Source organism: Euphorbia lathyris, chromosome 1 (assembly GCF_963576675.1).
Source record: "Euphorbia lathyris chromosome 1, ddEupLath1.1, whole genome shotgun sequence".
Taxonomy (NCBI): Eukaryota; Viridiplantae; Streptophyta; class Magnoliopsida; order Malpighiales; family Euphorbiaceae; genus Euphorbia; species Euphorbia lathyris.
In genome coordinates this window covers 28769678-28841766 of record NC_088910.1, presented here as the reverse complement: position 1 = coordinate 28841766, position 72089 = coordinate 28769678, and the positions used below count along the sequence as shown (strand labels likewise).

The following is a 72089-nucleotide window of genomic DNA, read 5'->3' as shown; positions in this document are numbered from 1 at the left end:
TTTTATTTAATTCGATATACTTTAAATTATTATTTAATATATTTAAAGATAATCTTTTAAAATTTGAATTTTCATGTAATTGTTTTTTAATTTAAAAAATTAAATATGGATGGGCTTGGGCCTAAAGCACGTGAAAGTGATAAAATAATTTGGTCTACCACGTACGATAGAATGATGATGATGACACACGTGGGCATAATTAATCAATTGTAATAGTAGTATTAATTAAGAGATGTTTCTAAAGTTATTTTTATCTTCCATGGAATGGAATGTCTACCAAAAGTGGGACACTATCCCTTCATTTCTGTTGAGTGAGAGGCCATATCATGTCCCCTACTTTCATGCGCAATATCTCAATTTATATATAGAATTTACCTAAAGTTTTAAAAGTATATATTTAACCTAGACGTATGAAAAATTTAATCTTAATATTTTTAAGTAAAATCAATTTTTTTTTTTAAAATTACGCTATAAAAAATTTGAAAATACTGGTTTGGATTGTACATTCTAAATAAATTTATCAATAAGCTAAAACAGTTTTATACATTTTTTTTGTTAGTTTTCTATAACTATATTAATAACATAGTAAATATTTTAAACAGTCATGACAAAAAAAATTATGATTAACTTATATGTAACAGACTTAGTTGTTAGCATTTTAATAATTTTTTTTATATTTTTGTTAGTAATATACTAAATATATGTTAGATATAATTGATATTTCAAAGGTCTAAAGTGACAATTAAACCAATTTTCTAATTTTTGATAATATAAAACTAAAATTGATCTTATTTGGAGATGTTAGGATTAAAGTTACACTATTTTATACATTAAAACTAAATATAAGCTTTCTTTAAAATGTTAATTAAGAGTAAATTTGGTCTTCATGCCTGGATAAAATTAATAATCAAAGCATGTCCAGTTTCAATATTTTAGAGGTTTTATATCTAGATTTTTTGAAATATACTTTTATATTAGCTTTTAAATATATATATTTTAAAAAAATTAATTTAATTAAATTTAGTTATTTCTTAATTGAATGAGAAAAACTAAATAAAAATTAAAATTTTAGGCCGAAGCAAGTGTATTATTGTTTTTTTTTTTTGAATAAAGACTATTATTGCTAAGAAAAGTACAACAATAAAATGTAAGTGGACCTTTTTTAAATATAGTTTCATGATTTTAAAATCAGTAAATATGAGTTTCTAGTTTGTAGTTTGCGCGGTTAGCAAACTCAAACATTCCGTCAAAAAAATATTATAATTTATCTCTGTTATTTATGTGAAATATTCTTGATCGGAATCCTTTATTATAAGGTTCCGCTCGGATCGGCGGGGAAAACTCAAATACCAAAGTCAATTAAGTATTTGAGAATATCAAGAATAATAACAAGAGCTCTCCTCAGGAATTAGTAAGCATACCTAGAACTTTAGGATTGAGATATTTATACAGATTTCTGTAACCTTTGAGCATTGATGATGCTATATTCGAACAATCATCCAATCCATGTTTTTTAATGGTTATTGATTGTTCTTTGAGTTCGTATGTTCCTGTCTTTAAGATTATTAATGGCAATACCCATTGAGTTCCTTTGAGACCGTTTCAGAAGAGATGTGAGGGCAGATGTCCATAGGTGGAGAATGGATGTCGAGTCCTACCCATTCAACTCCATTTTGACGCATGTCATAACATATAGCGTATCCTATGCCATGCCACGTGGCGTGGTATAATGCTGATGAGCCATTTCTTACTCTCGTGTTTTTTCCCAAGGAATATGTTGGTCTCGTGTAACGTGAGAGAATTAGTTCCAAGGGGGAGTTAGGAACTATTTAAAAAATTTCTCGTTTAAGCTGACTTTCTTTTTATCCAACTAAGACTTTTCACTTAGTCGTTTAGCACAGTGGTGCTGAGTAAGATAAGAGGCAGCTTTAGTTAACTGGTATCTAAGGCTGTTTCCATCGTTGAGTCAGGAGATAGCACTAAAGTCTATTCCTGAACTTAGTACTCAAGCCACACAACTCAGTATATAGATTTTAACGTTTTACGAGGCACAATTCAAAGCAAGCAGATAAGGAGTTAAGAGTTTAAAAAATGTTACTCAGTAGATTTATCCTGGTTCGGCCTCCTGCCTACGTCCAGTCCCTGGAATCCTTCCGAGCTTTAATCCACTACTGAGCTCTTTCAGGTAGAGCACAAACCTCTTACAATAGTGAGTGAGTATACAAAGTACCTTTCTCTATATCCTATTTCTACCACTGAGTGCTATAACCGAGCAACTCAGTATCTCCTTCTAATCTCTAGAAATGATAAAGATTTTGTTCTAACTACAGAGAATACTTTAGATGATTTACAATCTAGACTTTTACACAAAATAAGAGTGAGTGTAAGATTTCTTTGCTTTGCTTTTGGCACAAAACTTCAAGTAGCAATTTGGTCAGCGTTGCGACTTGATAAAAATCTGCACCAAATGAAGTAAATGAGAGGCCTATTTATAGTGACATATGAGGCACCGGTTATTTCGAATTTCAAAATAACCGTTGGAGGGAACGGCTTGTTGTGGCTTTCACTCGTCAGTACTCAGTGTCTTCGGTCAATGAGAACGTTGCCTTTTCTGTCTGATTTAGGTGGCAGGTATTTCCGGTCGGTATGCGTCAGATTGTCTCTCTACTTATGGTAAAGTCTTCTAGATAGCTTTCTGCGACGTCTGAATCTTTTCCAAAGTGGAACAACTTTGTCTCGAAGTTGTTCAGGTCAACTGCTGACCTTATTTGCAAGTTTTTAAACAATGTACCTATGTTTATAAATTGGACAAACCACTAGATTTGGGTAATTTGTTCTTTGCCTGAAGAAAAACAATCGATAGATTGTAGGTGGGTTTTCTAAGATTAAAAGAAAAAGAGATAGGTCTATAGAACGTTACAAGGCCAGGTTAGTTACTAAAGAGTATACCTTGCAAAGTGGTATAGACTACATTGAAACCTTTTCCCATGTTGCTAAGGTAACCACTATTAAAGTTCTACTTACTTTAGCAACCACTAAATATTGACATTTAGAACAATTAAACATCAATAATGCCTTCCTTCATGGGGATTTACATGAAGAAATATGAATGCAATTGCCTCAAGACATTGTAACTGATGTTGTTGGAAATGTTTGTAGGCTGACTAAGTCTTTGTATGGCTTAAAACAAGCCAATAGGTAATAAAATAGTAAGTTAACTCATGTTATAGTTTGATCAGGCTTTAGTCAGTCCGTTTCTGATCCATCCTTATTACCAAAAGGTACTGGGTAGTCTTTTATTGCCTTGGCTGCTTATGTAGATGACATAATTTTAGCTAGCTAAGATAAATAATAAATTCAGAAAGTTAAAAATTATCTACATGAATGTTTTAGCATCAAGATTTAGGAAAATTAAAATGTATTCTAGACTTGAGGTTTCTAGAACTTCAGTAGGAATTTTACTTTATCAAAGGAAGTACAACCTTGATTTGCTTGTTGAATATGGTTTTCTTGTAGCAAAACCATATTCCACTCTTATTTGTATGGATGAGCTTAATATAACGAATTATGTCATCGTTAAAAGATATTACAAGGTACAAGAGATTAATAGGAAAATTGTTGTATTTAACTAACACTCGTCCAGATAGAGTATTTTTCTGTGCAACAATTGTCAATTTTTGCAGAATCCTACTGAAAAACATCTTGTAGCAGCCCACATGATATTTAGGTATCTTAAATTACATCCAACTTAAGGAATTTTTTCCATCAAATCCAGCTATTGAAATTTGAGGTTTTAGTGATTGAGCCAACTCTAAAGAGCAAGGAAGTCGGTCACAAGTTATAGCATTTTTCTTGGAGACTCATTAGTTTCGTGGAAGTCTAAAAGGCAAAACACCGTCAGTGGTTCTTCAACAGAAGCTGAATACCGATCAATGTCATCTATTACATGCAAAATACAATAGTTGTTGTATTTGCTGAAAGATGTTTCAACCCCACATCCACAAACTAGCTATATTGTATTGTAATACACAATGCATGCTTTTATGAGCACATGAAACACATCGAGATATATTGCCATCTCATTCGAAATAAAGTTCAAACTAGGATTGTTAATCTCTTACTAGTCCATTTTAAAGATCAACTAGCAGACTGCTTCACTAAATCACTTCACAAGCCTGCATTCAGTTCGTTTTTTCAACAATTGGAGATTAATTGTTTATTCATATATAATAAATCAGAAATTCTACTATACTCATGACGCAATATATCCTACCAATACTTTTGTATCATTTATCCAATTTTATTCTTAAGATCAATCATTTTCCAATCAAATAATATGTATATTTTTATTTATTGATCGAATATAATATCACGAAGTATAATAGAAAGTCTTCCGATTTGTAGAAGATGAAAGATATGACATGACATGACAAAAATTAAGGGTCGAAAGCAGTTGATATATGTATAGTGGGATCTTAGTAATGCTCACTTTGGGTTCCTCACTATTTGAAAAGAAAAGAAAGCTTTATCCTTCATTATGTATGGGGCCAGAACAGAACAGAACAGAAGTCGATCGGCGGTGGCATGAAAATGGAGTTCACAGTCAACTTCCGAGTGATTATCGGATTCCATTCTTCACAATAGGTAGGTCCAGTCCCACCATATCCAACTTCTATTTTTAATTTTTTTCCAGAAAAGAAGTCATATACTACTTTAATTCTAATATTGCCATTTTTATTTTTTCTATTTAAAAGAAAGAAAAGACACATATAGTCAATGTCATGACCACATTCCTTGTTTCTAACCTTTTTCAAAGTCACCATACATTTGAGGAAAATAACACCATGCATGTTTAAATTACTATCTACATCATGTTTTCGCACTCATGGAGTTTCACTGTTGGGTTTTATATAATTAGAGTTTGCAATTATCGGGTTCATATCATATTTGTCAGATAAAAAAACAAATCTTCAACCTTGATATTGAATCTATGATATGATGACGGTAGAGCCTCTTAAATGATAGTAGTGTTAGAGATAATATAATATTCTAATTATCTCTGTAAATAGATTCCTATCTAGTTAGAGTTTCAATCTGTCTATATTCCTAGCTAGGTAGAGTTTCAATACGACTATACTTATGTATTGTATTCCTATATAAACTACTATTGACTCACTATAAATACAAGGCATCTGAGCCAAAATCATTAAGGTGATTCAAATCAATTAGTGTGTTATTACTTATCTCTCTCTATCTCCATAATCATCCCTTTATCAAATTATTCATTCAACATGGTATCAGTAGTATCAACTTCCGCATCTTCTGAATCTTCTGATCATCCTCAATCCCCAACCTATTCTCAATACAAAGCTTCCATCGCTGCCAACACCGCCGCAAATGCCGCTGCCTCCGCCGCCGCCGCCGGCGTCGCTGCCGTCACCATCGCACCAAACGCGGCTTCTGATTCCGCGGCTGCTCGGAACGCGAATGACGCCCTCGGAGGGTCGTTTGCATCGTCGGGTTGGAGGTTCACCTCACCATTCGTCACCAGAGAATCTGAATTTCTAGCCACCACCGCCGCCAATCCTGCCGCAACAGTTCCGCCACAAGAGAAGACGGTGGGCGACTTTTTTCCGACGGATGTCCGCGATGCGCTACACACATATCTGGCGGCCAGCGCCCGTGCGCCCACTGCGGCACCCTCGACGTCTGCGGCTGCGGGTCCGTCTGCGCAGGTTGCGCAAAATTCAACCGCAACAGGCACGACGACCTTGCTGTCTCCAGAAGTTCAGGCTGCGCTCCATGCGTTTCAGGCGGCCAGCGCCCGTGCGCCCACTACGACACCTCCGACGACTATGGCTGGGAGGGAGTCTGTGCAGGTTGTGCAAAATCAAACTGTAACAGCCGCGGCGACCTCGCTGGCCCCGGAAGTGGAAGCTGCGCTTCTCGCGTTCCAAGCGGCTAGCACCCGCCCGCCATTAGCGCGCCCAACGGCAACAACGGCTCCTGTTCAACCCGCGACCCGTCTTCCTTCCGCGGCTCCTATGCAAACCGCAAAGCCACCACCACCGATAATGTCTGACGCACATGCTGCGGTGCTAGTCGCCATTACGGCATATCAGGCAGCCGTTCTGCCTACACGAACTCAACAATCCTCGACTCCTCCAACTCTATTTTCTCCATCAGTTCTTGCTGCCCTAGCAGCGTATCAGATGGCTGAAGCCAGTAACACACATCAGGTTATTTCTGAATCTCAGACTTCACCATTTTGTTACAATACTCAATTATCCCATGATCCCTCACCATCTTTCTTCTCAAATTCTTTTCACAACACTGTTGATGCACCGTCAACCAATGTTAGACACAATTTTATTTCCTCATCCATCCCTCATAATACAAACAATCCTGTCCATCCAGAACCTATACCCACTCATGTTGAACAACCAAGACAACCACCCACAAACATCAATATTAACATCAAATTAACCCCGAACAACTATAAAGCATGGAGAATGTCCATGGAATCTACCCTTCAAACCTATCATCTTCTTCCTCACATTCTTAGTTCAACACCACCCCCACCCAAATTTATTCCTAGAACAGGTTTTGTGACATCAGCTGCGGATTTAATCATAAATCCATCTTTTATTCAATGGGATGATGTAGAAAATGTGGTTAGGACTTTGCTCCTAAATTCAATCACCGAAGAGGTGTTTTCTGAGATTGCATATCTCAAATATTCACATGATATTTGGCTAGCCTTAGAGGATGCCTACGGGCTTATTACAGGCAACAAGCAGTTTCAGATGGGAGTCGAACTGCATGAACTTGAGCAAGGAGGAATGTCTGTCACTGTGTATATGCAAAAAGTGAAGTCCATCTTTGATGATCTGGCTGCCTCAAGGAATCCTTATCCTCGACATCTACTACCGTCAGTTCTTTACAAAGGTTTGGCAGAAGAGTATCGCTCCACTGTCCAAAATCTTGTAACTCAGCGCGGTACAAACATCAACTATCAAGAGATTTTGCATAGCTTGAAGATAGTTGAGGGCATGATTCAATCAACCAGAAAGACAACTCTGCTTCAGCCCGAGGGTGTATCAGCACACCGGGAGGCCAATGTCTCCACCATGGAAACAAATCACTCAAAGAAGCAGAATCCAAAGAAGAGAAGGAGTGGCAAGTGCTACAATTGTGGTGATCCAAGCCACTGGGCTGACAAGTACAAAAGACCAAAGAACAATTCAAGAGCACAATACAATCCTGGACCACAAGCGCACATGGCATGGCAACAACCACCGAATCCATTCATGGGTCCTAATCAGCCGTGGTACCCAGATACAGGAGCAACCAATCACATGACGGCAAATCCGACTCAACTTCATCAAATGCAACCATACCCAGGATATGATACAGTTCAGTTTGGCAATGGTCAAGGTTTGCAAATTTCTCACTTTGGAAATTCAAATATCAATAATTTGAAAATTAATGATGCCCTACTTGTTCCCAAGCTTACCAAATCTTTATTATCTGTTCAAAAATTTACCCGTGACAACTCATGTTTCTTTGAATTTTGGCCTAACCATTTTCTTGTGAAGGACCAAACAACTGGGGAAATCCTGTTACGGGGCCCGAGTAAAGATGGGCTTTATGTGCTTACACCCACCCTGAAGGAGGCGCTAGTTGGAGAGAAGGTGTCTTCTGAAAGGTGGCATGCACGGCTTGGACATTGTCAGAATCAGACAGTCAGCTCAATTCTCAAAGGAAACAATCTATCGTCTTCAAAACCAGTTAGCAATTGTTCTTTTTATCCATTAGGCAAGCTTGCTAGAAGCTCTTTACCATCTATTAGTCGCTCTAGCACATTTACTTTTGAAAACTTACATCTGGATGTTTGGGGGCCAACTCAAGTTGTTTCTTGTCTTGGCCACTGTTACTTTTTAATAATCATTGATGAATTCACTAGATTTGGATGGGTTTCTTGTTTAAAGAATAAGAGTGATGTTTTTTCAACCTTCTGTGATTTTTATGCCATGATCTCTAATCAGTATAGTGCAAGGGTTAAGAACATTTACTCTGATCTTGGGGGGGAGTTTCAAAAACTACAACCTTTTTTCAAACGACATGGCATTATACACAAGATTGCATGCCCTCACACTCATGCACAAAACGGTATAGCTGAGAGAAAAATTAGACATGTCGTTGATACTTGCCTTACTTTGCTAGCCAATGCATCTTTACCTTTAAAATTTTGGAACTATGTCATGATACACAGCATTAGGCTAATTAACTACTTACCCATCAAAATCCTAAACAACAAGTCACCCTATTTCTTGTTCTATAAGAAACAACCTGCCTATAAGGCCTTACGCATTTTTGGCAGTGGTATCTACCCCCTTCTTCGTCCATACAATCAGCACAAATTTGATTTTTGCTCCAAGTTATGTGTCTACCTTGGTCCATCAGAAAATCATTCTGGGGATATATGTCTTGAATATGCCACCTGACGCATATACATCTGCAAGTTTGTGCAGCACAATGAAGAAGTTTTTCCTGCATCAGCAATCACTGCATCATCACCTTCATCTAGTAACTCAGGGGTAAGCACATCATGTCAACTACCATCTCTACTCGGCCCGTATCTAGGTAATTTCTCTAATCCCAACCCTATAGTATCTTCTTCTAACTTGGTTCCATACTCCCAACCCATCACACTTGTCCACTCTGGACCTCATCCTGGAACCCCAATTACTCCTCCCAACTCCGAATCCATAAACAGTGCTCCTTTAGCTCCACCTCAATATCTGTCGCCAGTGGTCACTGCTGCATCAACACCTGTTCCTCAGAATGATCCTAACACATTAGTTGATGCTGTGAACATCACCACACCGGAAATACAGAATGTAGTACCTCATGAGGAGAACATTATGCCACAAACAGATTTTCCTCCTCTTGAAACTGCACCACCTGCTCCTATTCCAACTGAAAGGCCCAGGCCTCGCAATGCACCGCTGATTGGTCCACGACAACATTATATGCAACTTCGACAGTCATCTCTTCAGCCAAGAGGAAGGTTTGAGGGACTTTTAGCTACACATCCAAATGGCACAATGGATCCCACATGCTTCAGTAAAGCCAGCAAATAATCAGAATGGCGTACAACAATGTCTGAAGAGATTCAAGCTCTTCTGGACAATGGCAGATGGCAACTTGTACCGAGACCACATGATCAGCATGTCATCACCTCCAGGTGGCTCTTTCGTACAAAGAAGAAGTCTGATGGAACCATTGATCGTCACAAAGCTCGCTTAGTAGCACAGGGATTCACTCAAAAAGCTGGGATTGACTACAAAGAAACATTCAGTCCAGTAATCAAAGCTACAACCATCGGGTCTGTATTTGCCATTACAACAGCAAACAACTGGTTCATCAATCAGCTAGATGTCTCCAATGCATTTCTTCATGGAAACTTATCAGAAACCATATATATGGAACAACCGCAGGGTTTTCGGGACAGTGACCGACCAGATCATGTCTGCCTTCTCAAAAAGAGTCTCTATGGATTGAAGCAAGCACCGCGAGAATGGTTCACTCGCCTTCGAACATTCCTCCTCTCCCTTGGCTACAAAATGTCACAGGTTGACAACTCTTTGTTCATCAGACGCACCGATACTGAAAAGACTTACATTCTGTGCTATGTTGATGATATACTCATAACAGGGAACCACCCTGCACACATCACCAACACTATTGTAGCCATCGAACATGAGTTTCCCATTCGCAATCTTGGCAAGGCAGAATACTTTCTTGGAATTAAGATCCGATATGAGAAGGATGGCATTCACATGTGTCAAGCCAAGTATGTGGCTGACATCCTCGACAGAGTGAAGATGATTGACTCCAAGCCCACACTAACGCCCATGGCCACCACACCAACACTTTCAAAGGAGCTAGGCACCAGCTTAACCTCTGGAGATGAATATCGAAGCATTGTGGGGGCACTTTAATACTTAACATTCACTCGTCCTGACATTGCATTTGCAGTTAACAAATTATGTCAGTTTCTGCACTGTCCAACTGATGAGCACTGGAAAGGAGTCAAGAGGGTTTTACGCTATATTCAGGGCACATCAGATTTTGGCATAGTCATGTCCATCAAACCAATACAACACATCCATTGTTACTCAGATAGTGATTGGGGAGGGTTTCCTGATGATCGATGATCCACGGGTGCCTTTTGTGTTTACCTTGGATCCAGTATTGTATCGTGGCAGACCCGCAAGCAACCCATAATAGCCAGATCCTCAACGGAAAGTGAATACAAAGCAGTAGCAAATGCCACTGCAGAACTACTATGGCTCAAATCTCTTCTCTCGGATCTCGGATTTCCATTACCCACCCCGGTTCAGTTATGGTGTGATAATGTTGGAGCAATTTATCTCACCTCAAATCCAGTGTTTCATGCTCGCACGAAACACATTGAGCTAGACTATCATTTTGTTCGTGAACAAGTTCACAGAGGATTTCTTAGTGTCAGATTTATTCCAACCGATGATCAGGTTGCAGACATACTCACCAAGCCCTAGCTCCGGCTCGCTTCACGATGCTACACTCTCGTCTCTTTGTTCGTGCCCGCCATCGGCTTGAGGGGGGGGGGAGGGGGTGTTAGAGATAATATTCTAATTATCTCTGTAAATAGATTCCTATCTAGTTAGAGTTTCAATCTGTCTATATTCCTAGCTAGTTAGAGTTTCAATACGACTATACTTATGTATTGTATTCTTATACAAACTACTATTGGCTCACTATAAATACAAGGCCTCTGAGCCAGAATCATTAAGGTGATTCAAATCAATTAGTGTGTTATTACTTATCTCTCTATCTCCATAATCCTCCCTTTATCAAATTATTCATTCAACAAGTAGATCAATTCTATTTAGTAATTAAATTTCAATATATAGTAGGATGATCATGTGTTTTACACCCTTCAATTGATTCTATGGCAGTATTTGTGTTGTATCAATTTTCAGGTTAGTGTTAAATGAAACAACCTTAACCCAATTCAAGAACTTTATTATTATAATTGTGTTAAACTAAGTTAGTGTTTCGTGTCATGTTTTCAGATCACATGTAATTTTACTATATATAATATATCTATAGGAATCACAAAGACCCATCCACTAATTGAGAATGTCCCTCATTTCATTCATAACTCTCTTATGAGAGAACTTAACTTCGAATATAGAAAAATATGGTAATAATTTTATATATTTAATGTTATTTTTGGATTAGTACGTTAACATTAAAACCATCCCAAATCTGTTAATATCATGTAACGTATTTACAAGTCACGTTTTATTTTATTATTTCTAGTAAGAATGATTTCTAACAATATAGAAATTATGAGTCGTGTTTACAAGTATCAAGTATTAATTGTAATTTTGTTATTTTTGTTAATAAATATATCATGTAAAAATATGAAATAATATAATAATACTTTAAATTTTCATCTCATTTTCGAGTTAACTTGACAATTCTAACCAAATCCACTTAAATATATATGTTCTTTATGTGAAATTCTATAATAATTTTGATCTATTGGTTTACAAAAATATAAAAATTATATATATTTTTTATACTTTTATTTTTTCATTGATCGAATCTATTACATCTAATCCACCGTAAACTTATTATTGTTTATCCGTTGTAATTCTTTGAAGGTACGTAACTAAACATCTCTGCTATATAAACTTGTGGAGTGCCAAATAGCTAAAAGGGAAAGCAGAGAATAAACAAGAATATTGCTGATCAAAGTCAAAAGTTTATTTTGGATGTATATATATAAATACCTAAAATCATATGCTTTTCAAACTTCATATTTACAATAGATACGGCAGCCCCCCTAACCTTTTCATCAAAAATAAGTCTTTTGATTTTATATAATAAAAATAAGAATAATAATCACCACTCAATGACTCAAAATTGAACCTCAACCACACTTTTGAATCAATTGTTGATATTTAATTCTTGCTAAAAAAAATTTGGTATGGGTGCCCCTAATATATCTTTATAGTAGGACATCTCCTCGAACCTACGTTTAGCGGGCATGTGTAGTAACCGTGCAGCTCTATATAGTCAATCCACTATGCTATCCATCAGTGGCGAATACAAGATTACTCGGTTGGGGTGACCAATTTTACACGTGCGTCCGTTTTTTTTTTTTTTTTTTTGCTAAATTGAACTTGCTTAATTTTTTTTTTTTTTTTTTGTATATATGCATGTTATAATTTGAATGGTCAAAGACCAATTTTTAAGTATTAATGTATAATTTCTTAAAACTAAGTTAGATTTCGTTTAAGAGTCCTAACATGTAAAAAAAATTGGATTTAGGGATGGCCGAACAAGTAAAAAAATTAAAATTTTTGATTTGAGAGGGCATATCAGACCAAAAAAAATTAATAACTTGGATTTAAGAGGGTCTAACAGATAAAAAAAAAGTTAGAAATTTTGATTTAGGAAGGACTAACAATCCCCAAAAATTAGAAATTTGGATTTAGAGATGCTTAACACGTCTAAAAATTAGAATTTTGGATTTAGCAAGTAACTGATAGGTCCAAAATATTGAAATTTTGAATTCTGGACAAGTCTAACATTTAATGGGACATTTTGGAGGGTCTAATTCAACAGGTTGATATTTTTTTTGGGTCAAATACATGAATATCATAATTAAGTACAAAATTACAACTAAGTCATATCACCAAACTTAATTTTTAGTACGTCATTATTCTCTATATATTATGATTTTACATCATAATTTAACAAATCTAGACTCTAATTCATAAATAATAAACTCTAAAAAATATATTATAGACTTTTAATTTATAAATTTTAATCCTTAAAATATATTAAAAGTACTGATTTTACTAGTTAGTCATAATCTAAAATTATAACTTGACATAGTTGTAAATGGTTTTTAAAAGATGAATTTCCGTGTAATTTTTCCTTTTTTTTAACAGAGGGGTCAAAACTATCCAGGGTCAAGGTGGTTCCGACGGTCGAGGGGCCCAAGCCCCTCTATCTACGCCCCTGCTATCCATAAAACGTTTCTTGTAGATTATATGATTGATGTACTATGATATCTGTTGGGCTAGGCCTAATATTGAATTTGTGAAAAGCCCAAGCCTTTGTCATATAGAGTGGTAAGTATTCCACATTGCTTTCAAAGCACTTGGTGGAGGTATTTATAAAGTAGGTTTTCACACACTTGGGTGTGTCACAAGGGGTACCCCACTTTTATAAAAGGGTGAGGATCTACCTTATGCTTGACCACCACACGCGCGCGCCGCTGCCGTCCGGGCCGGATTGGGTTGGTATGGTATAAACTCTATAATTTTTTAATTGAAAAAATTAATAATATTTTATTTTTATTTTTATTAAATTCGGATTTATTTTTTATTTAATTAAATACAGTTTTCTGAATCAGTCTCCCATAACGTCTCTTTTTTATTTGATCGAGTCTTTACCTGAACCAGTCTTCCACCTTTCCTGATTTCTCTCCCACCTTCTTCTCCACTAAATCAGAGCTCAACAACTCTTTTTTTCTTATATAAATTGGTGTGAGAATGTCTTTCCAACACATTGAATTACAATTCACTTTATCTCCATTTTCTGAAACTGAACAATTTATTGAGTGTAGACAGAAACAGATTCATACGATGCAATACGAATTCGTATATGAGGGTTGTTTGATCCCGGAGGCGGTTGAAAATTACACTGCTTGCAATTTCCCGGCAGTTCCGCGAACGTCTTAAAGAAAGCGACTTAGTCCGCGACTCTACCCATTTCTTTTGTTCGTTCATTTTTTGTTTTTCCAATTCCTGTTCTAACAATTTTAAGACGATTTAATTACTGCTGATATGGCCATCAAACAATCAAATGAGATTGCTGAAATCAACAAGCCATTCCAGTTTGAAGGGGCTCACTTCCAAAGGTGGAGACAGAAGATGCTCTTCTACCTCACCACGAAAAAAGTGGCTTCTGTTCTGACTTCGGAGAATCATGTTGTTTCTGAGATGTTACTGAGGTAGATGTTCGTGTTGATGTTCGTGCTACTGAAAATGGACAGAAACAGACTTTCTGTGCAAAAATTACATTCTCAATGGGTTAATAGATGATCTGTATGACTACTATACTGCTGAAGGAAAAATTGCTAAAGAAATTTGGAAAGCTTTGCAGAGGAAGTATGAAACAGAGGAAGCTGGGTCAAAAAAATATGTTGTCAGCCGCTACCTCAAATTTCAGATGACTGATGACAAATCAGTGGAGTTTCAATCTCACGAACTCCAAAAAATAGCACATGAAATTATCTCAGAAGGTATGCCTCTCAATGATCAATTTCAAGTTGCTGTGATTATTGACAAACTGCCTCCTTCCTGGAAAGATTTTAAAAATGTTTTGAGGCACAAAACAAAAGATTTTCAATGGAAAGTTTGATTACTCGCCTCTGAATTGAGGATGAAGCTCGAAAACAAGATTTAAAAGAAGAAGTGCTTATTGTTTCTAAAAGATCCACTGCTATTCTGAAACCCATTCAAAAGAATTTTAAGAATCAGAACCGCAAACCAAACCAAAACTGCAATACCCGAGTTAATCTGAATTGGAACCTTCAAAGGAACCAAAATAGGCCACAACAACAGCCACCTAGAAATGATGCTCTTTCCTCTGCTTTAATTATGGAAAACCATGTCATATGGTACGTAAGTGCAGGAACAGGCCAAACACTACTCCTAGTGTTAACCTAACTGAAGAACAACATAATTTTATTGCTATGATTTCTGAGATCAACCTCATAGGTGGATCAGATGGATGGTGGGTAGACACTCTTGCTTCTTGCCATGTTTTCTATGATAGAAGTATGTTTAAAACATACATTGCTAGGACCGAAGATAAGAAAGTGTTGTTGGGTGATTCCTATACCACTATTGTTGCTGGAATTGGTAATGTGGAATTGAACTTCACATCTAGAAAAACTTTAACTTTGAAGGATGTGATGCATACTCCAGAAATGAGAAAAAATTGGTTTTGGGCTATCTTCTCAATAAGGCTGGGTTCACACAGACTATAGGGGCAGATTTATTTACTTTGACTAAAAATAATGTGTTTGTAGGAAAGGGTTATACAACTGAAGGCATGTTTAAGTTGAATGTTGAGATTAATAAAGTGAATGTTTCTGTTTACACCTTGTGTACTTTTAATATTTGGCATGCTCGTTTTTGTCATATTAATAAGCGTATCATTAAGAACATGAGTAATTTAGGATTAATTCCAAAGTTGAATTTAAATGAGTTTCTTAAATGTGATCATTGTAGTCAGGGAAAAATCACAAAAACACTTGATAAATCTGTTGTTAGAAATTCAGAACCTCTAGAGTTAATTCATTCTGATATATGTGAATTAGATGGAAAATTGACTAGAAATGACAAACATTATTTTATAAGCTTTATTGACGATTGTTCTGACTTTACTTATGTTTATTTGATGAAAAATAAAAGTGAAGCGTTTGGCATGTTTAAGTTGTTCATAGTTGAAATAGAAAATCAATGCAATAGGAAAGTTAAGAGACTCCGTAGTGATAGAGGAACAGAATATGGTTCTAGCATGTTTATTGATTTTTATAAATCACATGGTATTATACATGAAACCACTGCACCTTATTCACCAGAAACGAACAGAAAGGCTGAAAGAAAAAATAGGACACTAACCGAGTTTGTAGTAGCTATTATGTTTAGTTTAGGTGCTGCCTCACATTGGTGGGGAGAAATCTTATTGACTGTTTGCTATGTGCTAAAATAGGGTCCCTAAGTCAAAAATCAAAATCTTTCTTTATGAGATCTTGAAAAATAAAACACCTAGTCTATCCTAGAACTTGGGGTTGTTTGGCTTATGCTAGAATTCCTAACCCTAAAAGAGTCAAACTTGCTAGTAGGGCTTATGAATGTGTATTTATGGGGTATGCTATGAATAACAAAGCGTATAGGTTCTATGATCTAAATGCACATGTTATTTTGGAATCAAATGATGCTAACTTTTATGAAGATAGATTTCCATTTAAATTGAGAAATAGTAGGGGTGCATCATCTAGTAACATGCCTGCTGTTAGACCTATAGTGCAAAAGGAGAGTGAGGAATCTGAACCTAGGAGAAATAAGAGACCTAGAGTCTCTAAAGACTTTGGTTCTGACTTTTATGCATTCACAGTAGAAGAAGATCCACTTACTATTCAAGAATTCTTAACCTCCTTAGATGCTGATTTATGGAAAGAAGCCATTAATGATGAAATGGACTCACTTGAGTCAAACCAAACTTGGCACTTAGTAGACTTACCACTAGGTTGTAAATTGATCCTCAAAAAGAAACTGAAACCTGATGGTTCAGTTGATAAGTATAAGGCTCGCTTTGTAACTAAAAGCTTTAGATAAAGAGAAAATGTTGATTTCTTTGATACATATTCACCCATTACTAGAATTACTTCAATCGTGTTTTGTTTGCTATTGCTTCTGTACACAATCTTGTGGTGCACCAAATGGATGTTAAAACTACGTTTTTGAATGGTGAATTAGAAGAAGAAGTTTATATGGATCAACCTGAGGGCTTTGTAGTTTTTGATCAAGCCCATAAGGTATGTAAGTTAGATAAATCTTTATATGGCCTAAAAATAGCACCTAAGCAATGACATGCAAAATTTGATAATCTGATTATTTCAAATGGCTTTAAGGTGAATAAAAGTGATAAATGCATCTATTACAAATATGAAAATGGTGTTTGCACCATTATATGCTTATATGTTGATGACTTGCTTATTTTGGGATCTAATATTCATGTTGTGAATTCTGTTAAGTCGATGCTATGTGAAAAGTTTGGCATGAAAGATCTAGAAGAAGAAAATGTCATTCTTGGCATCAAGATAACTAGGTCTGAAAATGGAATTTCCTTAGATCAATCTCACTACATTGAGAAGATTTTTCAAGAAATATAATTACTTTGAATGTATACCTGCATGTGCACCTTACGACCCTAGTATAAAACTTTTTAAGAACACTAGAGACAGTGTAAGACAATCAGAGTATGCTAGCATAATTGGCAGCCTTCATTATGCCACTGATTGTACTAGACCCGACATCGCGTATATCATGGAATTGCTATGAAGATTTACTAGTAGACCTAGTGTGGAGCATTAGAATGCTATAGAAAGGATCATGGGATACTTTAAAAGAACCATGAAACTTGGATTACATTATCAAAGGTTTCCAGCAGTCCTTGAAGGATATAGTGATGCTGACTGGAATACCTTATCAGATGATTCCAAGGCTTCTAGTGGCTACATTTTCAATATAGCTGGTAGTGCTGTTTCATGGAAGTCTAAGAAACAGACTATTCTAGCTCAATTAATTATGGAACCAGAACTTATTGCACTAGCCGTGGCTAGTGAAGAAGCAAGTTGGTTGAGAAGTTTGTTAGCTGAGATTCACTTATGGGAAAAACCGATTCCAACAGTAATGATCCACTGCGATATTACCGTGGCTATTGCTAAGATTCAGGATCCTTATTATAACGACCAGAAACGACAGATACGTCATAAGCACAACACTGTTAGAGAGCTACTCACTAAAGGAGCTATTAGAGTGGATCACATACGCTCAGAAGAGAATTTAGACGATCCTTTGATGAAAGGATTAGCTAGAGAGAAAGTCCAAAATACGGCAAAGAGTATGGGACTTATGCCCCTACAATGATGAGTTACACACAATGGTAACCCAACCTATAGACTAGAGATCCCAAGAAATAGGTTCAATGGGTAATAACAAGTTGTGATGTAATATGTGTTAGATCATTCAATTTGAAGCATGAATATCCTGAAGCGATGTGAGGTTGAGATAATAGAAATTTTTAATGAAGTCTATACTCCGTTTGGACTGGAGTACATACCTAGATGGGTACTTTTGATAGATTCACCTATATGAACATGGAAGTGAGGCCGCTTCCTATGAGTTTAGGGAAAAACTCTAGAGCATTCATTATACTGGGATAGACGTGCAGGGCCATAAACACACAGGCTACTAGAACTACACTCTGAAAAGGTTATGGCGTGGTATAATATCAGAGATAGAGTTCACGACTACGAGTCACTTTAGTAAAATCTGAATTATACTCACTATCCAAAGATTCAAATCGAAAGATACCTCTGTTTATGTCTTCCCTTAAGTAACTGCTCAGTAAAACATTTTTAAAAATTCTAGTGGGGGGATTGTTGGGCTAGGCCCAATATTGAATTTGTGAAAAAGCCCAAACATTTTTCATATAGAGTGGTAAGTATCACACATTGCTTTCAAAGCACTTGGTGGAGGTATTTATAAAGGAGGTCCTTGGATGTGCCGCAAGGGATACCCACTTTTGTGAAAGCGTGAGGACCTACTTCATGCTTGACCACCACACGCGCACGCGTCGCCGCCATCGTTTGTCCAAGCCGGGTTGGTGTGGTGTAAACTCTATAATTTTTAATTGAAAAAAATTTAATAATATTATTATTATTTTTTATTAAATTCGGATTTATTTTTTATTTAAGTAAATACAGTTTTTTGGATCAGTCTCTATAACGTCTCTTTTTTATTTGATCGAGTCTTTACCTGAACCAGTCTTCCACCTTCCCTTATTTCTCTCCCACCTGTTGGTCCCTTGTAAGGTTGCAAATATAGTTCCAAGGGGGGGTTAGGAACTATTTTACCTTTTTAAAATAATTTGGGCAAATTTCTTTTCTTTAAGAAAAGTTTATAAAACAGCGGCACTTAACACTCAGCAAGACACTGGCTTAGTCAACTAGTGACTAGGACAGCTTCGTTGCTTAGGTCAGGAAATAGCACTTAGAGTCTATTCCTGAACCTGCTCGTTGGTAGCGCACAACTCAGCTTGACCTCTTTTACTTGGTCAGTTTTAGTTTGTTTTAAGCAAGCAATATAAATAAGGAGTTAAGGTTTAAGAAAACTTCACTCAGCAGATTTATCCAGGTTCGGCTTCTTCTAAGCCTACGTCCTGTCCCCGGAACACTTCCGAGATTTCAAATCCTCTACTGAGCTCTTTAAAGGTAGAGCCTCAAACCTTTTACAATATCAGCAATTGAGTATGACAAGAGTACCTTCCTCTATACTTCTACTCAATCCTAATCTCTCCGATGAGTACTTAAAACCGAGTACTCAGCCTCTCCTTTCTACTTCTAGAAATGATAAAGATTTTGTCCTAAACAACAATTGCTAGAACACCTTAGATGATTGAAAAACAATCACTCTAGACTTTTACACAGATATGAAAATGTAGTGTAAGAATTTTGCTTTGCTTCTAGCTTGCAGGACTGGTAGAGATTTGGACAGCGTAATGGCTTGATCAAGTTCTGTATTTAGTGAAGCTTGTGATGGCACTATTTATAGAGACGTTTGGCCATTCGGTCATTTCGAATTTCGAAATAACCGTTGGAGGGAAACGGCTATGTGTCGTTGTCATCCTGACTTGTACAGAGCTCTTGGCCAATCACAATCGTGTATCTTCTGTCCTCGGTCAGCACAGCAGATGGTCTCTCCTTTTATGGTAAAGTCAACTGGACAGCATACTGTGTCGTCTGAACTTTGCTAAAAGAAGAAACACTTTGTCTGGAAGTTTTCCTCTGTCGGTCTGCTGTCTTGTACGCTTTGTCGAGACTACTCAGCAGCTTCATTATGAAGTTGTTCCTGAAGGTCTTCTAGATCCTTCCGTTTGCTGAGTTGCGTTTTTGTCCAAAACGACAATGTCTTGACATACGCGGGCCGAGTGTACTGAATTGTTTGACTTGGGCCTTGGCTTCCGTATTGGGCTTGGGCCTTCCAATCCTTATGACTTATAACATTTATACTCAACATTGAACAAACACATTAGTAGAATAAATCAACGCATTTAAACTTAGTGTGTTTAGAATATGTATTCTAATTTATACTTAAACAATTTTGTCAAATCAAAATTATGTGGAAAGGTGTTTCAACACCACCTTCCTCTCCACTTCATCTCCATTTTCTATAACTGAGCAATTTATTGAGTGTAGACAGAAATGAATTCATACGGTGCAATACGAATTCGTATACGAGAGCTGTTTTATCCTGGAGGCGACCAAAAATTACACTGCTTGCAATTTTCCGGTAGTTCCACGAACGTCTTAAAAAAAGCGACTTAGTCCGCGATCTGCCCATTTCTTTTGTTCGGTCATTTTTTATTTTTCTAGTTCCTGTTCTAGCAATATCAGTGTATTGGATAGATAGATCTGAAATTAAAAAAGAAATCCAATTACCCTTTTGTAATTAAACATTTACTTTGATCCAAAGCCTCGACAACTTACTGTTTTTACCCAATAAATTAAGAATTCCTTATTTAAAATGTTTAGAGCTTTTCCATCCACATTCAAATTGAATTGCAAAACAATTGCTTATTTCTAGTACTACCTTCAGGGGATTCATATCCATCACTGCAACTACCTTGTTGGGCTTGGTTCGATGCCTTTTTTCGAGACCATGCATGAAACCCAACAATTTGAAAAACTGAATCCTAAAGATACATTTCTCAAGCTTAAGTTTCATTCAATGTCGCCGAAAGATATCAAAAGATTTTTTTCTGATCTCCCCGAGATGATCTTCAGTTCGAGCACTCATTACCACCATATCATCTTACATAAACCTACATTGTTTTGCATATATATTCTTTGAAAATTTTATTCACTAACCATTGATAATTTTCTCTAGCATTTTTAAGTCTGAACGACATTATTCTATAAAAAATGCCACTTGATGAATGTTGTCTTTTCCTTATCATCAAGGTGCATGAGTATCTAGTGATATCCCGCAATGTAGTAAAAAACATACATGATTTGATGCCCTATTATTGATCAATGTTCAATATATGTCTTTTCCTTCCGGATTGCCTCTTGCTTGTCCATTGCATGATTTTCTACTTAGTAGGAACATTGTTCGGTTCAATGTTCAACTTGTTAGTCACGTGTTCATGTAAAACGCTCGCAAGATGTCTTATATCGACCTCCTTAAGGATTTCGAGAGTTGGACACCTAGCTTCAATCGTCGATCAACATCCAACTCTTAATTCTCATGTTACAATTGCAATTGAGTGTCAACTTTTAGGTTTGACTTTCTTGTAATTTTCTGCAACATAGCTATTAGTAATACATTAGGACCGAGAGTTGCATTTTGAGCTTTTTTAGTTTTATCTAAAGTAATGTCCTCGGGACTCGAGGTTTCAAGAATATATTCATATTTATGAGTGTAGTTCCCTACCACTCCTATCAAATTTGGTAAGGAGCTTAGAATTACCTCCGTACCTTCTACTTTATGGTTTTGTCTCTCCCTTTGCTAGATGTCTTAGAAAATTTTCCTTTCATCTTGTGCAGGGGTACTTTACGGGAAGACATTGAGAGAAAAATGTCACAGAATATGATCCACGCTCACTGCACCAAGTGTTCGTTTTGATCCAATTTCTTAGTAGTTGACCATGCTTGATGTTCGTTGGTCTGCGCTGAGATGGATCTCCTCGATACACTTCAATACTTAAATGAGTAATAAATAAGAGTGAGAAATTGGAAGTAATCGATAATAAGGGGATATAGAGATGGTTTATCTCTCTAGTTATGTGATTTTACCCTATTTACGGCGGTGGGGCAGTTTCATTTTCGGAATTCCTTACTAAAGCAGACCCCTAGAAATGTAATGGGCCTTTGAAACGTTTCGGGCCTCTTGTTGGCCTTAGTTCAAACTATAATACATTCAATATGATTAATTTAAATACTATATATTACTATATAGTTTTTTTTTTATTATTATTGAATAAGAACTTACACAGCAACCAAAATAACAGCAAAACAGAAAGAAAAAAAAACAAACCAGCAAAACCCAGATTAACCAGGAATAGACCTAGGAAAAGACACTCCTACCAAATCATCTAACATTATTAGAGAAATATGATCAGGCGGCGTTACAAATTTCGTCACTATATTGTGATTATAGGATATATATCCTCAACCAATAATTGTGGTTGTAACTAAAAGAGTGGGTTGACTTGAATAACATATATATAAATAGAGTAGCATGGGAGACATATTCATTAAGAGAATTGGTTTGACCAAAATTATGAGTAAAAATGGTCCATATAATTGAACACATTATCCATAATTAACATATGTATGAACAATTAGTCCAAAAATGAAGAAAGGTAGTGGCATCATCACCTATATGTGGAGGATTGCATCACCCCCATTAATTGTGTGAATGCTTTAGTTTCTTCTTCTCACATTCACACTGCTTCAACACCTTAATCATTATATATCATGATTTTTTTTGTTTGAGTGGTAAATGTTAATTGGTGGATTGTCTCGCACCACATCAGTTTGAGGAGGTTACCACAAATTTTAGGCCAATATAATGCTGCCACTTTACACTACCATTTTATTGCTCTCACACTTTTCACATTTACTAATATATAGTCTTAGCATATTATTTTATTGATTGGTTATATATGTGAGACTTACCAAGTATTTGTATATTCAGTAAATAATCATGGGTATATATACAATTTTACAAAGAATTAAGGGTCAAAACACAAGTCACGGTTAATTTTCCTTATTTGCATCAGTTTTGAATCGATGCCAATGATCTTGTCTTTAGAGTCTGTTTTCATAATAACCGACTCTCCTGATGTCTACGAGATCGTTTGGTTTTAAAAAAATTGGTATCAAATTTTGATCATTGGGATCAGTTATTAAAGCAAGTGATTCCAATGACCAATTGTCTAATACAAAATATCTAGCAAACGAATTTGTAACCGCAATACAAATTAGGTAAATATTCATATTGAAATATTAAGACTTTGATGATCTTTAGAGGGGTGTATAGATGCAGATATAATGAGTAATTTAAGGAGATTGCCAACTTATAAGGGTTTAGGGTTAAGGGTTAAGAAATTAGTGGTTTAGGGGTTTATGAGTTTAAGAGTTTAGGGGTTTAGGGCTTAAGATTTAGGATACACACATTACACTAAGATCACATATGTACACTCTTCTAGAATTACAAGAGAGCACTCAATTTCTAACAAAGTTTGACTATTCGTTAAAAATGTAATTTCCAGAAAATTGAAGCAAAGTTCCACACTCCTCTCTCACCATTACTCTCCCCAAAACAAGCCCCAACCCCAACTAACCCTTCTTTCAGGGAGAAGAACTCAAATTGAAAAATCACAAAATAAGTTCTTTACTCAATGATAAACTCTTTCCCCCTAGCTGACAATAGCTCTCCCGACTCCTCACATTTAATTGAGATTTCCCTTTCAAAGCTAAGTTTTGTGCATCTTATACCTAAATGACATTTTAAATTCCTATCTTATTTTGGATGTTGTATCTCAACCTTTTTAAGTACCTCGATGTCTTTTGGCTCTTGGTTTTCAATAAATTAGCGCTTATCAATAACCTTAAAAACTCCGAAGTGTTTTCATGTACACTTCAATTCCCTTGTGAACACTCTCGATATGAACTATAAATGTATTGCTCATAGTCTGGTGACCGCTCCCTCAACATCACATTCATCTGAAGCCAAGACTTAATCGATTCCATACCTTCCCTTCTCCGTTCTTCCTTTAATCGATCCCACCATACCGAATCTACCCCATTCATTCTATAAGCAACCAATATCACCTTCCTTTTGTTCCGGAATACCCTCATATTCAAAGAAACGCTCAACTTCTGACGACCAATCTAGGAAACCCTCATCATCCAACTCACCCCAAAAGCATGCAAATCCACCTTCGATTTGAATGCAGCATCCCTATCAAAATTACCCTAATATATGTTCCTAGCTTGCTCATTTTCCACCAAAATGGTTTCTCAACAAACCCAACATTCATATCATTTCCATATTCATTATGCTCATAGGTTCAAACATTATGTTCAAACGTATCATTATCACTAACATCTTCATTTACTAGTAAATAGTTAGACATTTTTACCTCCCGGGTCTTGGACCCCTCTAGTTTGGGTTTGGTGGAGGTGATGGTGATTGTTGTTGTGGGCCTTCCTTATTTCTTCTAGGATGGCCTCCCAAAGCTTGTTCGAGTGTATCTTGAATGTCCAACCTCATTCTTTCAATGGTCGTTCTCATTTGTTCTTCCGTATTCCTCCGTTCTTCGGCTGCAATCCAGATTTGCTCTCTTACTTCGAGTTTCAACTCATTAATCTTCTTATCAAATGCTTCCATAGTGTATTGTGGGATTCTCGGTTGAACCATACTGGAAGAATCTGTTATGTTAGAAAAACGATCGGCTTTGATACCAACTGATACGGATTTCAAACGATGTTGATAGTTTTGATCTTAAACTAACAAAAAAAAAATAACTCTTCTATAGCTAAACTATAAGAAAATAATCCCAAAAGCTTGAAAATATTAGCCTCCAATGGAGAAAGTTTGTCTTTGATTCAAGAAAAGATGTGGGTTTTACAAAGATAGATGCTTTTATTCCTCTACAACCCTAAGATGGAGATGACATAATACCCATTTAATGCACCACTAACATAATTTAAGAAATTAAGGGTAAAATAGTTACAAATAGTATAACGGCAAGCTAGTAAATAGGTAAATGGAAAAACAGTAAATAGGTAATGACAAAATAGTACATAGAACTTAATGCAGAATTGGTAGAACTTGCGGACAAAGTTAGTCCACACATCGTGTAGATAAAATGACAACGATGTGTGGGCTGAAGTTTCGATATTCCACACGACATATCGCAAGGTCCACACACCATGTGGATTAATTCAAAAAAGACCAGGAGCTCCATTATCCGATCACACGACGTGTTACTATTCTCACACGTCGTGTGAGCCATGTTCTAGGGATTCCTCCGCTTCCTTCATATTAATGTCCTCATCATTTTATTTGAAAACTTCTAATACTAAATACACCAATCATTTAACTAAAACTGATAAATAAAGTTTTAAAATAAAATTTATATGTCACTCTGATAAAATTAACTCTAAGTTTCTGCACATATATTTAGGAGGTGTTTGGTTGCTCTTTTTCCTCCTCTTGTTTGTCTTTTCACTTTAAAATTGAGAGATCTAGGTGTTTGGTTAAACACTTTATGTTTGCCTTTCATGTCTTAAAAGTAGTTTTTTATTTTTTTTACAAAAGTAGAGAATCTCTACTTTTTGGAAATCAAAAGTTTCAAACAGCAAAAAGTGATACAAATCGGTCACGAGCCGAAGATTTTAATCTTAAATCCACAAAGATATTTCTTCTCTAGCTAAACTGGAAGTAATAAATTCTGGGTTTTACGGACTAACCCGTAGGAAATCATAAATCCTCCATTGTTGAAGGTTGAAAACCTTGACAAAACTTCATAGAGAAGAAGATAGAAATTGTATTGATTAAAGTTAAGCATCCTTACAAATAGGAGGCTTTATATAGCTCTCTCTAAATAAATGTAAATGACTTAATTAACCTTGTTAGGGTTACAAATAATAAAGTGTGATATGGATATGGATAGAATAGAGATGAAATGCCAAAATGAGATTTAGGGAATTCAAACTAAAGGACAAATAATAAGGTTAAAATGACATAATTTTAAATAAGAGATGTAAGAAATTGGGGCATTCTTGATTGCCTTGTCCCCTAGTCTTGTGTGTCTTCTTCTTGGGCTGAAAAGCTGAGTCGTCATTGCTAAAAATCAACATTTTCTCGTTGAAAATGAATTTGCTGTCGCAGAAAAGAAACACTTCGTCATCAAAATGGAAGCCACTCGCCCAGCTCCTTTTGGGCGGGAGCAGCACCACACGACCGGATGTCACACGCCGTGTGGGGGCAGATCTGGCCAATTTTGGCTAGTTGCCCCACGCGCCCGATCTTGCCTCATGTCTCGTGCGATTCGCCGATTCCTTTTGCCGTGACTCGAACTCTTGAGGAAATGCCCCGCATAAAAAAAAAACAGTAGTAAACAGTAACAGTAAATAGTAGTTTAACTAAAGAGTCCCTTAATATGGGTGCAACGCGAATTTAATTAATTGGGTTTTTACATTTGCTCATTAATTTACTATAAGAATTCACTAGTTAATTAGTAATATGATGCTTGATACACTAGTTACCCTAAATTTCATAACCCCGAAATCATTTTTAAACAAGAAAAGGTATAGCTAGGAACTAGCTAGCTAGTTCATACTTTGAGCAACTATAAGAATTATAAAAGTTAGTGAAGTAATCGACATGTATAAATATATAGTTGAAATACAGAATATTAGCTTAAAACCCACCAATGAAGATGAGAAAAGTAGAGTATCAAAAAATTGTTATTAGGGGAATCAAGAAGAATCATCTTAGGGTTTTGTAAGTAAAATGGTACATTGTACTTGTAAGAAAAAGACATGCCTTCCCTTCTAATTAATTATTCTTAATTTTATTAAATCCAAATCTCAATATATCTAAGATGATGCCCTTTCTTAATTTATGTAGCCTACAAAAGCTTTGACTTGAAGTATCAATGAGAAAATAATCCTATTTAGATTAACGAAATGGATTATCATGTGAGCAGCCAATGTTAGGGAGACAGCTGTCCACATCTTTAGTAAACATATTAATTGGTAATTGTTTGATTTTCTCGTATTACAATCACTACAAATCCCTGTGGCTACGGACATATACTCCTACAACGTGGTTTAGAAGTGCTCACACAATTAATAATAAATTAAGGCTAGCATTTTTAATTAACTTTATAGACGTGAAGAAAGGAAAATAATAAAATATAGAGAGTGAGAGTGAAGTGTTTAGTGACAGAATGGATGAAAATTAAACAAGGGTAGTGATATCTGGTCCGACAATTAAACAAGGGTATGCTTCAATGCCCTTACATTGCTAGGCAAAACTAAAGGTTAAAAGGAGCTAACTTTTCAATTACTATATTCATTTCTATTTGTAATTTTACTAATTAATCTTTTAAAAACTCCATGTGATGGATGCCAATGAGTAAGTGGCATTTTTCTTCATGTTTCCATAATCCATTTCTTCATGTACTAGTTGCATTATGAGGTGTTTTTTCATACTAAATAGTTTTTTTTTTTTTTTTTGTAAATGTTTTGTGACTATAGAGATAAATATTTGTTTACCAATCCGAATATCTATCTTGCCCGTCCAGTCCCACATCTTATAGACCGGTTTAAAAATGAAAATTGACATTAGCTCCGGCCTATCTAGGTCTACCAAAGCCAGCATTTTTTATGGACGGAGTTGATATTTATAAAAATAGCATGTACCCATTTTATTAATATCAATAATTAAATAATTATTTTAAGCATAAAATTTAATTTTTATTATTAAATATATATATATATATATATATATATATATATAATTTTTATAAGGGAGTTTACTCATGTTGGATTTGTTGTTTGGCTTTTAAGGCTAAGCCTAATCCGATCGAGTCCATCTAAATTATCTAAATTAACGGAGGGTTGAACTGAACTTGGACGGAGCATTTTTAGGTAAAAATCCGCTGATCGATCCAAGAATAGTTCTAGAGACAAATTGTAAAACTCTTTTAGTGAATTAAATAACTTTATTAAGTAGGTCTTTGCCTTCATTGTATTGAACTTTCTTTTTTTCTTTTTAATAAAATTTTTTGGTTTCTTGGTCGGGGTTTGGTAGCTTGGCAACTTAGTTGGGATTAACCTTCTTCCTTCCCTCCTTGAAACTCAGTTTCACTCAAAAAAAAAAAAATTAAATATTTAGGTTTTTGCCTAGTATTACATATAAAGTTTTGTAGGCAGTTTTTAATATTTATTTAGGGTTGATTTTATTATGGTGCACTATGTAATGTTTCCATCATATTTGTGTAGAGCCATCTACGCCTTATGTCCCCAGAATTAGTCAACCCTAATTCTTCTCCATTTTTCATAACTTTTCCCAAATCTGCATCCAATATCTTAATTTCGATACTAGAGAATTTTTATACAACTTGATTGCCTACTACTCATATTTATCAACCCCAAACCCACCCCATTCTTTTACTTTTTTCTTTTTAACATTTTCTATAATAAATTCCGTTCATTCAAATGATGTTACGGTAATCTAATTATTAATTTAGTATCATCTGAATGGAGAAACCAGTATTCATCCCAATTTATAATAAAACTTCTCTCTATATATACACTATCAGAGCCGATCCTTAGATTCTGGAGACCTAGAGGTGAAGTAGCAAATGAAGGGTCTCAAGTAAAAAATAAAGTTGATGACCCGCGAAGCCAAACCGGGCCGAATTCATTACACGGGCCCAACCCATACTTAGACCCATGATCTAGGATCGGATGAGACCCGAATAGAGCCCGAATAGAGGAAGCAGGTGAAGTAAGTAACCGCCCCGAATTCCTAAATGGAGCATCAAAACTCCCACTCAGAACAAACGATACCACGTTTGTTGCCACGAAAGGGACATGGCCTAAAAAGGAGTAACCGACCTCGGAACGTGGCTTGGAAGGAGTAACCGCCCTCGGCGGTTACTTAAGAACACTTATAAAAAGCCATAAGGCCAAAGGGGAGAGGTACGTTCACATTTTTCCCCGTAATGCTATTATTACCAACCTTCATACAAAGAACTGACTAGATCGTCGGAGAGTTTTGCCGGAGATCCCGTCTCCGGTTCTGTTTTGCAGGTAACTCCGGCGGAGATCATCAAATCGGATTCAGCAAGTTATCATTGGTGCGGTGAAGGTGGACCTTTTTTACCAACATTTGGTTAAAGGTGCACAAAGAACATGTCAGAACCATCACGAACGACCGGCGTTACAACCAGATCAACTAGTATGAACTCAAGGGGTCCACGGACTGCGAATTCGTAGCCTGCGAGTACACAACCTGTGGTGCCTAGCTCGACGAACCCTTCGGGACAATTGAGTCCATTATTGGAAGTCCAAGTGCAAACTGAGATGGAGATGTCCAATAGCGATTTCGTCCAAATGGCAGGACAAGTCTTGGCTTCAAATATGAGCCAAGCGGCGGGGGATCGGATGATTGGTTTACTAACCGCAATCGCTGATCACAATAACGCCGTGGCGGCTGCTCCTCAACAACCTGTTGTCATCTCCACACAACCATCGACTACTGCCACCATATCTGCGCTTCCGCAGCCATCTCGAGAGCCAAATCAGATAGGTCAGAGTAGTCGCATGAACCCACACAGCCACCCAGGCAACTACTCGTATCACGATCCTAGTATGACGATCCATCCGACCTGGCAAACATCCCAACCGACGTCGGGAATACCAGGAATCCTTCCACTACAACACACGGAGCCTTTAGTTTGTGGGCATTCAGAGTTAATGACGTCTGGGGCGAATACGTCTGGGCAGGGGCACACTTGGAACTTTGATCCTATAACCGGACGGCGGCTAGAACCACGACGAGAACAAATCTCAACATCAATTGGCGGGTGGATGTCACCCAGAGTTCACCAGCAGCGGATGGAGGAGATTCGGCGAATACCCCATCCTGAGTTGGAAGATCAACTACGGAACATGATGGAGCGAATGGGGTACACGCCTAGGGCGAGAGCAGAGGTGCAGAGTGATTCGCCTTTTGCTCCGTCGTTGCGGGAATTTATACCAGATCACAGGATAAAGGCGCCGGCGATACCTAAATACTATGGGGATCCAAATTCTGATCCTGAGGCTCGTGTCAGGAACTACAGAGAATTAATGGATGTTGCCGGAGCGAGTGAAAGCATAATTTGCAGATTATTCTCGACCACTTTGGGCGGAGCGACATCTGATTGGTTTCGGTCTTTACCTGTTGAATCTATTCACAACTGGAATCAATACAGTCGTGATTTCTGTGCAAAGTTCGTGGGCTGTAAAGCAGCAGATGTGACGGATAGGCAGCTGAAGGAGATCAAACAGAGGAACTATAATTCCCTAAGGGAATTTGTTGTCGCATTCAACGATATTCTGGTGCGGTTGCAGAACCCGGATATCGTGAGCATTCGCAACATCATGGCGGATGGAACCACGGATTGGAGCATGCGGGAGGAAATCATCCGCAATAAGCCGCGCACAGTGGCCGAACTCATGAAGATAGCTAAGGAATTCATGAAAGTGGACGATGTCAACAGAGAACATAGAGCTCAAACCCGGAGAGAGAGAGATGCAGCTAGATCCACTTCGGACAATCGGCGCCAGACCCAGTCCAAGGGTAATTTTGTTCGCAGAAGCGATCGCTCCTTTCAAGGGGGAGGATATCAAACACCATTGAATACGACTCGCCAGGAGGTGTTACTTTGGATCGAAAAGAACCCCCTGAAGAAGGATGTGCGGTTCCCCGAGGCGAAAGGCCGAACTAGTTTGGGGCGATATCCTAACAAATATTGCAGGTTCCACAGATTGAACGGTCATGACACGAACGATTGCTATGAACTGAAGAAGGAAATAGAAAAGCTGATTGAGAGGGGCAAGCTAAGCCAATTCGTAAGAAAAGAAACGATTGATGAGAAAACAACGCTCCTGCATGAGGGAGAAGCAAGGCCCGAAAAGAAACAGAAGAAAGGGGTGATAAACGTGATAGCTGGCGGGATCTATGAGCCGCCAACAAAAAGGGCTCGCCGTGAACAGCGAAAAACAACACGCATAGGGGGGATGCCCTCAATTACTCATTTGCACGAATCACGGAGCCGCATGCGGATGCGGATGCCTTGGTGATTACGATGGCCGTAGAAGGATGGGACGTTAAGCGGGTCCTTATTGATACCGGCAGTTCTTGTAATGTTATTACTCGGACTGCATTCAACAAGTTGGGAATTAATGACGAGCGAGTGGAACATACATTCATGGATGTAACTGGTTTTGGGGGTCAATCATCTCAAACAAGTGGACAGGTGGTGTTGGAAGCAGAAATGGGCGATAAGAATCTAAAATGGCGAGGTGATCTAGAATTCGCAATTGTTGATCTCCCGTTGGCCTACAACATAATTCTAGGGCGTCCGTTCCTATCGGAAACAAAGTCGCTCATCTCAATGAAGCATTTGACATTGCATTTGCCAACACACCAAGGGCGAGTCATAGTTGAAGGAGATCAACTTGTGTCTCAACAAGCCTATACATTGTCACTTGAACCAAAGCCAGATGAAGAGGATAAAGTTGATGAGAAGTTGCCGGCAGAAGCATTAGGAGAAACAGAACTATTCGCCATCTCAAATGACAAGAATGTACGAATAGCGGCAGGACTCCCCGAGGAAACGAAGAAAGCCATTACTGAGGTGTTGATCCAATGCGAGTCGGCATTCGCCGCTCCGAATGAAGTGCTGAAAGGAATAAGTCCAGATATAGCAACCCATCGGTTGAATGTGGACAAAGGTGCAACCCCAGTGCGACAGAAAAAGAGAGGACACGCTCCAGAGCGGTAGAAGGCGATTGAAAAAGCAGTGGCAGATTTGCTAAAATCGGATGCGATTCGAGAAGTCACGTATCCGGAGTGGCTAGCCAATGTGGTGCTAGTCAAAAAGCCAAATGGAACGTACAGAATGTGCGTCGACTTCAAAGATCTTAATAAAGCATGTCCGAAGGATATGTATCCGCTGCCTAACATTGATATATTAGTAGATGGAACTGCAGGATTTGAGGCTTTATCGTTCACCGATGTGAAATCCAGCTACCACCAGATACCCATGGAGAAGGCGGATGAAATCAAGACATCATTCATAACTCATCAGGCAACTTACTGCTTCAAGGTGATGCCTTTTGGACTGAAAAATGCGGGAGCAACATATCAACGAATGATGAACAAAATATTTTCAGACAAATCGGGTGAGAACTTCTCGATCTATGTGGATGACATGATCATTAAAAGCAAAAAGATGCAGAACCACCCGAAGGACATTAAGGAAATCCTGGAAGTGCTAATCAAATATGGCCTCAAATTGAATCCAGAGAAATGCACATTTGGGGCAAGAGCGGGAAAATTCCTGGGTTTCATTGTTAGTGGCAAAGGAGTCGAGGCGAATCCCGAGAAAGTTAAAGCAGTAATGGAGATGAAGACACCGAGGAACATAAGGGAAGTACAGAGACTGAACGGGCGGCTGGTGGCATTAGGGCGATTCATATCATGCTCAGCTAGGAGATGTCTACCTTTTTACAATGCCATCAAAAAGTCTAAGTCCTTTGAATGGACGGCGGATTGCCAAGAAGCATTCGAAGGGATAAAGCGACTGTTATGCTATCCGCCCTTAATGAGCAAGCCGGAGGATGGAGAAGATTTATTTCTTTACGTATCCGTCACCAGTATGGCAATATGCACTGTGATGGTGCGAGAAGAAGAGGGCCAACAATATCCAGTGTACTATGTGAGCAAAGTCTTGAAGGATGCAGAACTTCGGTATTCGAAGTTGGACAAAATGGCTCTCGCGGTGATAACCACGGCGGCTAGGCTAAAACCATACTTTCAGGCGCATACTATCATTGTGAGAACCGGAATTCCAATGCGGAAGGTACTGCAGAAACCTAACGCATCCGGCCTATTAATGGAATGGTCAATTCGCCTAGGGGAATTCGATATTCGCTACGAAGGAAGACCAGCACTAAAGGGTCAAGTACTTGCCGATTTCGTGAATGAATTCACGTGGGATGAAGATGAACGTCCAAAGGCACAAAAAGAAGAGTGGAGCATGTTCACAGATGGGGCATTGTCCACGGATGGAGCTGGACTAGGAGTCGTCATCAAAGGTCCGGAGGTTATTCGCCTGTACTATGCGGCAAAGTTAACATTCGAAACTACCAATAATGCCGCAGAGTATGAAGCAATGATATGCGGATTGAAGCTGCTTAATGAACTTACGCCAGAAAGAGTGGTGATCTACAGCGATTCTAAACTCATGATAAATCAGATCACAAAAAACTATCTGGTGAAACAAGAAGATCTGGTCAAATACCATCAGGTAGTAGGCAGATTGACGCAGGAGTTAACACACAAGGGAGTCATCTGGGAAATGGTGCATGTTCCAAGAGGCCAAAACACAAAGGCTGATGAACTGGCAAAAGCAACGGCGAGTAGAGAACCATGGAATCAAAAAGCATGCAATTTGGAGATAAGATCCGCACCGGCATTTGAAGTCGATCAGATTATGGTCATTGAAGAGCTGGAAGATGATGAAGATTGGCGGATACCCATCCGCCAATATCTGGAGCAGGGAGATTTTCCGGATGACAAAAGCCTAGCCAGAAAGCTAATTGGACAATCAGCGAGATACTCAATTCGAGATGGAACTTTGTATCGAAAATCATATACATGTCCATGGTTGAAATGTGTTAGCCGCAATGAAGGAGACTACGTACTGCGAGAACTCCATGAAGGAATGTGCGGCGCACATGAAGCATCCGCGGCGTTGGTAAGAAAAGTCAAGCTAATGGGATACTATTGGCCAAAGGTGATGGAGGATTCCCAGAAGATGGTAGCGGAATGTCACAACTGTCAAATCCATGCGAATGAAAAACACGTTCCCGGAGCCGAACAAATCTCTATAATGACGGCATGGCCATTCGCAACATGGGGAATCGATATAGTGGGTCCATTCCCAGAAACGACAAAGAAAAGGAAGTACTTGGTAGTCGCAGTTGACCACTTCAGCAAATGGGTAGAAGCGGAGGCAGTAACCGCTCAAACACCTGAACGAATGATCGAGTTCTTACGAGAGAACATTATCATGCGATTTGGAATCCCACAAAAGCTTATAACTGACAACGGCACCCAGTTCAACTATGTCAAGTTCAAAGCATACTGTGAAAGCATGGGGATCAAGAATCATTTTTCTTCCGTAAACCATCCCCAGTCGAATGGTATGACAGAGGTTACCAACAGGGCCATGATTCAAGGGATCAAGAAGCGGCTAGGCGATAAAAAAACAGGTTGGGCGGATGAGATACCCCATATGTTATGGGCATACAGAACTTCTGTAAAAGCAGCAACTGGCGAAACACCTTTCTCGCTGGTTTATGGAGCCGAAGCAGTCCTACCTGTTGAAATCAAGTCGCCTACAGATCGAATAATTTATTATTGCGACACACAAAATCCTATCAACATTAGAGATGCATTGGATTCTGTTGAAGAACGAAGAGAAAAAGCTTACATGTAAATGGCAGTATACCGCAATAGGGTCAAGAAATATCATGACAGAAGGGTGCGAAAAGTGATAATCAACGAGAATGACTTGGTCTTGAAAAAAGCGGATAAAATACAATCCAGAGATGGCAAAGGCAAATTAGGCGTCAACTGGATCGGACCATACAAAGTATCCAAGAAGCTGGGACCATCAACTTTTGAAATAGAAGAAATGAGTGGAAAAAAGCTCCCGCGCACCTGGAATCTAGAAAATCTGCGCCTATATAAACGGGCCGGGTAGTTCAGGGAAATGACGAGTACTCTTTTTCCTTTTATGAGTTTTTTCCCACTGGGTTTTCTGATAAAAGGTTTTAATGAGGCTTTGATCCCACACATTTCATATACCAATGTAACAAAAAGTCTTTTCTTTTATCAATAAAGATATTCAATTGTTGCATACAGCGTCTGAGTACGGATCCTTTTTAGGACAACCACTTCAGTGTGTTATCTACAAAGAAAAGGCGGGTAAATCGCGCAAAAACCTTATGGTTAAACTTAAAAACACATAAATGTGTTGCCTATTAAGAAAGGCGGATGCATGATTACGCATCACTCGCAAAAACCTTATGGTTAAACTTAAAAACACATAAATGTGTTGCCTCTTAAAGAAAGGCGGATGCATCACTCGCAAAACCTTATGATTAACCTTATGATTATATTATTTTCGAAAGAAAAATTATAAGATAAGGCATAAAATTAAGCGAATTAACGAGTACTCAAAAAATTGCAAAAAGGGTCTGGCCACCCTAGCTGAAACAAAACTAAACTACGAGGAAATACAAATATGGAGTCGGCAAAAGGCAAGGGTCACGTATGAAAACAAAGGGCAATAAGGAATAAAACAACAATTGCACGTATAGGTAAAGCGGCAAGCAAAAGAAAATATATATATACGGGCAGTTTGTTGCATACAACAGTCCAGATATAAATCAAACTATGCTACAGCTTCCTCTCCTTCACCCCTATGGCCCTCCTCGCCTTCAGCGGCTCCCTCATCTCCTCCAGTGGGCGGATCTACTTCAAGCGAATCCTCAACCCTCGAATCAGTAACCGCTTCAGAGGGCGGTACCTCTTGCTCAGGCTGAGAAAGGTCTTGTGGTGCCTCTTTTTCCGCGTTCTGAGTAGGGATCTCGCAGCTAATTGGAGAGTTCTGAAAACTCTGCCAATCTAAGAAGAGTACCTCATCCATATCATCATCCTCGGCTTCCATCTTGTCCCACTTCTCAGTTAGATCCTTTTCGGGGATGGGAACCTTGGGGCGGCTAAGTACTCGATCTGGATGCCCATGCTCATAAGCGGCATGAATTCGCTTCCCATACCAATAGATGCGAGCACCATCTTCGGCTAGAATCTCCTCAGCTTTCTTCTTTTGCATCTCCAGAGCCTCCTTGGATGAATTTAGATCATCAAGGACCTTTTGCAGCTCGTCGGACTTAGCCTGGAGGGATCTGAGAGCTTCCTTCTTCTCGCTCATAACCTTCTGACAAGCGCCTTCAAGAGCCTTTACCTTCCCTTGGACATCATCATAAAGTGACTTCTGAGTCGCCAATTCAGTACCAAGGTTCTCCAACTCTTTGGCTCGTTTAGTATCCCTTTGGAGAGCGCCCTCCGCGAAATTGATAATCTGCATATAAGACGGCTCGTGAATAAAAAGGGCGAATAGAAACATGTGATTACTATGGACACAAGATCCTTGAAAGGGAATGACAAACCTCTACCCCCCAAAACAACAATATACCTCTATGGCACGCTTCTCAATCCCCTCCATTGCAGTAGGAAGCGGTACTTGTTCTCGCACACAGGAAGCAGAGGGGAGCCGCCCAAGGACATTGTATATGGAAGAGACAATGTCCTTACAAGAAAAGCTCACGGCCATACCAAAGGTCCTAGTCCACCACCCGCTGATGTCGGGAATCGGCTGCGAATGCATAAGGAGAAAGATCAGGAGAACAGCAGATAACTCATGAGGAAAAGTTAACAACATAAAAAAAGGGGGGGAATGGATTGAGATACCTCGTGAATTGGAGTACTGCTCTTTCCTTTGGACGGGGCGGATACGGGTGTGCCGCCAACAGTGAGGGACACAGAGGTGTTTTTCTTTCTGGGACGAGAAGACTCTGTATCCGCATTATGCTTCCGCTTCCTAGTTAAGGGAAGGTCCTCGGAAGCAGAAGCTGGACCTTGTGAAACGGAGGCCCTTACGGGAGAAGCCGCCTCAATAGAAGTAATCGCCCCTCTAGGAGAATTCGCCCCTGCAACGGAAGTGGTCCCCGCCATCCACCTCTTCCTTCTCGCTAGGGCTTTTGCCTCCCGATCTGCAGCGAGTTGAGATAAAGAATCACCCCTGCAAAGGGTTAAAAGAAATCATCAACTTGGAAATAAAAAAATACCTTGAACAAAAACGCGATAAGGGATATAGACAACGCGATCTCCCTCGCGGTAGGCAATCGCTACTCGGCTCCTTAGCATATGGAAGGCCTGATCATATGTCCATATGAAAGGAGGCGTACTCTTCAAGAACTTTATAACAGCGGATTCTTCCTCACTGGGGTAACCGAAGTTCAAACTCTTTACATTGGGCCGGCCCCAGCAGCGAAGGAAGTTTGGATTCCCTTCATTAAACTTGATAAAGAAGTAAGATCGGTCCCACTCGCGGATCTTGTTCAGCTTCTCGTCGAAACCATAGTAACCGCTCTGACGGATGAAAGTGAAATACCCCGCCGAACTTTTGAAATGATGAAGCTTGGAGAAAATTTTGAGCGAGAAGGGAACCTCCAGACAATCCGCCAGAAATTTGTCCAGAGTTAAGTCGGCCCATCCGTTGGGATGCAATTGACCAGGTGCGATTCCGTAACCGCCAAGGATGGAGGCAATCTCATCCGCCAGCGGATACGTGAAACCGCAGATAATCTGGGCGACGAAAATGGTGAAATACCCCTTTGGGTAGTCACCCGGTCCTCTATCCTCCCCGGGAATGAGGGCTTCGAGACCTTGAAGCCAAGAATACTGCTCCCGCAAGTCATCAATTGTCTCCTGACAAACTAGGCTTCCCGATCTGTCCTTCTTCGGTAGCAAACGAGGGGTTGGGACAGGTGGCGGAATCAACTTTTTAGGGTCAAAACCTAAACCCTCATCGGATGTATTCGCTAGGTGGAGGAAGTCGGCGGGATGAGAATCAGACCCAGGAGAGCTGGTTAAAGCTTCATCAACCATCTCATCGACCTCATGAGATACCTCGCGGACGTAATTTTCGTCGAACGGTGCGAAGTCGAGGTCAGGGTTCGACATATTGATGAAGAAAAATGAACAGAAGTAAAGAGTCGAGCGAGGTACAAGTTGTGGAAAGGAAAACTTACATATGAAAGACTACACAGAGAAGAATGAACGCGAAGAGGTTGATGCCGGAAAAGAAACGACGATGCCGGAAAAGAAACGATGGACAAGGAAATTCACAATTTTTGAATTTTGAATATCCAGAAAAAAACGAAGAGTCCCCTATAAAAAGACCCTAAAGGGCTCTTGCCAAACTAAGGGGGAGGCATGTGATGACCCGCGAAGCCAAACCGGGCCGAATTCATTACACGGGCCCAGCCCATACTTAGACCCATGGTCTAGGATCGGATGGGACCCGAATAGAGCCCGAATAGAGGAAGCATGTGAAGTAAGTAACTGCCCCGAATTCCTAAATGGAGCATCAAAACTCCCACTCAGAACAAACGATACCACGTTTGTTGCCACGAAAGCCACGAAAGGGACATGGCCTAAAAAGGAGTAACCGCCCTCGGAACGTGGCCTGGAAGGAGTAACCGCCCTCGGCGGTTACTTAAGAACACTTATAAAAAGCCATAAGGCCAAAGGGGAGAGGTACGTTCACATTTTTTCCCCGTAATGCTATTATTACCAACCTTCATACAAAGAACTGACTAGATCGTCGGAGAGTTTTCCCGGAGATCCCGTCTCCGGTTCTGTTTTGCAGGTAACTCCGACGGAGATCATCAAATTGGATTCAGCAAGTTATCAAAAGTAAAAAAAGTCAATTATATAAAAGAAAAATTACTTAAAAATGACATTTTTTTATTACACTTAACAATGGAACTAATATGCTTCAAACAAGAAAACAATGGAACTAATAAAACATCCAATTTCACAGGAAAAAAAACAGAACTAATATGCTTCAAACAAGAAAACAATGGAACTAATAAAACATCCAATTTCACAGGAAAAAAAACAGTCAACGACGTCGATAATATCAAATAGTTTTTCAATAATTTTAACTTCGAAAATTCCATTCAGCAAATACAACGGTCACTAACATAGTTAGGAGGATTCGAAAAGCAATTGAAATATTTGGATAACAATCTCCGGCTACTTTAACAAACTGAAGGATTTGAAATACTGACATCAATAATTTTGGCAAAATCATTTGCAGCACTTTTAATTTTTGAAAAAATATGATCTCCATCAATATGTGAAAAATTATTATAAGAAAATATAGTCATAAATTTGTGGGTTGTGATTGCTTAGGTCTAAGTATTATATTTATGGTCGTTGCATCTTCTGAGATTTTAGTTTTTGTATTTCTTTATTAATAATTTTTTATTTTTGGGCCTCCCTCCCATATGTCTAGATGTATGCTGCGATTTTTTTAGACCTAGTATTATATTTATGGTCGTTGCATCTTCTGAGATTTAACTTTTATATTATTGTTGTTTTTGAAAAAATATTATTTTAGATTCTGCATCTCTTGAACTCTGGATTCTTCTTGATCAGGTAAAGGAAGATCGCTTCTGAACAGGTGGTCTGCGATAATAAGGGAATTACTCCAGTGTCTGCCGTGGCTACTAAATCTGCAGCTGTGTCCGTTACTAAGGGCAGACGTCCCTCCTGCCTATGTCCAGAACCGCCCTATATATATATATATATATATATATATATATATATATATATATATAGTGGATCCAATGTGCTTGGAAATCAATACGACCATTATATACAAAATTAAAAGTTATATATATATATATAAGTGTCCAAAAAAACAACACTATATAAATATGTAAAGATTAACACAAATAGAGATACCCAATTGATTCATGTGTTTGTGTGTTGTCTAGAATCTAGATGCATTCCTTGGTAGCTAGCTAGCTAGGTACATTGTAACTGTATATATATCAGCTTGTATTTTTCTTGGCAAGTCACATGCATGAATTGAAACAATAAAATATATATATATATATATATATATAGTAACATTTTTAATATTTTATAAATTATTTTAATTAGAATAAAACAAATATGTAATTTGTTAGGATACATTAATTAAGATTAGCTACCAACTAATTAAAACTATAATTTCAACTCCATAATGAACTTCATGTACTTTACAATCTAAAAGTATAATCAAGATATCATGCAAGATTACAATCAATATATAATCTTAGTATGTTCGGAGTTTTTCTTAATTAAAATAATCATTTCTTTCAAAATTATTCTTTAAGTACTAATTAAAGGGTTTCATTAATCCATAATATATATATGAGTTGTTAAATATTAATGAGATCTTGGTACGAAATCTTTGAGATAGACTAATTATTATTCTTATGTTCTTTTTTTCTCATTTAATGTTGAAAGGAGTCCATGCTGGGGTGGGGGGATTCATAATTCACACCCAAACAAAACACATAAACATGAATGATTGGATAGCTTATATTCTTTTAAAAGAAAAGAAGAATAAAAAGTTATAATGAGTTATAGCTCTTATAACTCATTTTGCATGAAAGCAAAAACAGCATCTAAAGAAAGTGTTTGATTGTGTTTTCAAACATCCCTTTTTCCTTGTTTCTAATAAATTTCATGTCATTGAGAAAATAGTTACATTTACTTACTATAATTCACTTTATTTACTAAATTATTGCTTTTGTTTTGAAAAAATCATTTTAATAAAATAGAATTCAGGAAAAAAATATATGTGCTTTTATCAAGAGAAATGTAGTTTTTTTTAATAGAGCATTTGCTTTATATAGTTAGTGAAATTTCACTAACACTATTTATCTTAGGGTTAATTATAAGTAGATGTCATGTGGTTACACGGATTTGTAAATGGATCTCTATGGTACTTTTCTTTATAAATGGAACCACGTAGTTGCAAAATTTTGCATTTTTTTCACTTTGCCAAATTTGGCCGATAGCGACCTCAAAATGAAATTTTTCAACAATTAAAGTTATTTAGTATCATATTTACTATGAAACCATATTTTTAATTTTTCAAAATCATCATTTTTTGAGTTTTCTCTCTCTAAACATTAACATTCCCTCTCACATAAAAAAAACAACACCTAAATGATCACAAACCTAAAAAGTTGAAGAATTAAAGTCGTTTAAAATATCATTTAACGCTTGAAAATTTTCATTTCGAGATCGTTCTCGACCAAATTCTGACAAAATGAATCGAAATGTAAAATTTTGCAATCCACATGGTTGCGTTTGCAAAAAAAAAAAAGTACTCATCTGCAAATCAGCGAAACCACAGGGCATCTATATATAATTAATCCTTTTATCTTATTATCAAATCAACATGTCACATGATCAATTTAGTATGTAATGTCATCCAAAGTCAATATTTTATCATGTCAAGTAAGCAAAGTCAACAAGCCATAATATCACTTCATTGAAGCTAACATGTCGTATTATTGAAGACTAACATCGTTAATTAATTTTTTTATATATATAAAACCACAACAAAAATTGTATTTTTTTGCCTAGATTTTAATACAAATTAATGAATTTGATAAACGATAAATAAACCAATATACCACGTGGCACCTCAGAGGGGCTTCCGCACTTAGTACTTTTAGACGCAACCCTGACTGATCTAAATTTGAGACTTCTAAAACTAAAAAGCAAGCAATAATAGAAAGTAAGAGAGTTAGAGAAATGATACTCGGTAATGTATCCTGGTTCGGCCTCTTGCCTACATCCAGTCCCCGGAATACCCTTTTTCGAACTTTAATCCACTACTGAGCTCTTTGATGGTAGAGCACAAACTCTTACAATAGATATTGAGATATTACAGAGTACCTTCCTCTATAATCTACACTCAACTATATATCTCTTTGTTTGCTTAATACCGAAATAAACAGAAGAGCTTCTGAACATTTCTAAGCTATTGATGGTTTTTGTTCTAACTCAGAACACAATGAATGAACTTAGAAATATTACACAGATAAATACAATAGGTGTGTACATGATTTTTGCTTTGCTTTTTGGAACTTCAAGAATGATTCTCTCTGAATTTCAACGTTGATGATCAAGTTCCAATGTAGCAAGTAATAGGACTTTTATAGTGTACTTCAAGGCTTTGGTTATTTTGAATTTCAAAATAATCGTTGGAGGGAAACATCTCTTCTGTCCATTTCATCCTCAGAGCCCAGTGTACACAGCCAATTGTATTCCTTTTCTTTTCTGTTATTTTGTCTGGTGTGCCATGCTTTAGATCGTGGTCAGAGGCAGACTGTTTGTCTAACCAAATCAGGCAAAGTTTCCAAGTTGACCAGGGGAGAGGCCGTCTAGTGCTTCTGTTTCTTTCCTTATTTGGTGATGCATTGTCAGTTGCACAGAGTCAACGTCTGAGCTTGTCTCACATGCCTTGATCTTTTGTCCTCCGAATTCGACTTGTCTTAAGATATGGTTTTGAGCTTCTAGATCCTTCTGGCTGTTGGGCTGAAGTTGATCCATGGGCTTTTGATTCATCTCATAAAGCATTTGTTTTTTTTTTTTTTTTGGTAAGAATAAAGCATTTGCTTATTTATTTTAATCTTATATTTTTTTGTTATAATCAAAATTAATGTGGAAATGTGTTTCAAATGAACCCTCTTTCTCATACATCAAATTAAAAAAAATGAAATCGAGCTTGAAAATAAAATAAAAAATTTCAATTTCAATTTCAATTGTGCTAAAATTGATTAACAAAAGCTCATAAGCTTAAAAAGTAGAATCCAGAATATGTTGCAAAATAATTCTGTAAGAATAAAACTTTCTAAATCGTTTTATGATTAATCAAATGTGTGAAGTAAAATCTGATGTGATATCCCTTCTTAATATGATAATTATCATTGGTGGTAACTAAATTGGGTATAAGATCCTTAAAATATCATAAAAATTTAATTTATTTCAATAAAATCACTTAAATTTACTTTTGTCTCAATAAAATCATTTTGAAAAAATTTCATTCATCTTTTCACCGAAATTATTGACGTGATATCTTAACGCGAAATCATTGCTAGCTGACATATTAAGAAAATGCAATTACATATTTTAATTGAAAATCAATATGCAATGTGGGTTAATTTGTAACCAATGTGATCACCTACTCGTTTAAAACAGTATTAAAGGTCTTACCGTTTTTAATACTCCCTCATTTATTTCGCCAACTACTATTTGAATAACTCACATTCTTCTCCTTGATTTAATGTAACATCTCTATTAATTACGTCACTATCAAATTAAAAGTTATGATTTAACTCTTCTAAATCGACAGTCAACGTGGACCAAAATTTACCATCGCTCCTACTCACTAATCACCTTGCACCAGGGGCGGAGCCAAGGGGGGTAGGGGAGGGTCTCCCGACCCTCCGACCATCCGGAACACCCTTGACGAATAGTGGTTCAGTCTTGAGCAGCCCCTCCAAAATAGTTAAACTTAGTACTTATAATGTAGAATGTGATTATATGACATAAAACTAAGTTTGCATAGTTGGTTGTTGTGAAACTTAAAGGAATCTCTACATCCAAATGGTCTTATTTTTGAATCTTACTCTCTTCACTTTTTATCTCATTTTAATTTTTTTTCCTTAAACCTCTTTCTCCTTTAAATATTAAATATCGTTTTTAATCATTATTAACCTCATTCTCTTTTATTATTTTTAATTGTATTTTTTTAGTTATAAAATTCATAATCGAAAAGATAATTTGATGAATAATTCATCTTAGGTAAAATTGCACAATTTTAGACGTTAGTGGTAAAATTGATCTTAGGTGTAAACATTAGAATATTTTTTCACCTTATCCTTACTTTATATTGAATCTCACTTGTTTTGCACCTTAATGTTTACAATTATGATCAAATTTACCTTTATATTATAAAAAATTTAAAAATTTTGATTTGACTACTATGAATGAAAGCGTTAAGTCGTTATTAAGAAAAAAAAAATCTCCATGCAATGGAGCCCCTCCGGACTTGGAGCTCTGGCTCCGCCACTGCCTTGCACCATTTTATTTATAAAATTTTATTTGAAAATTTTCAAACATAACAAATAATCACAGGATTCACAAATAATCACAGTAGGATTTTAATTGAATTAAATATTTTTTTTAAAAATGTCATGATTTAATGTGTTAAACTAAAAAATTAGATACACAATCCATCTAATTAACTAAAGATGCTGAATTTAATATAATAAATGAAGAAACCTACAAAAATGTTTTCGATTCTTTAATTTTTTTTTGAAACAAATTCTTTAATTTTTTAAATATTTAAATATAAGTTTCATACAAATAAGGTTTATATTTTAAAAGCGCTGAATCATCATTTACAAAATTAAACGGAAAAAAGAAGACTCCACGCGCTCAGGAGCAATCGTGGAATAAACATCCAGAAAAAGACAAAGATGAGAAAGGAGAAAGATGAGCACGCTGCATAAAAGCGTGTGGGTATTACAAAGTTTAAAACCCTGTTTGCTATTTGGGATTTGCTATTTGTATTGCTCATCTCCACTCAAGTTTCCATTTTCATGCTTATCTTTCTGCAACTTCACCTGCAACCTCCATTCCTCTCTATTTCTTCCTCAATCATTAGTTTATAGATCATGGCTCTTGAAACTTGGCTCATAAAAGTTAAATCTGCGATATCACACCGCTTCGATTCCGTTCCTATACCCAAATCTTTCAAGAAATCTGCAGTCGGAGTTTTATCTTTCGAGATCGCCGGTCTCATGTCTAAGCTTTTCCATCTCTGGCAATCTCTCTCCGATAAGAACATAATCCGCTTACGAAACGAATCGATTTCTCTCGAAGGAGTTCGCAAAATCATCTCCAACGACGAGTCGTTTCTTCTCGGCCTCGCGTGCGCCGAGATGGCTGAAAATCTCAGGCTGCTCGCCAAATCAGTATCAAGACTAAGCAAACGGTGCGAGGATGGTAAACTACGCCGGTTCGAAGATCTGTTCGATGAGTTTGCTAACGTAGGCCGGGATTCGAGTTCTTGGGTTCTGAGTTTCAAAGAAATGGAAGTTAAGAACAAGAAGATGGATCGATACGTCACCGTAACAGCCACACTGTATAAAGAGATGGAGGAGCTAACGACATTAGAAAACGGATTGAAAAAACTGTTACAAAATAGCGAAAACGAATCAGCAGCGAAAGATCAGAAGATTATCGATTTTCAGCAGAAGATATTCTGGCAAAGGCAAGAGGTAAAGTATCTGAAAGAGAGATCTCTATGGCATCGAAGCTTCGACGGCGTCGTTTCAATGCTCGTTAGGTCTATCTTCACTGTTTTAGCAAGGATCAAGCAGGTTTTCGGAGTCGGCCATGGCTTTCCGATTTCTCTTCCCCGGAGCCTCTCCGCTTCCGCAACTGTACACCCAACTGAACATTCTAGTAACACCTTCATATCAGGTCCTCTGATCAAAACCACAAAAGAAGAGAATATTAAGGATTCGGCTAATCGATTCTTCGATTCGAATTCGAAGCTCCTAAAGCCGCCGGAAACTACACTAGGTGCGGCGGCGTTAGCTCTACACTATGCGAATTTGATCATAGTTATGGAGAAAATGATAAAATCGCCGCAATTAGTTGGTGTTGATGCGAGAGATGATCTATACTCGATGTTGCCAAACAGTATAAGATCGTCACTTCGGAGTAGATTGAAAGGAGTCGGATTTTCCGCCTCCGATCCGATGCTCGCCGGAGAGTGGAGGGATGCGTTGGGGCGGATACTCGGGTGGTTATCGCCGTTAGCACATAATATGATCAAATGGCAAAATGAAAGAAGCTTTGAACAGCAAAATTTGGTCGCAAAAACTAATGTTCTTCTTTTACAGACGTTATTTTTTGCTAATAAGCAGAAGAGTGAAGCTGCCATTACTGAACTTTTGGTAGGATTGAATTATATTTGGAGGTTTGAAAGGGAGATGACAGCTAAAGCTTTGTTTGAATGTGCAAACTTCATGAATATTCCTCAGAATTCTAGCTAGAGATCAGTATGGTTAATTTCTTAATTTCTTCTTATTTTCAATCTGGTTTTAGTTTTAATTATCATGTTTGATCTTTAGATTGAACTGAATTTCAGATGTTTGGGGGATAATTTAATTTGTTTTTCAATCCCTGATCTGTAAGTAGTGATATGAATATGTACATGATATCATGATTTGAGAGAAAGAATTGAATATTCCATGTTCAAACAATGGTTGGATTTTCAATCTTAATAATTATTTGCAGCCATGTGAATACAGTTTTATTTATTTATTTATTATTATTATCATCATCATAATTGAATATATAAATCAAGATGTGATTTGTGATTATATGAGACATAAACTAAATTACACACAGAAGCAGTTAGATTGACTATAATATCATAATATGAAGATAGACTATATCTATCATATATTGACATGAAAGCAAAGCAAATATTTATTTATTTATTGTCAAAAATCATTTTGAAGCTCCCAATCATTCACGTATTGGATAGCTCTTAATCTTTCATTTCAAAATATAAGTATTTGATTGTTTAGTTTTGGTCTTATAATGACTCCGATGATGTGGAATTCCCGTCTCTAACGGGGTGAAGAAACCGAGAGACCACAAAACTCATAATACGAGAGCCAAAATTGTATTCTGAAACCCATGGGCCGTGATGCAAAAGAAGTAAAAAAATTCTTGTATGACATGCATTGCGCAACAAAAATGAGCCTAGACTCTGATCGCCTAGAAGTAGTGCGAATGCATTTAGAAGAAGATGCAAAACTATGGTGGTATTATAGAACAGTTTTAGGCACGTTTTGTAAGTTTAATTTTATACGCAAATGAAAATAAATAATACTCTTTTAATTAAATTAGACCATTACAACTAACTAATTTATAAAATAGAGGCTTAATATGATAAAAAAAAATGTTCAAAAGTTTAATGTGATTAAAAAACAAAATATTGATATAATCCACCAAAATCAAAATAATGAAAGCTCTCAGATTTTTTTTTTCCTATTTATCTCAACTATGCATATGATCAAAGATGACATGAAAATTTTGGAATTGGTAAAAAATGTGTTTTGATTCCTAATCATTCTAATTTTTTTGTATTGATTTTTCATTTCAATACAATAAATTCATATTTACCAAATTAGTTAATTGTGAATATAAAATTTGATTAACAAAGCACTACTCGTTCCATTCAATGTATGAAATTCTATATTTTACTGTTCAAAATAAAGTGTTATATTTTTTCTATATGATGAAAATTTCTTTTAAACGGTTAAAAATATAAATAAATAAATAATGTCATGTTAATTAATGAGGTTTTATATTAAAAACTCAATAAATAAAGATGAGTGACTTGATGTGGTAAAATGCAAGATGAGACATGCATCAAAATTAAAATGATAATGAGACTCAAGATACTATTTGCCTTTGAAAATGAATGAGATATTCAATTATTAAATAATAATAATAATAATAAGCCAGCTTAGAACAAAAAAAAAAAAAACAATAAGAAAGTACATTCATATCAGATTTATGCACGTATCTTAAATAATTAAATAGAGCCTAAAACACAATACGGGAGTACAGTAGTAATTGGTGATTGTTTGAAGGAATTGGAGCTTATAATTATAGTTTTAATTTGTCTATTAGTTAGACACAGCTCATTGCTTAAAAAATAGTACCCTCTTCAGGACAGGACTAATGTTCCCCACCACCATCATCTTATAGTATTATCCAATTTGGCCCACTTATTTATTCTAATTCTTCCTAAAAAGGCCCACACTTTTCATTAATTAAGCCGAAAATGCAATTATATGTCTGCTTTAGAAACTGCAAGAGATGATTAGATAAAGGAGTTTAAGGACCACACTTAAGAGAGCATTTGATTGCTTACTGTCTGGACGGGCAGTCCCGGCAAGCAAATAACTGTAGACAAAATGGGTATATTGACAGGCTTTTGTGTAATTATACTGTCTAGACTAGGCATATTGTATGGACCTTCATCCAGACAAACAAATCGAATGCTGTGCGTTCCTAACTCCTAAAAGCTCAATCCCAACCCTTCAGATCTTCACTTCATTCCACTTGTCTTCACCTTTATTTTGGTAAAGCATTTATAGATGGGTGTTTGGTTTAAACCTCGGGTAGGAAATATCCATCCGTATTAATTCAGATCCCGTGGATTGTGGATTCAGATTTTTATTTAATTGAGTTATTAGATAGTTAGGAATTCTAATCGTATCGAGAGATAAATTTCAGTATAACTTAGTATTAGAATTCAATTTAATTAAAGATTCATATTCTAACAAAGAAGTTAGAATTATAATTAACTTAAAATTGATTGTCTGATTTTAATAAGTTCAATACAATTAAAAACTTATATGTAGGAGCTCAATTAAACATAAACAATTAAAATCAAAGAAAACACGAGGCTTTTCTCCCTCTCCTTCTTTATATGGTGCCTCTCTCTCCCCCCCCCCCCTATAAGAAGACTTTGCATTTAAATCATGGAACAATCATTCTTCCTCTCGAACAACTTTGACGTACGAATAGCGTGACCATTAATACAAGTTCATGGTTCAAAATTTTTTAATGCAATCTCAACGATAATATGTGCTTCAAGAGGTAACCCGATCAATCCATGTTTGAACTCATTTGAGTAGTCAAGTAAAAACTTTTATTAGTATCAGAATATAAGAATCTATATTTTGTCTAATTGATCTACATTTTATGTTTGAAAAGAATTTTTTTTTTTTTACTAATAATAATTATATGTGTTAGGGTAAATTAAAATATACTACCTACACTACATATGGATTCCACATTTGTCTCATTATTTATTCTATATGTTCCCTCCTTTCATCTTAAAAAATATATACTAACTACATGTTTTAAGAACTGTTTATGCGTGACAACATGGACTAAAAATCGCTTAAATATTGTTAATTCGTGAACTATACTGTTTTAAAAAATAGTTTCAGCCACAACATAAGTATCAAGTTTTTTTTTTCGATAGTTGTAGTGATTATGGAAGTCACACCAGTGTTGGTCTTTTATTACCACTAGCGTCATGGAACTACGAGAAGTGACCGTGATGCTATTCCAGATATGTGCAAACCCAAATTATGATGAGCTTAGTTGTTATATCAAAATCCAATTGGTTGGGTCAACCTGGTTTAATTGAAATCGGTCACATAATGTAGTTCATTTTTTTTCATCTTTCTTTGAAACCCAGGAAGAACTTCTCAAACCGACTGGGTTAAATGTGAACATATTGACCCAATCCCAATTGAACGGGTTGGTCTTGTTAGATTTTACCTATACTTACTTTATAAAATAAGAAGAGTTTTGTAGTTAATGAATTTCGAACATTGAACTTCAAGGTGAAAGATTGCATACTTACCACTAACGTATATATATTTACATATTATTTAAAATATTTTTTATTATAATTTTTTATTTTTTATTTCATAAATATCATAAAAATTATTTAATCTTCTTAATATAATAAACTAGTTGATATTTAAATTTTAAATATATATAAATAAAATTTAAAAATCTAATAAACTATAGAATTTAAATTGAATTATAAAATATATATCATATTATATTATTTGATTTACGTGTTAATAATTTTAATAATATTAATAATATTATTATTGTTATTAATAATAAATAATAACTAGTTACTTTAAAATAATAATAATAACTATTTAATTTAAAATATATATTTTTATTTTTATATATACTTATTTTTATTAAATTTTTAAATTTATCATATTAAATTTATTAATTTAGTATTTTAAAATATCTTTGAATTAATATTAAAAATTATTATTAGTAGTATAATTTCTTTTAATATTGGTAATATTTTAAAAAATTATGATGTTTTTTTTTTTTTTGAAAAGATATTATAAAGTTAAGTATGAATACAAATATATTTTTATATTATTTTTTAAAAATTTTGGTTGAATTTTTAACTTTGATTATTTACCTTTTTAGTTTTTTTATCTGTCCGATTTTGATAACCGCGGATGAGCCACTACTGATATCTTAATCCCTAAATTAGATATATTTGCCCCTCATACACATCACGTGAAAATATTGATATAACCAATGTTATCAGGCTCGGACCGGACCGGCCGGTCGAACCGGGAACGGGTGAGGAGATCGGTTGTTGATTGCTCTACAAACTGGAGAGACTCGGGATTGAATCGGGACCCGGTGTAACCCTGGGTCTCTAACATTTGTGCGGAGGTTTGAAAAATTTGAGTAGGCGGGCTGGGTTTGAAATAAAAAAAATTGATAGGCGGGCGGGATACAGTTGATTTGAAATTAAGTTAAGGACCTTATTACAAGGCGGCATTCACGTCGCCCACGTCGAGCGGGTGCGCCCCTAACCCGGTGATTAATCGATTGCACCCCCCTCCCTACGCGTGAGAGAGTCTTTTCCCTAGTAATTAGTTAAAGCCTTGTAAAGCTCATTTACTTATAAACTAGTTAGGTTTTTCATTTCTTTCCTATGTGGGATATGAATGCTTAATTTTCTTTTATTTTCTTCCAAACCATTTCAAACCGTTCACTTTGAGCATCAATTTCTCATTCATCAATTGTCCGTTTTGAGTTTACAATATATTTTTAAAAAGATCTCATGGCATAGAATACGTTGATATGTTTCAATTTATTATGAACTTAATTTATTCATTATATATTTAAGACTCAAATTAACAAAAAATTTTGTTTATAATTTATTTTGGATATATATAATGCATAAAAAAATAATTTTAAATTAATTATATATATTTAATATATATAAATATTATTTATTTATTTATTACGTCATCCGGTTCGACCAATCCGAGCCATCCGGTCCGACCAAGTGACCCGTGACCCAGTTACTAATCCGGTTTGATGTCCGGTCCGGTTCTGATAACATTGGATATAGCACTAAAAAATTTATTTTTATATGATATATTCATTTTATTTTTCACAATTTTTTTGTTTTTTCTTATATTCGTTTTATGAAACTCTTAGCCTGTTGGTTGAGAACCTACCTATGACTGTAGAGGTCATGGGTTCGAATCACATGGGAGGGATGGGTTGGAGTTTTTTTTTCTCTTTAATATAATCTTCCTTTGTTTAATGTAAGTACATTGCGCACAACTTTAAATATATATATATATATATATATATATATATAATATTATTTTTCATAATATCTATTTGGCTTTCCAAACTAAAACTTTAAAATCAATTAGAATATTAAACTATCAAAATCATTCAGGTTCCTAAACTAAGCAAAAATCATCAATCAAACCTTCATCTTAAACAAAAATCATCCATTGAATCCGCATCAATTATTTTTGCTTAACTCAAAAGCCTATTTGATGATTTTGATAAAGAATTAGTAACTAAATAGAAGCGATAAATTTTATTATGGTTATAATAAGCCCTTTTATTTGTCGGAAAATATTAGACCGAAAAATATTTTCTTGATTTTTCGGTATTTGTTTGCGTAGAAAAATAAGTTAGCTTAAATTTTTTATCACTCAACAGATAAATTTATAAATAGTGTATGGGAAACGTTTTACTCTTTTAAGTTTTGAACTTTTATAACTCCACCTCATTCATTCTTAACTTTTTGAAAATAATAGTCACCCACGTTCTTTCTTTTTTCTGGTATTGTAATTTTCTTTTACCTGTCTTTTTTTTTTTGGTGTAAAGCATTATTTGGCCCCTGCCTATCCAAAATTTTGTCATTTGACCTCCGACCTATTATTTGGTCACATTTGGCCCATGACCTATCCAAATTGGTGAAATTTCATCCAATTGTATAAATACTTAACGAAATTGTTATCTCATTGACAAGTAACGATATTTTGACACTTGAACTTGACACGTGATATTTCTTAAAGTTTTTTTGCGACATTATGTGGAAATAATTGATTAGATTAAAAAAGAAAAAAATTAAAAAACAAATCCTAAACTAAATTTATTAAGTTCAAGTGTCAAAATATCGTTACTTATCAATGAGATAACGATTCGGTTAAGTTTTAATATAAATTTGGTGAAATTTCACCAATTGAGATAGACCAGAGGCCAAATGTGATCAAATAATAGATCAATGATCAAATGATAAAATTTTGGATAGATCAAAAACCAAATATTACTTTAAGTTTTACCTATTTTTTAAAACACAATATTTTACGATGAATAAATGAACCTTAATTACTTATTATATTCGTTGGGTTCAAAATGAAAGAAATATAATTTGATTAACCAAAATTTAGCACCGTTTAATAATCGTACCGATTTAACCAAAATGAAAAGCAGTTGTGTTCCATCCTAATAGAAAAGGGAGAAGGAAAAAAAACCTACAAGGATTTTAACATAAGCCCATTACCCAAATCATAGCGATGATTGAAAAACGTGTTGGACAGTTGATTTCTATTTTGTTAAATTTCATTACAATTGGGGATGGCGATGGGTAGTATATCCGCGGGTACCCGACACTATCTCATCCTAATAGGACTATCCGTACCCTGTATAAAAGGGTATGTGACGAGTATGGGATCAAAACCATTACCCGTTAGGATAATGGGACGGGTATGGGAATGCGCCCTCGGGTACCTGGTACCCGTTACCCGTCATAAAGTTTTTATATATTAATAAATATAATTTGTTTTAGATGTAAGACGTGAGATTTGAACTCCAATCTTTTGTTTTTTAACCATTGAGTGATACCACTAAACTATTTTAGATAGATGATTTATTAAATTTATACTTTGTTAAATTTGTAATATTTTTGTTTTATTTATTGATTCTTAACGGGTAATGGTACCCGCGGGTATCCGCGAATTAAATGGGACGGGTATGGAATGCAAAAAGTATATCCGTTAGGATAATGGGACGGGTACAAGTAATTAAAAAATAAAAGGGTAAGGGTTTGGGATTAGCATTACCCGCAGGTACCCCTACCCATTGTCATCCCTAATTACAACAAAATAAAATCCTAGTCCGCTTTCACTCAAAAAAAATAATTACAACAAAATAAAAATAAAAATAATAATTAGTATTTTAAAAAATAATTTAATAAAATTGTAAATCATATAAGAATTCTAATTAAATTCGGTTTTTTAATAAGTTTTCAGAATGAAATACTACCGTAAAACCTTCATAAATTAGTACTCATAAATTAATACTCGATAAATTAATAATCTTTTTAAAATTATAATTTCTTCTGGTCTTGACTTGGACCAGTTCAAAAAATGATCAATTCTAATAAACTAATAAGATAATAATTTTTTAGAACAATCCTTTATAAATACTTTGTTTTATTATCTCTATAAATTAATAATTTCTCAAAAAGTACAGGAGAATCGTCATTGGAAGAAATATATACAACAAGAGTTGATAGCACTTGAAAAAAAATCAAACATGGACATTGGTTGCTCTACCTATAGGAAAAATCACTTGTTGATGGATTTTTAAGGTGAAATATTCCCCAGATGAAAGTGTTACATACTACAAATCAAGGTTAGTGGCTAGAGGGCATAATCAACAGCACTGTGTTGATTATCATGATAGTTATTCCCCTGTTACTAAAGTGGTAACAATTAAGGTCTTTTAGCTGCAAAAGTAGCTAAAGGATGACCAATTCATCAAATTGACATCAACAATACACATTTTCATAGGTTAATTGATGAGGAACTTTATATGTATACACATGGGGTATCAGAAAGCACAATAAAGACAAGTCTGTAAGCTAGACAAGTCTTTGTATGGCCTAAAACAGGCAGGAAGGCAGTGGAATAAAGTCGTTTCAGATAAGCTATTACAGTTGGGATATGTGAATTCAGCTCATGATTATTATCTCTTCACAAAGATTACTGACACAAGTTTTCTTATTATCATTATCTATGTGGATGATGTGTTATTGAGAGGTACTTCAGCAACTTTGATTGAAGAAGTAAAAGAGCTTTTCGATCGAAATTCTACCATTAAACATATGGGTACATCGGAGTAATTCCATGGTATTGAACTTGCTAGATCACAACAAGGTCCAGTGATTTCACAAACACAATTATCACCATGCTAAAAGGTCCAGCCTACGATTGGTTCCAATCTCTTCCCCCGGGATCGATAGACAGCTGGGATCAGTTAATTAGGGAATTTTGTGCAAAATTCGCAGGATGCATTCCGCCAGTGGTTAAATCACGTAAGCTCTTCGAGCTGAAGCAAAAAGAAAATGAATCTCTTCGGGAATATGTCGACAACTTCAATAAGTTATGTATCCGCATTGTTGATGTGGATCTCTCCATGGCAGTGGAAGCACTAGTAAAAAATACAACATGCAAGAGCTTGCAGGAGGATCTAATCAGAAACAAACCAAAAAATATGGCGGAGCTGATAGAAAGGTGCAAGGATTTCATGGAGGTCGATGATATCAGAAGAGAGTCGGCATCTCCACCCAAGAGAGGAAAAGGCGAATCCCGGAGGTGGGATAAGGAAAAAGAAAAGCTCCCTGACTCATCCTCCCGAAATAGGCGAAGAGGTTCTAGAAACAAATCAGCATATACACCATCGTTTACGCCGTTAAACGCCTCCAAAAGCGAAGTGCTAATATGGATAGAAAACAGCCAGCACAAGCAGAGCATTTCATACCCCGTACCAAAAGGGGGAGAGTACACCAACACGGGGAGAAACCCCAAGAATTATTGCAAGTACCACAGGAGGAACGGTCATGAAATAGATGCATGCTGGGAGTTGGCTAGGGAGATTGAAAGGCTTATCGAGAGAGGAAAACTGGATAGGTTCGTCCAGAATGACAAGAAGGGAGATGGCGATAAACCCAGAGATGAGCCGAAGAAAAAGGCTAAAGGGGTCATTAATGTTATCGCTGGCGGACCAGGGTATCAGCCTATGGTAAAGAAAGCAAAAACCATCGCTCTAGATGGAGCATCACTTAATCGTCCCTTTGCAGACGTTGGTCCGGCTATCCCCCCACATGCATACGCTCTCGTCATCACTATGATGGTGGAAGGATGGGAAATAAAGAGAGTGATGATAGACACTGGCAGTTCTTATAATGTCATCACTAGGGGAGCATTCGCCAAACTCAAGGTTGACCCTATTCAAATCGAGACCACCATCGTAGATATTCTGGGAGTGACAGGTCACACAATCTAGACAAAGGGCCAAGTAACGTTGGAATGCGAATTAGCAGATGAAGATCAGGTATGGACAGGAGATCTGGAGTTCTCCATCGTGGATGGTCAATTGGCATACAACATCATATTAGGGCGGCCGTTTATCTCAGAGGTGGTGGCTCTCATATCGATACGCCATTTGACGATGTACATCCCTACTACCAAGGGAGGTGTGATGATCAAGGGGAACCAGAAGGTTGCTCAAGAGACATACTCTGCATCCTTATCAATTCGCCCTCAATCCAAGGATGACGAAGAAGATGAACTTGTCACGACGGTCCTGGGAGATACAGAAATGTTCCTCATTGCAGATGGTAAGCAGGTGCGGATCGCCAAAGGGTTAAAAGTTGAGATTAAGGAGGATGTTACGAAAGTTCTCCGAGAATCGGAAGACGTGTTCGCATGGAAGGATGAGATCCTCATAGGGGTCAGTCCAGATGTGATCACTCACAAGCTTAATATCGCCGAAGACGCAGTCCCAGTGGCTCAGAAGAGAAGGAATCATGGGCCAGAGAGACAGAAAGTGATAGAGGAAGAGATATCTAAACTGAAAAAGGCGGACGCCATAGAGGAAGTTATTTACACGCAATTTCATGGACCTTAATAAGGCTTGTCCCAAAGACAACTACCATTTGCCTTGCATTGATATTCTAGTGGACGGAACCGCATGATATGCAGTATACTCCTTCACAGATGTGAAGTCGAGTTATCACCAGATCCTCATGGAGCCATCAAACAGGATCAAGACTTCCTTCGTAACTCACCAGGCGACTTATTGCTTCAAAGTCATGCCTTTTGGGCTTAAGAACACTGGACCTACCTACCAGCGGATGATGAACAAAATATTCGAAGGAAGAAAAGGTGACAACTTCTCAGTTTATATGGATGACATGATCATTCCACCATGGAGAGACATGCAGAGGACATAAGGGAAGTCTTAGAAGTCCTTCATCATCACAACATCAAGCTAAATCCTGAGAAGTGTACTTTTGGGGCAACTTATGGAAAATTCCTGGGATACATGATCAGCCAGAAGGGAGTAGGTCCCAATCTAGATAAAATCAAAGATGTACTGGATATGAAGGCGCCACAAAATGTCAGAGAGGTGCAACGCCTTAATGGGCGAATCATAGCACTTGGTCGATTCATCTCATGCTCTGCTCGCAGATGCCAACCTTTTTATGAAGTGATCAAAAAGCAGAAAGCCTTCCAGTGGAATGAAGATTGCAAGCAGGCCTTCGAAGGGATCAAACGCTTCCTCTCAGAACCGCCTCTAATGAGCAGACCTTTGGAAGGTGAGAACCTGTACATGTATGTTTCTATTACTGATAAAGCAGTTTGCACAGTCATAATAAGGGAAGAAGATGGCCAACAGTATCCGATCTACTACGTAAGCAAAGTCTTAAAAGATGCTGAGACCCGTATTCAAGATTGGACAAGATGGCTTTGGCTGTGGTCACCACTTCGATCCGCCTGAGACCTTATTTTCAAGGACACACAGTCATCATTCGTACCAACATACCTATGAGAAAGGTATTACAAAAGCCGGAAACTTCAGGGAGGCTGATGGAGTGAACGATCCGCCTAGGCGAGTTTGATATTCGTTATGAAGGCAGATCCGCCTTGAAAAACCAAGTCTTGGCAGACTTTGTAAATGAATTCACAGAAGAGGGCATAAACCTTCCCAAACCAAAAGTGGAGGAATGGACGATGTACATGGATGGCGCTTCTTCAGCGGAAGGTGGAGGAATAGGCGTAGTAATCAAGGGACCACACTACATCAAGTTGCATTATGCCGCAAAGTTAGAGTTCCCTGCAACGAATAATGCCGCAGAATATGAAGCCTTGATATTGGGGCTACGCCTGCTGAAGGAGATCACGCCAGAGCGAGTTGTGATCTACATCGACTCTAAGCTAATGGTCAATCAGGTGATCAAAAACTTTGATGTAAAAGATGAAACTCTGGTCAAATATGTAGAGGATGTCAAAAAGCTATTAAACCATATGGAGATCAAGGAAACCAAGTGGGAGCTAGTTCACGTGTTACGAGGATCAAACACAGAAGCGGATCACTTGGCTAAGCTGGCTTCAAGCAAAGATCAGTGGGCGGACCTGCAATGCCCATTCGAGGTAAAAACCAGACCAACATTCGCCCTTGAAGTCATAGCTCTTCTTACGCCCGCCATGGGAGATTGGAGATCGCCGATCCAGCAGTATCTCACAAATGGGACTTTGCCTCAAGACAAAGAAGAAGTCAGGTGGACGGTAAGAAAGGCGGCATACTTCTCCATAATGAATGACCAACTGTATAGGAAATCTTTTGGACACCCCTGGTTGAAATGTGTTACGATGGAAGAAGGACAAAAGATCTTTAAAGAATTACATGAAGGTGCTTGCGGAGCCCATGAAGCATCCGCCTCTATTCTGAAAAAATCCAGGTTATCCGGATTTTATTGGCCTACGGCGGAACTCGATGCACAGAAGTTGGTAGAGACGTGTCATAATTGCCAAGTCCATAAAAATGAGTCTCATACGGCTAAGCACCTGCAAAAACCCATTGTCGAAGGATGACCTTTTTCCATTTGGGGAATCGACATTGTCAGTCCTTTTCCTCCTACCAAGAGACAAATGAAATATGTGGGAGTAGCTGTGGACCACTTTACGAAGTGGGTAGAGACCGAAGTTGTCTCCTCCATAAACGCAGAGCGGATGGTCAAGTTTGTCAGGGACAATATCGTTGGAAGATTCAGGGTCCCCCACACGATTATCACTGACAACGGGACGCAGTTCAATTGTGGAGAGTTCAGAGCATTCTACGAAAGTCAAAACATTCAGAATAGGTTCGCCTCTGTTTACTACCCCCAATCCAACGGGATGACTGAAGTCACAAATCAAATGATCGTTAAAGGCATAAAAAAAAGACTGGGGAAACATAACAAAAAGTGGGCGGATCAGCTAATGAATGTCCTATGGGCATACAGAACCACTCCTCGGACAGCAACAAAGTGAATCACCGTTCGCCCTCTCCTATGGCGTGGAAGCTGTGATCCCCATTGAGATTCAGGTCCCTAGTGACAGAGTCTTATTCTATTGTGAAGACAAGAATGACCAAAGTTTGAGGGAAAGTCTCGACCAATTGGAAGCAAAAAGAGAGAAAGCTTATGTACGAATGGCCGCCTACAAACAAAGGATCGCAGCCTATCATGACAGACACGCCAAGCTCGTGGATCTAAACCCAGGAGACTTAGTACTCCGGAAGGCGGACAAAATTCAATCCACGGAGGGCAAAGAAAAGTTGGGAATCATCTAGACGGGACCATACAAAATTGGACCCGCCACTTTCAAGATCCAGGATATGGAGGGGAACACATTGCCACGGACGTGGAATATTCAGAACCTCTACAAATATTTCGTCAGAGAATAAAATGTAACCAAGGTTTTGAGTACTCTTTTTCCTTTAGTAAGGTTTTATCCCATGTGGTTTTTCTTATTAAAGGTTTTAACGAGGCTCACACATAAGACCAATTTGCTGTAATAAGGCGAATCACCATTTAATAAAGAGAAATTTTCCATCTTGCAAATTCTTTCTTAAGCATTTTCTTGCAGCAATATAAATATTCCAGATTCAAAAATGGGGAGGCAACAAACGCATTCTCATGGTAGAATAATGCCATCATGGCATAACTACCTTCTCCTCAAAGATAGGGGAATAATCTCAGCGACGGATCAATTCACCTCAAAGATAGGAAATAATTGATCACCGTCAGAGACAGAGTTAAAACATTTCTCAGACGTGAGATCTTTACACTCTCAAATACTCTTCCCAAAGAAGAGTTCCAAGACCTGGAGGCGGATCGATTCACCTCAAAGATAGGAAGCAAATCGATCGCCTAAGGCAGCTTAACTTCCTCAAAAGGAATGAAAGCTTCAAAGCCTTCAAAAAGGCTCACACTCTGAGGTACGGCTGGCCACCTACCTCGTACAAAATAAGTCCTAAAACCTAGAAATTTACTTGCTGAAAGATATAAAGCATAAGGTAAAGATAATGGTTGAAAAAGGATTAAACCAAAAAATAAATTGTACTTAGTTACATTCACGAAAGAACTAAACATTTATAGGGGCATCCTCCTTAGCGTCTTTCTCTAAAGATGCACTTTCTGGAGGAACCTCATTCTCCATAACGATAGTTCCCGCCTGAGGAGCCGTACAATCAATCACCGAATCATTGGCATTGTCATCCGCCTCTTTGGATGCTTCGCCGAGATCATCCGATTCAAGGTCGACAACAGGCTTGCTCTCCTCGACCAACCCATTCAGCTCCTTTCGAATTTGATCACGGATGAAATCCTTAACGTTCGGTATCCTGTCATACTTAATGCAATCCTCAACCTTAGGGACCACGTACTCCGGATCCACAAAATCAATTTCGGGGTAGGAAAGCTTAACATAGGCCATGATCCGCTCGCCATAGTAATAAGCGCGGTTACCCGCTATAATCTCTGAGTTCGACAGGGCAGCTTTGTGGTTCTTAGCATCCTCCTCCATCTTCTCCTTCAGGTCGCGGATCTCCGCATCCTTGCGTTCATTAAGGGCAATGGCGGAAGCAGCATTTGCATTGGCAATGGCAACTTCTTTCTCCAGCATTTTTATGGTGGCTTTATCCGCCACCCCTTGAAGTAGATCCGCCTCCATAGCACGCATGTGCGTATACGCCTGGAAAAGCAAAGGACGATTTAAAAACAAAATCTCCCCAAAGGAGATCACTCTTTCATCCAAAAATGTAAGATAAGGAAAATAAAGCTTACCGAAAGGAGCTCCCTTTTCCCCATCTTGGCATGGGCTGATCTGGAGAACTTGTTTTGACTCTCCTGCACTTCACCAAGTTGATCGAGGGCTTCATCAAGGTCATTGATAACCGACTCATTCCCCAAGGACCCTTTATCACCATACTTGGCGAGTCAATATCCTCCCAACTCGGGCTTAACCACCTATGCAGGAATTGGAAGGCCAAAATCAGGATCCATAGTAGAAGGGGGAAAAACGGTAAAGTAAACATACCTGCTCTAGATCCATCCTATGCCTCCCAGCTTTCATGGCATCCGCCAATAATTTCTCTCCACCAGCAGCGGCTGATCTCTTCTTCTTAAGAGGGGGATCCGTGGCACCTTCCCCAGGGCGTTTCCCGGAGCTCTTTCTGAGCCTCCAACTCCTTCTGTTTCTTACGCTTCTCTACAAGAGCTTGACTGGCCTCAGACAAACCCCTGACAAAGGGAACAAAAAATAATAATCAAGGTTCAAGGAAGAAACAAAATTACCTTCATCAAGTTGAGTAAACTTTGCGTAAGTAATCACATCCCCCACGCGACGGACCAGAGGAATGTCATTCATCATGAATTCCAGAGCATCGGCGTACGTCCAAGCATCCGTCTTAATGCTCTTCATGAGATCCGCCACTTTCTCATCACTGTCAGTCAGTGTACGCAAATCCCCAGCCATGTGTTGAGGCTTAGCGTTCCAATTTAACGGGAATCCAAAAGACTCGCCCTTTTTCACTTTAACAAAGAAAAATTTCTCGTCCCAGAGATGGACGTTTGACATCTTATCGCAAAAAGGCGAATAACTCTTGAATTTGGCAAAAGTGTAGAAAGATTCGGTTTTACGCTTCGAGGGTTTGTGAAGAGACCGGAAGACGCGAGGATTACAGACTACCCCCAGATTCGATGCTAAATAACAATCTAGAGCAATGTCTAACCAGCCATTTGGATGCAGCTGGCACACAATGATCCCAAAAAACTCCAAAATATCCGCCATCATCTGAGGAAGAGGAAGACGAAATCCTCTCTCCACGTGACTACTATACACGGATAGGTATCCTACAGGAGGACAGGCGGGTCGCTGATGAGCGGCCGCCAACTCGGTCTCGTAATCTTTGATCCACGGATAGCGATCCGCCAAATCAGCCAGATCCGCGGCGCTCATGCGAGACGAAGTAATCTCCGCACGAGGCTTATTTTTCCTAATCGGAGTTGAAGGGGAAGCCTCCATTCCGGAAAAGCTCCTAGGATCTACCACTGGAGCAATATGAGTCCCAACAGCGGAAGGGTTCTGGATTTCAATTAAACGGTTTCTACACTCCCTCACCGTGTTACTTAACTCCGAAAAATCACAACTAAAGGTACTCTCGGACGAACTCGAATTCTCGGTAGAAGACCAGCTAAATGAGGGCTCAGAGGGGGAAGTCAAATTAAAGAGTTCAGATGAAGAACCAGAGGAAGAACTCATAAAAACTCAGAGGACGGCGAAAACAGAGGGTAACTTACATGGAAAACCGTAAGCTTTGAAGATTCTTGACGCCGGAAAAACTCTAAAAAATCGCAAGGAAAATCAAAAGGAAAGTAGCAAATGAGGCGGAAAGAGAAAGAGAGAGGTTGAAGAAGGTATCGCCACTTACCTCGAGTTGTGCGTCCAGGACAGCTGTCGCGCGGTAAATGGCCTGGAACAGAGTGGTAATTAATGAAACTCAACATGACGGTGCGCCAGGAAGTGCAAAAGCCCTAAAGGACTTTAACGGAACTTTGGGGGGCTTCTAATAACAACCAGATACAATTTACGGGACTAAAAGGGTAATTGACCAAGCGACCGCGTATTGAGACGAACCGGAGAGCAATGGCGTATCAAGCAAGCCATCCGAATGGCGGATCACCTAGATTCCACCACACGCCATCCGTAGTCAAACCTATGGGAGACCCGCCATCATGCCTCGATCCGCCCGTTGAACGGCTAAGCCGATTCCTAATGAAGGCATTCAATAATCCATTAATGAGCTAACGGTCATACTTGAATAAGATCAGTAACCGCCATTAATGAGGCATTAATGGAGACTTTCTAGTTACTAGGAGTTACGACTACATGACTATAAATAGCTTGCATCACAAGCTATTGAGGTACACAGATTCTCGCTCTCCTAAACCCTACTTTGTCAATATAGTTTATTCTCTTACAATATACTGACTTTGGCATCGGAGCTTCCCCCCGTCGAACCCAACGACGCCCCCCGCAGGGAAGGAATCCGGTCGGAAGTTCATCACCAGTTATCAAACAGATAAAACTAAGTTATATGCACAAATAGGTAGGTATAGAAGGCTAGTAGGTAGACTTCTATTTTTGGGGTTCATTAGGCCAGATATTGTGTATGTCACTCAACGACTAAGTGGATCTCCTACACAACTTCAAATGAATGAAGACATGTATGTACTGAAGTATTTAGAAGGGGACAATTTCAAAAGGGTTGTTTTATGCAGCAAAATCATACTTGAGTGTGCGTACAGCCTATTGTGACTCAAATTATGGGAGGTCTAAAATAACAAGAAGGCCTATTACCCATTATTATTTGTGTTTAAGATCTTGATTGGTTTCTTAAAAGTCAAAGAAACAAACCACAATGACCAAAAGTCAACAAAGGCTAAAAGTATGGCAATGACTTCCACCATTTATGAATTAAAGTGGCTTTCTTACTTGTTCAGTGAATTTTATATCACTCCTACCCCTATACAAGGGTGGAGCCAGGGGGCAGAGAGGGTCGGCTAACCCTCCAGCCCAGCTTGACTCCACCATGGCTGGAGCCCCTATAGTCATGGCGGTTGCACTGCATTTGAAAAAATGGGATATAAAAACCTCATTTTTTGCTTATTTTTTAACCTACAACTACATAAAACGACGTCTTTTTGTGGAGCACAAAACATCGTCGTTTTGTGCTACTGTAGCTTAAAAAAAAGATGCACTTTCCATCCAACAGGAACCTGAAGGGAAAAATGCCCTTCTTTATTTTTTCGTTTTTTTAGGTCTTCTCTTTCTTTTTTTTATAAAAATATCATATATCAATCTATTAGATTAAAAATTACAGGTACAACATGAAAATTAAGAGGAATAAAACCTCCAATCTATAGAGGCTAGTACAAGATCCATAAAGGGAATACAAGAGACTACAAAGAGCAATAAAATAACTATAAAGAACAATATGAACCATAAAAGGTACAAATACAACAAAAATAAAATTCATATTCTTCTCGTAAGTCGAATCCCGTAGAAAAACGAATGTAGTCCATTCTTCATCATTTAGGCTCTTCTGTACATTCGGATCTCAGGTTTTTCTTATTTTGCAACCACGTGAATCTATAGATCTACGGATAAGATGAATATTTTATGCTCTTGCTAAGACCGAAAAAACAATAAAAGAAAGAGGTATAGCTAACATTTGTAGATCTAACGAGAAAATAAGTTCGATATGGTATATAAACTTCAAACCATCACAAAAAGTAAATCGGAAGCTAAACACTAAAACTAAAACATAAATAGGAGGAGGAGGAAGAAGACAGTCTTATTTCTTCCTCCTCCAAGTAGACCTGATTAGATAGCTAGAACGAGAAAAAAATAAAGAAAAATGAGTAGTAGATCGATAGGCAATGATGACATCAACTGAGTAGAACGACAATTGAGAAAAAGAAACTATTGGAAGAAGGAAAAGTAGAGAGAAGGGTTATTTCTCTCTTTTCTTTCTTTCATTCGAGAAAGAAAAGAGAGAAAGAGAAGAGAGAAAGAGAAGACAAAGGCACAAAATCCAAATATTTGAGGGAAATTTTTCTAAAATCCCCTATTCTCATCCAACTTTTTTTCTTTCCACTCTCAAGTAAGTTTTTCATTTTCATTATTTATTTTATTTCTATGATTTGTTTTATAATTTCTAAACTAAATTACGTATTTTTAAATTAGGGTTTTTTTAGGGGATTTCTAATTTAGAATTTTATTTAAGGAATTCTAATATGTTGTTTGCTTAGATATTCTAATTTAGTAATTCTAATTAATTTAGAGTTTAATTTAAGGATTTCTAATGTAGGGATTTCTAATTTAGGTACACAAATACTTTTTACTATCATTTTATGATATATTTTGCATTTTATATTGTTTATTTTATTTTTATAAATACGTTGAAGTAACATTTAAATTTTTTATACACAGTCTAGCCTCCGATGTTTAGGTCTTGGCTCCGCCACTGCCCGTATACCTTTACATTGTGACAACCATGATGCTATACATATAGCAGCAAGTGTCTTCTTTCATGAACGAATAAAACATGTGATATTGATTACTACATAGTTCGAGAACATCTAATTACAAGGTTTATTTGCGCTCCATATATATCAACAAATAGTCAATTAAGTCAATCTATTAACTAAATCATTAATTGGTGGTCAAATGTCTACAACTTTAACCTTCGTTTAACACCGTCTTCATCTTGAGAGGGGACTGAATGAATGTCAGGTCATCACTATAGTTAGTTAGAATCGTGCTATGTGTAACAGACTAGTATATTGATGGATGAAATGTGTATCGTACAAAACTAAGGGCAAGTGCACCCTATCGTTATCAAGTAATAAATAATAAGTAGAATATCGTTCCCACGAGTATTGTATTTATAGCTATTTGATTTTTGTGAATTTCATTATTTAAGTAACCAATTTTGGACTTGATGTTTACTAAACTAAAAACTAAAATATTTGCACTCAATTAATTAAAGAAAAGAAAAACAATATTTATAACTCTTATGATAAAGGTGCTAGCGCAAGGCTTCACCTAACCTAATATATAATCCTCTCAACAATCCTATTCAAGTTCTTAAGTTTTAATCTAGAGACGGTGATTATTTTCTAAAGTAATTAACCTAGCTTTGGTCCAGTCAAGATTAATCCTATTTCATATACAATTACTCTAGCTTTGGTCCAGCCAAGAATAAATGTATAGTGAAAGCATTAAGTTCTCTGAAATAACCCCAAAGTTATGTCGTGAAACTAAACCCTGAAAAACCGCACCGCATAGACACAGGTCTAAACTATGTAATTCCATTAATTATCTTAGTGCCAATCAACCAAAATCATTAATTGTAATTTAGCTAAATATTGGCCAAATATCTAACTAGAAATTAACCTTCATACTTTAGTTCTCTAATTAATAAATTATGAACTTGAAATTGGATTGCAAGTAAATCATCTACTTCGATTAGGATCCGCTATAGCTCTAGCTATGGAGGAGCTAGTTCATGGTAGATGGAAGGAAAATAAGAAAGTTCCGTTCTATCACTTCAAAAAAATTGTTTTAGTTATTGCTAATCAACGCTCAGGAAAATAAGAAAGTTAATAGAAAACAAACTTGAAAATATAATTAATTTTATTAATAAAAATAGTTAAAGTAAAGAGAAAAAAAAGATGAAGAGAGAATATGAAAAAGTAAGTTAACAACTAGAACTATTTACAAATGTTGAATTAAGAGTTTGAGAAAGAGAAAATGGAACTAAAAGAAGATTCTAAAACTATAATAGCAAATTAACATATGTGTTTTGAGATATGTTCCAGCTCTGTGTTGAGGTCTATTCCACGTCTCCTTCATGCTTCCCAATGTAGGTATTTATAATTGCACATGCTTTCATGCATTTCTTGTAACGTCCAACTTTAATGCCATTAAAGAGAAGATTAATGGAGGATTGAATTCTTCTTTGCAACTTCTTAACTGAAATGCAATTAAAGAGAGCATTAAGTAACGTAACTCCCTCTTGAGAATTCAAAAGACTCTTCAATACATTATTAAATAGTCATAATATTCCTTATGTGGTTACTAAGGAATTTATGACAGTAAAGACTTATTAAAGATTCATGGATTATTCTTCAACTGCTACGAGATCATCGACTAGAGGGAGTTCTGACCGAGAAACTTTATTAACTTCAGTAATGATTCAATAATTACCTATTTATCCCAAATAATACCTAAAAATACATGGAACAATCAATTAGTTCTTAAAACACAAAACTAAACATAAAACAATTATAAAATACTAAAAACTATCTTAAAATGTATGATTAATAGAATTTTTTTTAAGTAAATGTTGGGTTACAGGCTAAGAATGGAATGCAAAGATCCCAACTAGGTTGGCATCATCACAAAACCAAACAAAACCCAGACCCGAATTTTATTAAAATGAGGAAAAAATACAGAAGAAAAATTAAGAGAAACGAAATTGTTCTAAACAATACATATCATGAGAAATAAATCTATTGCAAAAAGCTGGTGCAAAATTCCACCAAACAATATGATCTGTTGTGACGCCAAATTTAGCCAATGCATCAGCCGTTCTATTTCCTTCGCGAAAAATATGAGTAACATTTAGATCCATAGAAGAACAATGCTGAAGACAAGTAATCCAATCTTGTCGCAACGCCCATGGAACAACTAGAGAGCGCTTCCTAAGCAAATTTACCACATAAACAGAATCGCATTCCACTCATAATTTGTGCCATCCTTTTTCCCAAGCAATCTGAATAGCAAAAATAACGGCTTTCAATTCGGAAATATGCGCAGAAGGGGTATCAACTCGAAACGCAAAACAACCTCGAGCAAATCCTCGAGTAGTGCGAAACACCCCCCCTGTGCCCCTCATTCCTGTATTAATGTTTGCAGAACCATCTGTGTTAACTTTGAGCCATCCTGGTGGAGGACGAACCCAAGTATGATTAATAGAATTAAAATATTACAAGATAACATATATAAGTATTTTGTAATTGTTCTTTTTTCATCAATAAAAGTGAATAATTCATTCACGACTCACATTTATTAGATACGAGTAAATTAGCTCTTAACGTTAGGGATAAAATTATATAAACATTAATGGTAAAATTGCTTTTGATTATCAACGTTAGAGGTATTTTTACACCTTATCTTTTTATCTACATTCCAACAATAGCAGTACGGGAAAAAAACACATTGATGATACCTAAACCAAATTTTTATATATGAATTAAAAATAAAAATAATACATATCACCAAACTCAACCAAGTCAATTTCATTCATCACATCCTTTTTTATTTTTCACATCAAGATAACCTAATAAGATCAAACTATATATTATTATTATTATTATTTATCCACGTGCAAAAATATGATTTATATATCATTCACTTGTTTTTTCGGTAACTATTAAATTATTGGAGAAATCAAATAAGTTAAATGATTTTAATGTTAAAAATTTAAATATTACGACATTAGTGTTATATTTCTAATTCTTGGAGAATCACGAGTCTAATTAAACCCATTAAACTAATATTTCATTTCTCTATGAAATAAAGATTTCATTCCAAACAATTATGTATAGAAAATTTGAATTTTAAATACTTTAAATTTTAAAATAAAACATCAAATTAAGGCCCAGTTTGGTAAAGTAAGATTAGAGATTTGAGCCATTTTAGAGGTTTTGACTAGTTAAACCTCTAATAGTGGTGTTTGGTGAAAAAAGATTTGAAGGAGCTTATTGGGTCCAAAAAGCTAATTTTGAAAATGTTGGTTTTATGAGTTTTTTCAATTACCTTATTTTTCCATCTTTTTTGATGGACATTTTTACCTCTAATGACTACCCTTTAACCTTAAATAAATAATGTACCATGTTTTTATTTTTCATTTTACACAAACAGCTATTAACAATCAGCTAAATTTTATCAAACACACGTTTACACAATCAGCTAGTCAAATCAGCTAAGCGCTAACAACTATTTGACAAACATAACCTAAATGTTACTGAAATAGAAGTTGTGCATCATTCCATTCCATGATAAATTACATACATACATGTATCTAAATTTTGTATTTAAGGGCTAAGGTGTAAAAATACCCTAACTTTTAGAGCTATGAGCAATTTTATCCCTAACGTTTAAAATTGTGTAATTTTATCTACAACATAGACAGCCAAGAATAATTTTACCTCTAAAATTGACAAATTAATTAGGTTAATTCCCAACATTATTATAAAATATTGGATATTTTGTTCTTTATTCTACAGTAATTGCATATCAATTCGTTTTAAAAAATATTTCACATTTTCTGTAATTTAATAATAGAATTGTATATTAATATTTATAAATTCGATCCGTTGATAATGAGTGATAAATAACTCGTATGTGAAGTGTAGATGACAAGATGACTGAAAAAACAGTTTGATAAAATATTTTTCAACTTGATCATTTTAGACGTTAAAAATAAAATTTCTTCTGATACATGTTAGGAGTATTTTTTGCAGATCCTTCAACTAAACTTTATAATTCTGAGACTTTGCATTAATATAATGATATTTTCTACTGTTGAACAAATTAAAATTACAGAACAATCTCAAAATAGAAAAAGTTTAAGAATTCGTGATGAGCATTGTAATTGAATTTCGACATATAAAAAAGAAAGAGAAGTAATCAAAGGAACAAAAATTAATTAAATAAAAAACAAAGAAAAATGTTTTCAAATTCTATCATCCATTTTATCCCCCTTGACAATGACATTTTGTTTAGCCAAAACTCGCCGGTCGGAATCCTTGAAATCAAAATCGCAAGAATGCTCTTGAGGGTAACGGTGCATCCCGCAGAGAAGCTTCCCACATCGGCACTTGAATCCCGTTAAGCCCACCTTCTTGTTGCAATTCTCGCATCTATTCTTACTCGAACCGCCTTCTTCGATTATGCTCTCACTCTTTTCTTCAATCTCAGCAGTAATCGCCTTCTCCATTGATTCAGATTTCTGAGTTTCAGCCGATCTAGAATTAGCAGTCATGTCATTTTTAATAAAATCTAGGTAGCACTTTGAGCACATATTACGATTCTCTGATGCACCATAGAAACCACATCCCTTTACACACAGAAATTCCGTCGTTGAACTGTTTCCGGAGTCCATTGTTTTCTCTTCTCTGCAAATCTTTTTTCTCGCTGCTCCGGTGTTTTTTTTTTTTTTTTTTTTTTTGTCTACTTCATGGATGAAAATGTTGGAAAAAAAGTGTGACTTCGATTGGTTTTTAAACTCTTTTTTTCTGACTGTTGGAAAAAAAACGTTTAGTGGATTTATTTTTGTAACGAATAAAAAAAACTTATATTTAATACATTATAAAAACTAATGAAGAGTTAAACGTTTGGAGAAATCTGAAAATAAATAAATAAAAATTGATTCACACTATTTTCGAATAAAATAATTTCAAATAATTAATTTAACTGTCTTTTTTATTTAAACTTGCAAAAAAAAAAGTGTGCGAATAAAATAAAATTTAAACCCGTACAATAAATCTCATAAGAATCTAATAGAAACAAATAAAACAAACTTTAAAGTTACTCTGGATTTGTAACCGATAACTTTTCAAATTTTGCACAAACTATATAATAGATGAAAAAATAATAAATCTCGATCTGTTTTAGGAAATAGGATTCGCCAAAGTTGAAATTCAATTATTCTTTTTCGGTATTTTGATGCACAAGGTTGAAATTCAATTGAAGGCCAAAGCTGCATATTAGCTCAGCTTAGTATGTTTTTTTCTTTCATTTTAATTTTGATTTGTTGATTTTATTATTATGTGATTTCCTTGGGATGGGATTCAAAAACGTTATAGATGGTTGGAATTGATAGAATTATAAAATGAGTTAGAGATGATGATGAGTATCACAACATTAGGATTAAAGTGGACGAAGACCATAGTAAGAGCTTTTTGGAGTAAAATCAGATGTTTGAATCAATTTAGAGGTTTTGACTAGTCAAACCTCTAATGGTGATATTTAGTGAAGAATGGTTTAAAAGAGCTTATTTGATCCAAAAAGCTAATTTTGAAATAGCTAATCTTATGAGTTTTTTCAATTAGCTTATTGTTCCATCTCTTTTTATGGATATTTTTACACCTACCTACAGTAAAACCTCTACAAATTAATAATATTGGGAACATGGAATTTTATTAATTTAGAGAGTTATTAATTAATCTATAAATTAATAATTATTAATTTATAGAGTGATTTGAAAAAAATTTTAAAATAAATTTTAAATTACTAATTTAAATAAAGTTTTTGTCTAAAATCAATGAACAAATAAAATTAATGTGCATTATATAAGTTAGTTGAACTTGAAAGTTCATTGTATTTATGTTAAAAATATTCAATGTATTATAGTTAATGAATTACTATAAAAAAAATTTATATGGAGTGTTGTTTCAAATCATACCAAAAATAGGCTTCTCATGAATCTGTCACAACGAATTTAGAGGAAGCAACCACTGAAGACATTCATGAACTTGAGGGAATGATTGGTGAGCTTGGTTACCGCAATCCAATGGATTTCAATCAAATATTGGATTATCCAGGTGAAAACAATGAATGCTCACAAGTACAAAGTTTAGAAGAAATTGTGTCGAGCGTTATGCAAAATTCAATTGAGGATTAAGCTGAAGATGATTCGATACCTTTGAAATCATTCACAAGAAAAGAAACAATTACAGCATCATCCACTCTTTACAATTTTTTGTTACAATTTGACAAGGATACAACGGAACTTTTGAATGCACTGAGAATAGTTAGAGATGAAATTCAACTAAATTAAAATTTTAAGAAAAAACAAAATACTGTAGATTCATATTTTGCTAAATTATCCTAAGTACGTATATCTATATATATTTCACATATATATTTGAGAAATTATTAATTTATAGAGGTAATAATATAATGTATTTAAAGGGTTGTTCCAGAAAATTATTATCTTATTAATTTATTAAAATTGATCATTTTTTGAACTAGCCAAGTCGGGACCAGAAGAAATTATTATTTTAAAGAGTTTATTTTTTTTATTTTTTTTAGTAGGTTTTAAAGAGTTTATTAATTTATCGAGCATTAATTTATAGAGATTTTACTGTAATATTCTTTAATCCAAAATAAATGTTTTATCATATACTTATATGTCATTTTACATAAACAGCTATTTGTAATCAGCTAAGTTTTACTAAACGATTTCACACAATCCGCTAATCAAATCAGCTAGTAAAATCTGCTAACTAAGAGGGTGTTTGTTTCAGCTTTCCGGATGAGCATTTAGCGTTTCACTCCAAACCGCAGGAAATATAGTGTTTGGTTAGGTTTTTATAACCGCAGTGTTTAGCATTTTCTTTGGAAACTGCAGCCTTCTGGAGCGTTTCACGAAAAGCTCCTATTTGGAGCTTTTCATAAACAGTTGTTTGTAGTTATATGTTATTGACAAAATTATCCTTTTTATTTCCATAAAATATGTTTATTCTTTAACATTATTTATATTTCTACAACATAATTACCGGAAGAACAAGGTTTTGTTGCGTTCAATAATTTTTTTATTTTTTATATAGATTATTTTTATTAATTTGTGTAACACATTTTTTATTTTATAATAAGATAAGCTGCAAAAATACTCCTAACATTTATAGCTAGGAGCAATTTTACCCTTAACGTCTAAAATTGTGCAATTATACCCCTAATATTGGCAGGCAAAAACAATTTTACCTATAACATTGACAAGTTGGGTCAATTTGAGAAATAATTTATCGAACTGTCTTTTTGGTCATGAATATTACCATCTACACTTCACATATGCACCATTTTATCATTGTTAGTAACAGATAACAAACATATGATTAGACGTGATTTTTTTTAAGAAAATAAAAAAAAATATATTGTCTTTTGTACGAATTGAACAAAAAAATTCAAATATTTCGCCGAATTCATAAATATTAATTTTCAATTTTATTATGAAATCACAAAAAATATATGGAATCTCTTTTTTAGAAATTGGTGTAGAATAAGAAATAAAATATCTATGTTTTCTAATAATATCTGAAATTGACCTAACTTGTCAATGTTAGAGGTAAAATTGTATCATTCTAGACGTTAAGAGTAAAATTATTCCTAGTTGTAAACGTTATGAGCATTTTTCAAAATTTTCCTTTTATAATTTCACCGTTGATGAATTTAAAACATGTCCATTTTAGACATTTTAAATCCGAACAGCAACAGTTCAATATAATGTTACCAAACACTAGTAATTAAACAACTAATAACAAACAGCTAACAACAACGGCTAACAGCTTACAGCAACTGCAAACAGCTAACAGCAACTGCAACAACTATTAGCTAACAGCTGAACCAAACAGGCCTTAAAAATATAATAAGCTAACAGTTAATAGCTAATTGACAAATAGGGCCTTTGTAGGTTGCTGAAAGTGAAACATAATTCTAATTAACAAAACAATAAAATTATTTTGGAAGATATTGAATAGAATAACGTTGTAAAAGAGCATGAAGTTGCACTATCTCTTTTCAACCCTTTAGCAAAATGCAGCAAATGGAAGGAAAATTTATGGATCAACCTCATTGTCTCCACCCTGTAGGAACTACAAGATCACCTTAAGGACGCTTTCAGCATCCAGGTCATAAAACCCTATTCAATAAGTGGAACATATTAGTTGTCCGCTCTCAAGTTGGACATTAAGAGTCGAAGAAGGTCAATCACGCATACTTAAGA

The 72089-nt window shown here is 36.3% G+C and overlaps 2 protein-coding genes across 2 annotated transcripts; one reads left to right on the top strand and one right to left on the bottom strand.

The window, feature by feature from the left end:
- The first annotated feature begins 44020 nt into the window (after positions 1-44020).
- Positions 44021-45746, top strand: LOC136226362 (protein PSK SIMULATOR 1). Its single transcript, XM_066014812.1, has one exon. The coding sequence runs from the start codon at positions 44111-44113 to the stop codon at positions 45497-45499; it is 1389 nt and encodes a 462-aa protein (XP_065870884.1). The 5' UTR covers positions 44021-44110; the 3' UTR covers positions 45500-45746.
- Positions 45747-67953: 22207 nt separating this feature from the next.
- LOC136225785 (zinc finger A20 and AN1 domain-containing stress-associated protein 1-like) lies at positions 67954-68495 on the bottom strand. The gene has a single exon (XM_066013929.1). It carries the CDS (start codon positions 68466-68468, stop codon positions 68040-68042), a length of 429 nt encoding a protein of 142 aa, XP_065870001.1. The 5' UTR covers positions 68469-68495; the 3' UTR covers positions 67954-68039.
- Positions 68496-72089: the final 3594 nt, after the last annotated feature.

What these genes read in the sequence shown, in the direction of transcription:
- LOC136226362 (XM_066014812.1), top strand. Translation starts at nt 44,111, where the DNA reads ATGGCTCTTGAAACTTGGCTCATAAAAGTTAAATCTGCGATATCACAC.
- LOC136225785 (XM_066013929.1), bottom strand. Translation starts at nt 68,468, where the DNA reads ATGGACTCCGGAAACAGTTCAACGACGGAATTTCTGTGTGTAAAGGGA.